We start from the raw sequence: 72,089 nt of genomic DNA on the forward strand, positions 1-72,089 counted from the left end.
CCAAGAACTAAGCAACTATTGGAACTGGGAAATATCACTCCACCACAGCCTCCAGAATCACAGCCAGGTAATATCAGTCAGATAATACAAAGGAACAGAGTAGTGTATGGACATTGGCACACGAGTCAGCAGAGATCCAGTGTTCTAAGCACATGATAATTGATCAGAGCACCAGAAGACCATACACACATTCTAATACAGAGGGATCGATCTAGCAGGTATGGGACCGGGGACATATCTGTTCAGAGCCCTGATCTGCTCGGAGTTCCTTTTCCCTCAGCAGGAGAAATTTTCTCTGGACTCTACTAGAAGTCACTCTTCCTATCAGGTTTACAAATGCTGAAAAGAATTAAAAAATCTGCATCATTCTCCAGCACATTCCAAAACATTGCTAACAACATTATTCCTGAAAGTCATCCATCAAACCCATGCTGTGCGCAGTCACACCGATACACACCCCTCACTCGACCCCAGCCCACCCCGTCATGCACCCACATCTGGAGACATTATACCATCCTGGGGACAGAGGAGAGAGCATGCAGACAGGCAGGGTCACTGCAATCCCTCACAGCCTCACCGTCTGCACTTCTTCCTACTTGGCAGTCACATGTGCCGAGTTCCAGATCTGCCATCAGCTAGCAATTCAGCAGTGGGAGTGGTGCTGACTACCTTGCACTAAGTTGAAAAGTACAGGGCAGTAACTCAGGCAGATCCTACCTCTCCCCAGGGTGCCACTGCCCACCTCTACACAGACTGCTCCTCAGTGCAGCCACCTGGATTCACTCATGTGGCTTTTATCCCACAGCATCAACTAAGCCTTGGGGGCCCTACTCTGAGCCTGGTGCAACTCTGACCCTTCACAATGAAAAGACAAAATATTACTGAGCAAATGAATATAATAAAGAACTTCCAGCAGAGGTCCAATGCAGGCATAATTAACAAGTTTGCTTACTTACAGCTCTTTCCCTTTCAAGATTCATGGCGAGGGCCTCAGCACTCCTATCTAAACAAACTTGCATTTCAGAAGGGTCAGGTAGCCCGTCAAAGCTGGTCTCTCTCTCCAAAGCCACCCTGGTTGTCAGCCTCTTTCCCCCTTTGCCTGTCCTCCCCACCCTTGTCTATGGACTTTGCACCAAATCCTTGCGCCTGCTGAAAAACGATGCTATCAATGTAACAAATATGAAGACAGTTATGTATAAAACGATCCCTTTTTGTCTTTACACCAGGGCTCAGATCTTACGGGGCTACCCAGGTCTGGGACCTCATGCATGAGTAATAAAGCTTTTCCTGACCTCACCATTCTTGAAGTACTGCTTATTCTTCCTCTGCTGGGGTAAAAGGCCAGAATTTCTACAACAATAATGTTCCCAAACCAGACCTCCCCCTTACAATATGGCAGAAAAACAAGCTGAGACAGGAAGCCCTTGCCAGTCTGACTGCTTGTTCTGGTGGGCCAGGGACCACTACCCAGGGAGTTTGGTTCCAGAGGGAGACTGACCCTGGGTGGAGGGTGTCCCCAGGTGCCAATCTGAGATGAGTCTCCTTCTATAGTTCTCTATATTGCACACTAATTCTATTAAAATTCATTTCTTTTTTTTTTAAGATTTATTTATGCATACAAGAATTGGGGTACAGGCCAGAGGTGTGGGGGACCAGAGCCAGAGTGGGGAGCAGAACAGGCAGATCTACTGAAATACACTGCTGAGGGTGTTAGGGGGAAAAGGATGTCCTAAAGCTAATCCCATACAGGCTTTGTGGACTCCACCCCACTCCAGACCAAAGCCATCAGGACATTGGGAAAGACAAATCCCATCACCACCAAAGGGAAGGTTGCTGGAACCTGAGGGTGGAGTTAAACAGCCAGGTTTGGTATAAAACCAGACACGTGGGTTTGGGGGGCGCCCTTTTGGCTCTCTGCCAGCTTGCGGCTCTCGGCCAGCTCTCAGGGTGCCATTGGGTTTCCAGGTTGGCGGATCGGGTAGGACGCATTTAAGATTTTATTTCCCTATTTTCTCCCTGAGTTGTACATTTCTTCATTTCCGCTTCCCTGGTAAATAAACCTTTTATTAACCTTTTGTTTGTGCCACAGTGGAGTATTAATAAGTCCCTTTTAAGCGCACGGGTGAGGACCCACAGCCAGGCAACCCATTTTATATCAGGGCTGCTCTGTAACAAGGGGAGCAGCAGTCAAGACATAAGTCTGCCGCACCATATGGGTTAGCTCCCTCATAAGGGATCGAACTCATGTCACAGTTCTGGTGGTAGCTTGATAGCTCTTAGATTTTATTCCCTGTGCTAGTAGAGTAGACACTCTTTAAAGTCTTACACACTAAGTGTGTTTTGCTTTTATGACAGATGACAGAACCCATTTAGAGCAGGTAGATTTGGGGTCCTAAAATGCCCTTTAACCTATCTGCTAACAGCAGGGCCGACAGGGGACTAGACCCTGCTGACTCTGGCAGTAGGCCCAGGAACCGACAGGCTGGCATGGGACAATGAGGAGCCAGGAGGCCCATGTGGAGAGTGATGATAGAACCACAAACATCCATCAGTCCTGCTCTACTGAAGCTGCCCGAGTAAATAAGAGCAAAAGGAGACACCAAGAAGGACTAGAGTGTGATGCCAACACAGATTGGAACCTCATGATCCCCAAATAGAAGGTCAGCAGTGCTTTCTAACGAGCCTGGACATGGGCCTGTTTGAAGGTCTTGGCTGGTTTCACTCAGTTCTCTACATCCACAACAAGATGCCAGCTTCTGGAAGGTGGACATACTTCCAAATGGAAGCAATTCTGTTGCGCACAACACGGAAGCTTCAATTACACAGCAAGATCCCACACCCATCCAGCGAGGATGGGACAGCCAAAAGCAAGACTTTAGAAGAGCTATAAAGGATGCTTTTATTTCCACATTTCCAATGACTAGACCCGCGCAATGGCTCAAGACCCCAGGAACAAAGAGGCTGCCCTGGTAGGTTCAAGAGCACACGTGCAGGTAGGAGTGGGCCCCCACACTGTGAGCAGACAGAGGAAGGAGCACAGGAGCAGAGCCACAGAATAGATGGTGAGGCTCTTAAATCTCACCTCCACACAGCAAGCACTCCTTTCATAATTGACCATGCACTGCTTGCTGTCATTTCCCACAGAAGCTTTTATTTTAAACACACAAAATAATCATAAGATCACTACTTCTGTTATCCTATTAAATTAATATATACTAACCTGAAGGGGAGGTTTATTTTATTAGAAAGCAGTCCTTCACCAGGATTCAAATTAAGGAATGTCTTTGATTGGCACAAAACAGCAGTATGGCAGATAACATGTTGGCATCTGTCACCATTGCCCTCACCACAGCGAAGGTGGATGTCAGAGAACCCTGGGGCTCTTCTCATACTGTTACAGGGCAGGGAGAGGGGCACCCCAGAGCCCGCAATCCTGCCTGCTCTAAATAGTTTCTGCCATCCACCTAAATAGGTTCTGCCATCTGCCACATCAACACAAAACATACGAGACTTTAATGGGAATAAACTTTAATGCAATTAGGAAACAATACAGGAAAGGCAAAGAATATAGTTTCTAAATCAAGCACCAAAAGTTACCCGTCCCCTCGTGGGTAAAAGTCCAGCCAAGCAGGATTGGCCCAGAACAAGGCCCAAAGCCTGTCACAAGTCTAAAGCACCATCCAGTGAGGATCCACAGAAAAGGATCAGAAACAAGCAAACAAGTCTGAAAAGAAAAGAGCAAAATCAAGACAAAAACCACCATTGTTATTTTCCCCATGGGTCTCTCACCCACATCTGTTTCACCCTGTCCACGACCAAAAGGCAAGTGTAGATTCTTTGTCTCTCAGCTCCATGTGCCCCCTCCAGGTCTCCTTCTGGCTCTCCATCCTGCTTCCTTCCTTTCTTCCTGAGTCTTCTCTGCAGCTTCTTCTCTCTATGCTCAACTCCACCCACCTTTTGGGTGGGGCAGGGAACCTGGAAACTCCCCCTTTCCTGGGGAACACCCTGTGAGAATACTATGAGCAGGGCAATCTTAAGGGAAATCTGTGCATGTCATCTCAGTGACCTTGTGAGCATGATCTGACTTTCCCAAAAACACTGAATTAAACCGACTAAGAGAAAGAATAAGCAGAGGGAGGGCCATCAGTTACCTAGACTACAAAATTGAATCTGCTGTACAAAAGCATCTGATATCGATGGCATCTTCAGTAAGGATGTTAGGAAAGCGATTCAGAGTAACTACTTTCCCAGTCTAAACAACCGTCTCAAGTTTTACACACATACAGATATACATTCACATGTCTAAACTCAATTTTAAAATCGAACTTACAGAACTTTGTCCATTTGGATGACCACTGTAACAGGGTGGTCCCCAGGAAAAGGGGAGGTTCCAGGTACCCTGCCCACCCAAGGAAGGATGGAGCTGAGCAGGGAGAAGGCAAGAAGGGTGGAGAGCCAGAGAGAGCTGAAGGAGGCACATGGAGCAGAGAGACATGTGAAGAAGCTACACTTGCTTCTTAGCCTTGGACTTGTACAAGGGCCTTGGGGGACATGGAAGACACTTGAAACAATGTGGTAAGAGACCTGTGGGCAGGTTAACAATGGCAGCGTTTATCTTGATTTTGATTTTGCTCTTTTTCTTCCATGCATGTCTGGCCCCTTTCTGATGGGTCCCTACCAGAAGGTGCCTTAGACTTGGTGGCAGGCTTTTGGGCCTCAGCAGTCCTGCTTGGCCGGGCATTTACCCACAAGAAGATGGGTAAACTCTGGGTGTTTCCTGTGAAAACTATTCTCTGTTCTTTCCCTTCTCTTGTCTTTATTGCACACTAATTGTATTAAAGTTCCTATGTCTAGGGTATGTTTTGTCTTGATGCGGTAGATGGCAGAACCTATATAGAGCAAGCAGGTTTGAGGGTTCTTGGGTGCCCCTCACCATACCTGGTAACACTACTAGAAAACACAAAATTGGGCCTCCCCCTGATGGCACAGGCAGTTGAGCACAGCTCTGTGAAGCTATCCACAGTCTCTGCAGCACAGGATCAATCCCAGCCGGCCGTGAGATACCCACATGGCGCAGCAGGCCTCTCTTGTCTCGCCCGCTGCTCCCTCAGCAGTGTATTTCAGTCAGTCTGCCTGTTCTCTGTCCCCCACTCTGTCTCTGGTGAATCCTCTCACCCTCCTGCACATCTGGCCTGTACCCCAGTTCTTGTATGCATGAATAAATAAATCTTTAAAAAAAAATGAAAACACAAAATTATTTTCTGCACAATCCTGGGGCGTATTCTATAGAAGCTGAAAGACCAAAATGAAAACATCAATAGTTATTTCAATTAGAAGTAATTATCTCCTTACTTCTGTTAGCCTCCTGGAACAGAAGCTGAAAGAGCAACAAATCATGAACTCCAAACTCAGGGACAGACAATGACACAGGTTATCAAAACTTGGTAGCACTATCCCATGCAAAAACATATCACAAGTGATTGCCCACCAATTTGGAGAGCCTAAACTGCATTTCTGGTGCTCCCAGAGGGTTTTATTTATGAAATAGAGTGATTTCCCAAACAGACCCTCCTCAGTAGTAAGCAGTGTCTTAGAACCTTGTCTTCCACCAGCAGAAAAAATCCAAGAATTCAAATGCAAATATGCACAAAACAAATGGTGTAGACAAAGATTCTCAGTAGCAAATCCCTTCAAATTTAATCCAGACAAATAACTCTATTTTTTTTAATCCAGATCTTACAAGGCCCAAGTATCTCCCAGAATCCATTAATCCATCCATAATTCATTGCTACCCGCAATTAATTACCAGTTACAGCTCAAGGCTTTATTACTTCAGCACTCAGCCTAATTCAAATCATCACTGCATCTTTGTTGCAAAATCCCTTGAGGCTGAGAGTAGGAGTTGACACAATCAAAAGCCCAAAGCCACTCCAAAGCTCATCACTATCTTCAGAATTACTAATTTAACCTATAAACCAGCAGAGATCGAAGACAAAAGTCTGAAGTCACAGTACCTTACCACCATCTTTTAACTAAAACTGCTTACTTAATTCCAGAGGAGGCCACCACCAAGCAGACCTCAAATGCCATTTTGCAGCAGATTCCGTCTTTGACCTAACTAGCATTGTGGTTTCAACAAAAGACATCTTTGGTATTTTCTTTCTTACAGTTATTCTTTTTCCTGGTCCCTTATTTAAGTTTTCTAGATTCCTGCTATGAGTGAGACCATCCGGTATTTTTCTTTTTCTTTCTGGCTTATTTCGCTGAGCATGATCCCTTCCAGCTCCATCCATATTGCTGCAAATTGCATGTGTTTATCTTTTTTGAATGCTGAGTAATATTCCATGGTGTATATGTATCACATCTTCTTTTTTTTTTTTTTTAGCTTTTGCTCTAAAATGCTTTTTATTTTTTTTCTGTTTTTTTTTATTTTTTTTTATTTTTTTTATAAATTTTATTGTTATATTCCCCATACAATTGCAGCCCCCCCCATTCTGACCCCAATCCTTCCCCTCCCGCCCCCCTAAAAGTGTCTCTGGTTCATAATTTTTTGTTGATTTTGATTTTCACTTTCTTATATTCATTTTCCTGGTCCCTTATTTAAGTTTTCTAGATTCCTGCTATGAGTGAGACCATCCGGTATTTTTCTTTTTCTTTTTGGCTTATTTCGCTGAGCATGATCCCTTCCAGCGCCATCCATGTTGCTGAAAATTGCATGTGTTTATCTTTTTTGAATGCTGAGTAATATTCCATGGTATATATGTACCACATCTTCTTGATCCAGTCATCTATTTTTGGGCATTTGGGTTGTTTCCAAAGCTTAGCTATTGTAAACAGTGCTGCTATAAACATAGGGGTGCAGGTGTTCTTTGGAATTGATGTTTATGTGTCCTTTGGGTAAATACCTAGGAGTGGAATTGCTGGATCATATGGAAGCTCTATGTTTAGTAGGTCCAGAAATCTCCACACAGCTTTCCACAGTGGTTGGACCAGTTTGCACTCCCACCAACAGTGCAGAAGAGTTCCTTTTTCTCCACAACCTTGCCAACATTTGTTGTTGCTAGTTTTTTTAATATGTGCCATTCTCACTGGTGTAAGATGGTATCTCATGGTAGTTTTGATTTGCATTTCCCTGATGACAAGTGATGTTGAACATTTTTTCATATGCCTGTTGGCCATTTGCATTTCCTCTTCAGAGAAGTTTCTTTTTAGCTCTTCTGCCCATTTTTTGACTGGATTATTTTCTTTGTTGTTGTTGAGTCTCATCAGCTCTTTGCAGATTTTTGTGATCAGTCCTTTATCATTAGTGTTGGGTGCAAAAATGTTCTCCCAGTTGGTGGGGTTTCTCTTTGTTTTTGTTATTGTCTCTTTTGCTGTGCAAAAGCTCTTTAATTTGATGTAGTCCCAGCTGTTTATCTTTGCCTTCACTATCACTGCTTTGGGTGATGTGTCTGTAAAGATGTCTTTGATGTGCAAATCACGTAGTGTTTTGCCTATATTTCCTTCTATATATTTTGTGGTTTCAGGTCTTATGTCTAGTTCTTTAATCCATTTTGAGTTGATTTTTGTGTATGGTGTGAGGTAGTGGTCAAGCTTCATTCTTTTGCATGTAGCGACCCAGTTTTCCCAGCACCATTTATTGAACAAAATTTCTTTGCTCCAATGCATATTCTTTGCTCCTTTGTCAAAGATTAGTTGACCATAAATCTGTGGGTTTATTTCTGGATTTTCTATTCGATTCCATTGGTCTGTATGTCTGTTCTTGTTCCAATACCATGCAGTTTTGATGATTATGGCTTTGTAGTAGAGTTTGAAGTCTGGGAGTGTGATGCCTCCATTCCCTTCTTTTTTTTTCAGGGGAGCTTTGGCTATTCGGGGTTTTTTGTGATTCCATATGAATTTCATCAATAATTGTTCTATTTCTTTGAAGAATGACATTGAAATTTTGATTGGAATAGCATTGAATCTGTATATTGCTTTTGGAAGGATGGCCATTTTAATAATGTTTAGTCTTCCAATCCATGAGCAGGGGATGTCTCTCCATTTCTTTGTGTCTTCTTCTATTTCTTTTAACAGTGTTTTATAGTTTTCTTTGTATAGGTCCTTTACCTCTTTTGTTAGATTTATTCCCAAATATTTGATTTTTTTTGTTTCAATAACAAAAGGGATGGTTTTTTTGATTTCTTCTTCTTCAGATTTATTGTTTGTGTATAGGAAGGCTACTGACTTTTGCGTGTTGATTTTGTATCCTGCCACTTTACTGAACTGATTGATGAGTTGAATTAGCTTTTCTGTGGAGTTTTTGGGGTTCTCTATGTATAATATCATATCGTCTGCAAATAGTGATAGTTTGACTTCTTCTTTTCCTATTTGGATTCCTTGGATGTCTTTCTCTTGTCTTATTGCCCTGGCTAGGACTTCCAGTATTATATTGAAAAGCAGTGGTGAGAGTGGGCATCCTTGTCTTGTTCCAGATCTTAATGGAATTGCTTTCAGCTTTTCACCATTGAGAATGATACTGGCTGTTGGCTTCGCATAGATGGCCTTTATGATGTTGAGGTATGTTCCTTGTATCCCAAGAATTTCAAGGGCTTTTATCATGAATGGGTGTTGCACTTTGTCGAAAGCTTTCTCAGCATCTATTGATATTATCATATGGTTTTTATATTTCTTTTTGTTGATGTGTTGGATAATGTTGATTGATTTTCGGATGTTAAACCATCCTTGTGTCTCTGGAATGAATCCTACTTGGTCGTGGTGAATTATCTTATGGATACATTGTTGGATTCTGATAGCTAAAATTTTATTGAGGATTTTTGCATCAGTGTTCATTAAGGAGATTGGCCTGTAGTTTTCCTTTTTTGTGTTGTCCTTGTTCGGTTTTGGTATTAGTGTAATGTTGGCTTCATAAAACGTGTTTGGTATTGTCCCTTCCTTCTCAATTTTTTGGAAGAGTTTGTGAAGGATAGGCACTAATTCCTCTCTGAATGTTTGGTAGAATTCATTTGTAAATCCATCAGGTCCTGGGCTTTTGTTTTTGGGGAGGTTTTTGATTACCATTTCAATTTCGCTAATTGTAATTGGTCTGTTTAGGTGTTCTATTTCTTCTTTATCTAGCTTTGGGTGATTGTAGAGTTGTAGGAATTTGTCCATCTCCTCTAGATTGTTAAACTTGTTTCCATATAATTGTTCATAGTAGTTACTGATTATTCTTTTGATTTCTGCTGTGTCCGTTGTGATTTCTCCTCTTTCATTGATGATCCTGTTTATTTGTGCTTTCTCCCTTTTTTCCTTTGTGAGCCTGGCTAGGGGTTTGTCTATTTTATTGATTTTTTCAAAGAACCAGCTCTTGGTTTCATGATCTTTTGGATTGTTTTTTTAGTTTCAATTTCATTTATTTCTGCTTTGGTTTTTATTATTTCTTTTCTTCTACTGGTTTTGGGTTTTTTTTGTTGTTCTTTTTCTAGATCTTTGAGCTTCGAGATTAGGTTGTTTCTTTGCCTTCTTTCTTGTTTCTTGATGTGAGCTTCTATTGCTATATATTTTCCTCTTATTACTGCTTTTGCTGCATCCCATACATTTAGGATATTGGTGTCCTCCTTGTCATTCAATTCAAAAAATTTTTTAATTTCTTCTTTGATCTCCTCATTAGTCCAATGGTCTTCCAGTAGTGTGGTTTTTAATCTCCATGAGGTAGGAAAGTTCCTTGACTTCTATTTATGGTTTATTTCTAGTTTGATGCCTTCATGGTCAGAAAAGATGGTTGATATGATTTCAATCTTGGTGTATCTGTTGATGTTTGTCTTGTGCCCCAGTATGTGATCGATCCTGGAGAATGATCCGTGTGCGCTTGAGAAAAATGTGTACTCCGTTTTTTTGGGGTTTAGTGTTCTATAGATGTCTGTTAAGCCCAATTGCTCTAGGTCCTTCTTTAGAGCTTTGGTTTCTTTACTTATTTTTTGTCTTGTTGATCTATCCATTGTTGATAGTGGTGTGTTGAAGTCTCCCACTACGTATGTGTTTTCTCTGATGTCTGTTTTCAGAGAGGACAACAGTTGTCTGATATATTTTGGTGCTCCTTCGTTTGGTGAGTATATGTTAATGAGTGTTATTTCTTCTTGAAGTATTGTCCCCTTGATCATAATGTAGTGACCATTGGGGTCTCTTTTTATCTTTTTGAGTTTGAAATCTGTTTTATCTGATATAAGTATAGCTGTTCCTGCTTTCTTTTTTGGTCCATTTGCTTGTAGGATTGTTTTCCATCCTTTAACTTTGAGCCTATTTTTATCTTTTGTAGCTAAATGTGTTTCCTGGAGACAACAAAAGGTTGGGTTTTGTTTCTTAATCCAGGCTGCAACTCTGTGTCTTTTTATTGAAGAGTTTAGTCCATTTACATTTAGAGTTAATATTGATATGTTAACATCTGTATTTGCCATTGTGTTTGTCTTTCCTTTGATTTTATTTATTTATTCTTTTAATAACTTTTTTTTTTTTTGGCCTTCTTTCATTGTTTTTCGTCCCTCTGAGGTTCTGGCTTTAGGACTCCTTGTAGTATTTTTTGGAGTGGGGGTTTAGTTGCAATGAAATTCCGGAGTTTTTGTTTGTCTGGGAAGGTCCATATTCTTTCTTCAAAGAGGAAGGAGTGCTTTGCGGGATAGAGTATTCTTGGTTGGCATCTGTTTTCTTGGAGTCTGTTGACTATGTCCCTCCACTCTCTCCTTGCCCGTAGTGTTTCTTCGGAGAAGTCTGATGTCAGCCTGATTGGTTTTCCTTTGAATGTTATCTGTTTCTTCCCTCTTGCCAGCTTCATTATTTTTTCCTTGTCCTGGATTCTTGGGAGCTTTACTATTATGTGTCTTGCTGTATTTTTCCTTTCGTCGTGGAAGTTTGGTGTTCTTCTTGCTTCTTGTATATCAATTTTCAGCTCCTTCTTCACATTTGGGAAGTTCTCTTCAATTATCTCTTTGAATATTTTCTCTGTTCCTACATCTCTCTCCTCTCCTTCTGGTATTCCTATAACTCTTATATTTCCTTTCCTCATGGAGTCAGATAGTTCCCGAAGTCTTTCCTCGTTCTTTTTCCTTCGTACTTCTCTTTCCTTTTCTGTTTTGGTTCTTTTTATTTCTGTGTCTTCAAGATTACTTATTCGTTCTTCCATTTCATCTATTCTGCTTTCATTGCTTTTCCCAGAATTCTTTAGTTCTTCCATTAATTCTTTGATCTCCTGCATTTCTTTTACTTCCCTCTTTAGGGACTCAATTTCTTTCTTCTGACCATTGTTTTCCCTCTCTAGGGACTCAATTGCATTCTTCTAATCGTTGATTATTTTTCCCTTATCATTGTTTTCCTTTATGACTTCTGTCAGTTTTTTAATCACGGCAATTTTAAATTCTCTTTCTGGAAGGCTCAGAAATTCTTCCAAGTTATTGTCGTTGCAATCTGGGGGCTGGTTTTCTTTTTGTGGTGTGCTTTTTCTCTGGAGAGTTGCTAGGTTGCGTGTGGTTCTTCTCCTCCCTACTGTCTGTTTTCTAATTTGCCGTATGCGTTGGGACACTGTGTTGTTGGGACTGGCCGGCATCTTGGGTGGGCTTCTCTGCTCCCCTCTGGTTCCTCCAGGAGTCATCTGTCAGTTTCAAGCAGTCTTTACTGGAGAAAGGTCCCTGTTCTAAAATGCCGATGTGGGGACACACTCCCCTGTGCGCCTGGTCTGCCCCGGCGGTGGGTTCCTGCTCCTCCTCTGGGCTTGGACTGCAGGCCAGAGGGGGTCTGGCGTGGGCGAACTTCCCCCCGCTCACCTCTGGCTCCTGAGGAAGCCTTCTGCAGGTAGTCTTTACTGAAGAAATGTCCCTGTTCTAAAATGGTGATGTGGGACACACTCCCTGCGCGTCTGGTCTCAGGCTCACTCTTCTGCGCGCCTGGTCTGCCCTGGCTGTGGGTGCTCGCTCTCCCTGTGGGCTCAGACTACTTGTTCGGAAGGGGCCCGGTGTGGGCTAACTCCCCAGCTGGCCACTAGCTCCTTCAGGAGCCTCTGCTGCTTCAAGTCGCTAGGTGGCGCCAGAGATCTCTCCTAGAGCCCTTGGGGAGCTGATTTTCCACCCCGTGGGACAGGGAACAGAGCGGGGATGGTAGGGTACACCTCAATGGCTTTGGGGTGCTGTGTCTGCCTTGTGCCCCACCGTCGTGGGGAACCCACGCCCCTAATTTCGTGCCCCGGGTCTCAGTTCCAAAGCCCTCAGTTCCAGGACGCGGGCTGTAGCCCTGGTCAGTGGCGCGGGAATGGCGCCTTTTGAATCCCGCTTCCCTGCCTGGGCGCCTTGTTCCTGCTCACTCAGGGAGGGCCTCCGCGGTCTCCCAGCAAGCCTAGGTCGCAGGCGCGGGGACCTGGGCAGCTGTGATCCGATCTGGATCAGCCCGCCGCTTTCCGCGCAAGCTTACCGGGCGGCCCGGGGCTGTGTGCTGGTGCTGGTCTCCTCCTTGGGGGGCGGGGCTCTCTTTAATGGCGCCTGGAGCTCACCTCCGCGGCGGATCCTGCAGGGTTCGCCACAGCTCCCGTTCACGGGGTGTGGTGGCTGAAATAGTTCCTTTCCACTCACAGTCCCACTTGCTGCGTCCGTTTTTCTTGTTGGCCGTTTTGGTTTGTTGTTTCCCTCCTCTCTGCCGGTCGGAGAGTGCCGACTTTGTGGGCGGGGGAGGGGAGCAGGGTTCTGCGCTTCCCTCCCTTCTGGTCCTCTTTTATGGCAACTTTCTTCTTTGGGCAGTTTGCTGGAGTCGTCCGTTTATCTTCCGTGTCCCAGTTCTCACTGGGACCTGCCGCTTTTCCTCCCTATTAACTTTTTTTAATGGGAGATCTTACTCGCAGCGTCTCCTCGCCGCCATGTTGCTCCGCCCCTTATCACATCTTCTTGATCCAGTCATCTATTTTTGGGCATTTGGGTTGTTTCCAAAGCTTAGCTATTGTAAACAGTGCTGCTATAAACATAGGGGTGCAGGTGCTCTTTGGAATTGATGTTTCTGTGTCCTTTGGGTAAATACCTAGGAGTGGAATTGCTGGATCATATGGATAACTATAAGAAAGAAAATATCAAAATCAACAAACAACTATGAACCAGAGACACTCTATAGGGGGTGGGGGGCAGGGAAAGGAGGGGTTGGGGTCAAAATAAGGGGGTTGTAATTGTATGGGGAATATAAAAATAAAATTTAAATTAAAAAAAAAGACATCTTTGGGTAAAGCTGCATGCTATCACACAGAAGAATTGCTACAAAATCCATCCTCTGAACAAATGATTAGAAACAAATTGCATGCATACACACAATTTTCCAAAAGGTGTTACAGGGCATGGTGAAGGAAACCCCAGGAAGTCCAAACTTGCCTGCTCTAAACGGGTTCTGCCATACGTCGCATCCAGACCAGCATGCTCTTATTGCTTAAAACCTTGAATAGAAAATAAATTTAGCAAAATTGGTATGCAATAAGAGAAAGAATACAGTTTCCAAATCAAGCACACTAAGTCACCCATCCTAAACTGCATGGGTAATTCAAACAGGATTGGCCCAAAGCAGGGCCTCTGAGGCCCAAAAGCCTTCCATAGTCAAAAGCACCTTCTGTTGGGGACCCATAGAAAAGGGTCAGAAACAGCCAGCCAAGTCTGAAAGGAAAAAAGCAAAATAAAAATAAAAGCTGCAATGACATGCGTCTCTTACCCACATCTGTTTCAACCAATTCAGGACCAAGAACCAAGCGCAGCTTCTTCCCATGTCTCTGCTCCATGTGCCTCCTCCAGGTCTACTTCTGGCTCTCCATCCTTCCTTCCTACCCCACTCTCTGCTCAAGCTTCTTTCTTCCTGCTCAGCTGCACTCTTCCTTGGATGGGACAAGGAACCTGGAACCTCTCCTTTTCCTGGGGACCACCCAGTTACACTTCCTCAGTAGGTAACAAAATCTTACAATCTTGTCTTATACCAGCAACCAAATACAAAATTCAGTTGGCAAACATGCCCAAAATAAAAGATGCAGACAAAAATTCCCTGCAGCAAATCCTTTTAAACTCAGACCTTGTAAACACCTGTTTTCCAAGAAACCATTAAGGCGATCAGCTTTACCAGTTACTGCTTAAGGCTTCTTTCACCTTAGCACCCAGGCATACCTTTGCTAATTCAACCCACCACTGCTCCAGTGTTGGCTTTCAAAACCCCCTCAGGCAGAGATCAGGAAGTAGTCACAGTAAAAACAAATGTCACAGCAATCTACCCCTGAAGGACCAGTACTGTCTTTAGAATTGCTAATCAAACCTGTAAATCAGCAGAGATCACAAATAAAAGTCCAAAGTCCCAGCAACTTAACTTTAACTAACAAAGGATGCCACAAATAGAAAGCAAAAGTCTTAGAAGACCAAAAGAACAAACACTTCTGAGTTCCAGAGAAGCCCACCAGATGCCATCTTTGATCTGGCCACAGGTTGCACTGTACTGCCATCTTTTGAATCAAACTGCCTGTTACCATTTAGAACAAATGTCCACAAAAGCAATCCTCTGAACTAATGACTGCAAACAACTTGTACCCATCCACACCAAGTTTCTACAAGGTCCAAGCCAGTTTTTTAACTGTGAAAAGCAGCAACAGCTATAATCAAGGTAACAGTGCACACTGGCTTCAGTCTCTTATAGAGCTTAATTGTGAGCTCAATTTGCATTTGCTCTGTTAGGATATTGGACGAGGTCTCAAATAGAACTTTTTACTCTTTTTTTTTTTTAAGATTTATTTCATTTATTTATGCATACAAGAACTGGAGCATAGGTCAGAGGTGGGGTACGGTGAGAGTGTTATAGAGCAACCCCGATATTAAAACAGGTTCCTGGCTGTGGGTCCTCACCCGCGCACTTTAAAGGGACTTATGAATACTCTACTACACACACACACACAAGGTTAATAAAAGGTTTATTTACAAGAGAAAAGGAAATAAGGAAAATGTACAACTCAGGGAAAAAATAGGGAAATAAAGTCTTTAATGCGTCCTACCCGATCCGACGACCTGGAAACCCAAAGTCACTCTCAGAGCTGCCCGGAGGCTGCGAGCTGGCGGGGAGCCAAAATGGGGGCCCCCCCAAAGCCCACGTGTCTGCCTTTTGTATCCACCTGGCTGCTTAACCCCACCCTCAGGTCCCAGCCACCTTCCCTTTGGTGATGATGGGATTTGGAGTTCCCAGTGTCTTTGACTTTGACCTAGGATGGGGGTGGAGTCCACAAAGCCTATATGGAATTAGCTTTGGGACATCCTTTTTCCCCTAACAAGAGGATTCACCGGAAACAGAGTGTGGAACAGAACAGGGGAACAGAACAGTGGGGAACAGAACAGTGGGGAACACTGCTGAGGGGAGCAGTAGAGGAGAAAGGAGAGATCTGCTGTGCCATGTGGGTCAGCTCCCTGGCCAGGGATGGAACTCATGCCACAATGGCTGGCAATAGCTTGATAGCGCTGAGACTTTAACCGCCCACCCCAAACCCCACCCCCCACATCACCAGGGCAGCCCCTGTTTTTAACTTTTATAAAAAGAAATTTTTGTTAAATCTGAGGTGTAAAAAGTAATGACTAGGTGTTTATAAGACTTTCTTGTACCCCTAAGTGGTATAATCAGACACACGATTTATACCAGGTTTCCCAGGGAACAACTCCCATACTTTTACACAACTCCCATACTTAAACACCTTTGGAGAAGAGGGTTTAGGGTTCCAGTTGCTGCCTCCCTCAGTCCTGTCCTCCCTCTGTAACAGGGTGGTCCCCAGGAAAGGGGGAGGTTCCCTGCCCCACCCAAGGGAGGGTGGAGCTGAGCAGGAAGAGAAGAAGCTGCAGAAGAGAAGGAGGAAGGAAGCAGGATGGAGCCAGGAGACCTGGAGGAGGCGCATGGAGCCTAGAGACACGTGAAGAAGCTGCGCTTGTCTTTTGGTCGTGGACTGGGTGACACAGATGTGGGTGAGACCCAGGGGGAGGTGACCATGGCAGCTTTTATCTTGATGTTGATTTTGCTCTTTTCCTTCCGGGCTTGTCTGGTTGTTTCTGACCATTTTCTGTGGGTCCCCACTGGAAGATGCTTTAGACTTGTGGCAGGCTTTGGGGCCTTGCTCTGGGCCGATCCCATATGGATGGAGTTTTACCCACGAGGGGACGGGTAACTCTGGGTGCTTCGTTTAGAAACTAGACTCTTTGCCTTACCTGTATTGTTTCCTAGTTTTATTAAAGTTCCTTCCCATTAAAGTCTCCTATGTTTTGTGTTGATGCGGCGGATGGCAGAACCCATTTAGAATAGGCAGGTTTGCGGGGTTTGGGCTGCCCCTCTCCCTGTCCTATAACACCTCTACCACATGCACTGAGCGTGGACAGGGCTGCCAGCTTTCTGCTTGGAGAAGAACAGTAGCAAATGATCAGTTCTAGAAAACAAGCCCGATCTTTGTTTTCAAGGGTGTCCTCACTGCTTTTCCATTGTTCACTGCCTTAGCTGCCCTACCTTGTTCAGCTATCCTATTCATGTAGTGTCCTCCCCACCCCTTCCCCTAAATGTGGTTCCTGGAGCCCTGGCTTCAGGGTCAGAAGTCAGCAAAGGGTGGCCACCAGTTTTCACCTGCCATTGAGGTCTAGAAGGAACCATCACAGTAGAACCCACACAGTTGACACAGTTGCTGTTAAAGTGAGGAGAGAGGGTAAATCCCAAAATTCTAGTTATGAAAATCATCTCACAAGTCAGGTTTTTTTAAAAGGTTTATTTATTTATGTGTACAAGAACTGGGGTATAGGCCAGAGGTGTTGGAGGTGAGAGCATTCACCAGAGACAGAGTGGGGAACAGAACAGGTGGATCTACAAAAATACATTGCTGAGGAGAGCAGAGGGTGAGACATGAGAGGTCAGCTGTGCCATGTGGGTCAGCTCCGTGGCCGGGGATCGAACTTGTGCTGCAGTGGCTATGGATAGCTTCATAGTGTTACCCCTTGCGCCACCAGGGAGGCCCTTCAGGTTTCCTTTTGATTTAATGTTTTTGTATTTTGGGGGTAGACACCAAGGAGTAAGATTGCTGGATCATGCAACAGGTCCATTTTTAGTTTTTGAGAAACCTCCACACTGCTTTCCATAGGGCCTGGGCCAATCTACGTAACCACCAACAGTGTAAGAGAGTTCCTTTTTCTCCATGGAAATATAATCTTGAGTGAAAGAAAACACAAAACTGTACATATTGTATGACTCCATCTAGATAACATCGAAAAATTACCCTAATTGGTCTATGTGATTATGTTACAGGGGAGACCCCAAGGCCCACATGTCTGGTTTTTATACCAAACCTGGCTGCTTAACTCCACCCTCAGGTCCCAGCGACCTTCCCTTTGGTGGTGATGGGATTTGTGGGTGAAGTCCACAAAGCCTGTATGGAATTAGCTCAGGACAGCCTTTCCTAACAATTAGAAGAGATGATAATGGATATCTTTGAGGGAGATGGGGAGTGCATTGAAAGAGGGGCACTAAGGGGCCCCTAGCTCTGATAGCATTGCTTCTTGCTATGGATCGTTCACTTGGACATAGCTCATCAAGTTTTACACTAAGGATATTTGAAGTTTTATGTACATTTATAGCATTTCTTTCTTCTCTTTTTTTAAAGATACTTCTTTTTTTTTTTTTTTAAAGATTTATCTTTTGGGCCTCCCCAATGGCGCAGCGGTTGAGCGCTGGGTTGCGAAGCTGCCCGCAGCCTCTGCAGCACCGGTTCCATCCCCGGCTGCTCCCCGGCCACCAGAGGAGGGTCCCACATAGCGCGCAGACCCTTCCTGCCGCCCGCTGCTCCCCTCAGCAGTGTACTTCTGTCCTTCTGCCTGCTCTGCTCCCCGCTCTGGCTCTGGTGAATTCTCTCACCCTCCCGCGCTTCTGACTGTACCCAGTGCTTGTATAAACAAATAAATAAATCTTAAAAAAAAAATGGGACTTAAAAAAAAAAGATTTATCTTTTATAGAGAACTGGGGTACAGGCCAGAGGCGCCAGAGGGTAAGAGGATTCACCAGAGACAGAGTGGGGAGCAGAATAGGTAGAAAGACCAAAAAACACTGCTGAGGGGAGCAGCGGTGAGACAGGAGAGGTCTGCTGCTCCATGTGCGAATCGCCCTGGCGAGCCGGGAATCGAATCCCCCGAACCCCCGCTGCAGAGGCTGCGGACAGCTTCATAGCACGGCGCTCAACCCGCTGAGCCACCGGAAAGGTCCGTATATTTATTGCATTTCAATAACAAGTTTTAAAAACTTGATTTAACTCTGGAAGACTCCCCGCTCCCCCCAGCAACCCACCCACCCACACCACACACACACACACACACACACACACACACACACACACACACACACACACACACTTCAAGGCTGGGGCTGGCTTCGGGCTGCAGAGGTGAGCAGAAGCAGCCCTCTCCATGTTCAGCCCTCAGCCCTCCGCAGTGGATGCAGGCTGTCTTTGGGGTTGAGGGTGAGGCTTCCCGGAGGGACCTGGAGTGTACAACAGGGCGCTTTTAGAGAAAGTCTGAGAAATCCTGAAAAGGTGTGTTCAAAACGCTGTGTATACGTTTGCACATGCTTTCCTGAGTAAAGTGTTCACAGTTTTCAGCCTGTGGACTGGTCCCTGTCCGGAGGTTTCCATTTTAAAAACATTTAAGAGCTGCATGACTAGGTGAAGATCCAGGGGGTAGTAACTAACCTGGGATCAACTAGTCTGGAGCCTTAGTTTATGTAGAGTAAGGCGATCGGTCCAGGGGGCTCCAAGTGTACTTCAACCCGCGAGGGAAAATCCAAAATCGCAGCTCAGGGCGCAGGGCAGAGGGGGCTAGTCGACCTCAAGCCCCGCCCTGCAGAAGGCTGGGTCTGCTCAAGGGCTGCTCCCCGCGGCCTCCGGGAGGGTGGGGTGTGTAGGGAGAGACTAATCCTTTGCAGGAGGCGGATCCTGCCCAGTTGGGGGCAGGTAAAACTGGCAAAAGGAGTTGGTTCAGCGTCGCGGTCGCGCAGGGAAACATGAGGCTTGCCATCGGTGCCCTGCTGTGTGCGGGGGCCCTAGGTGAGTGCTCTGGGAGCCGGGGTGAGGGCAGGACCTCTAAGATGGGAACCAGGGTGCCAGCCAAGCGTCAGCCATAGAGGACATTGTGCAGCCTGCATCTAAGGGGGCTCGAACCTTCCTGGCTTCTGCTTGGTCCTCAAGTGCCATCCTCCAGCGTGTGCACAGGTGCATTTGACAAACCTTTCTTGCAGAAATTCTGTAGCTTAGTGCAGGGGTTGGCAAATTATGATCAGTGGGCCAAATCCCACCTGCCACCTGGTGGTGTGTATAGTTGGATGAGTTAAAAATGGCTTTTACATCTTTAAATGTAAAAAAGTGGAAATACTTCCACTTTTGTCACGTGGATATTACATGAAATTGAAATTTCAGAGTCCCTACATAACATTTTATTGGAACACAATCATGCTCATTCACATGAACAATGGTCTATGGCTGCTGTGTTCAGGTTTCAAGGGCAGAGTTGAGGAGTTGCCACAGAGACTATATGGCCCACAAAACCTAAAATTATTTACTGGCTATTCTATTACAGAATAAGCTCATGACCCCTAACCTAGCACTTTTGATCCCATTTATAGTGAAAGAAGCAGGGTCAGAGGAGAGAAGGATTTTTTTCTCAGAACTCAAGGGTATTATTAAGTTCACAGGTCTTGTAGGTTTGTCCTGTCAAGATCTTTCCTGCTCTAAACTGTGGGATGACTTCCGTCCCTCCCACACAATGGAATGCCTGAGGAAAACAATCACTCTAGAATGGGATCCATGCACCACTCACTGCTGTGTGACACCGGGCAGTCCTTTAACTGAGCGGGCAGTCCTTTAACTGAGCGGGCTTCTCCATATGCTCAGTAGGAATTGTTTTTATCACAACAAACACACAGTTGCTGTGAAAGTGAAATGAGATAATGTATCTAATGGCAGGGCTCTAGACACATGTGAGTTATCTCTAGACTCCAGTCTGCACATTAATGTAGGGGGCCCCTCCCTATGTCGGGGAGAGCCCAGGGCCCTGTGGCTGGACATCTGTAAGGAAAGTAAAGGTATAAAGTCAGTGAGCTCATGCATGTGAAGAGTCCTCCTTGGCTCAATAACTACTGGTTGTGGCTAGCTCTGGCTCTGAAGGACTAAATTCTGAGGTCAAGGTCCAGTATCATGGGTTTGGGGAGGTTGTAACTGGGGCAGGGCAGAGGGAGAAGACTTGAAGGGCAAGGAGTGCCAAAGGGACCTTCCCACAAGGGGAGTGCTGCCACCTAGGGCCACAAAGTGAACTCTGGGGGGGGCCTGGGGAATGTGGGCAAGGTGTATGTAGTCAGGGGGCACCCCCTTGGTCTCCCACACATTTCTTGAACAGGATTTGCATTGTTTATTCTGTCTCCATCTCCCCTGCTGGCCATGTCGGCACTGACCAAAGTTCATTTGCCCAGTTGGCTCTGTGTTTATGAACCAAAGAACTGCCTGTCCAACACAGCCCTCCCTATATTGGTCTTTTGGCTCCCAGACAAAGGTGGAGTCTAGAATGTTTTTTTCTTCAAAGCTTAGTGCTTTTCGACAAAAACTCTTTGGGGGAAAATGACAGAAATACAACTGGCTTAAACTGAGAAGACCAATGAGAAAGGAGTGAGTACTAGTAGGTATTTCAAGAGCCAAGAACTAAGAGCTCAGAACAGGGACCTCCCAGGTGGTGCAAGGGGTTGAGTCTCAGCACTATGAAGCTATCAGCAGCTACTGCAGCTTGAGTTCAATCCCCGGCCAGGGAGCTAACCTACATGGTGCAGCAGACCTCTCCTGTCTTACCAGCTGCTCCCCTCAGCGGTGTATTTCAGTAGATTTGCCTGTTCTGTTCCCCACTCTGTCTCTGGTGAATCCTCTTACCCCCCGCACATCTGGCCTACACCCCAGCTCTTGTATGCATAAATAAATAAAATCTTTGGGGAAAAAAAGAGTTCACAACAACCTGTAACTCCACCTCCTTTCTTGGCCTCTTACTCTCATAGAGTTTAAAAGATTTCTTCATGCAGTGAACATGTGGCTACTAGCTGCTTATCCCTTTCAGGATCAGTTTGAAATATTCACAATGAGCTCTGATTGCCCTTTCTTGAAATTACCACATGGCTGGCATGGAGTGTTATTAATGATTGACCTAGTCTAAGTTATTTGACCCATTTATTCTTAGCTTGCTTAAATATCATTTCTTATTGAAGTATAATTTACATATAATTAAATGTACTTGTTTTAATTGTACATACAAACCAATGATTTTTTGACGAATATACTTACCCAGATAACATCACCACAATCAAGATAAAGAACATTTCAATCATTCCCAAACTTTCTCCTATCCCTTCCCTGTCTTTCTCATTTTCTCCCACTATAGATAGGTTTTGCCTTTTCTAGGACTTCACATAAATGGAATGGCACACTATGTAGCTTTGTGTCTGACATTTTTCATTCAGCATCATTTTTAGAGATTAATCCACATTGCTGCATGTGTCAAAGTGTATTCCTTTTTATTGCTGAGTAGTATTCCACTGTATGACTTTGCTACAGTTTGTTTACCCAGTGACTGGATATTGGCTTTGTGTTTTGTTTTATTTTGGGCTTTTTTTTCTTTTTTTGCATAAAAGAACTGGGGTGTAGGCCAGGTGTGGGGAGGGTGAGATGATTCACCAGAGACAGAGTGATGAGCAGAATAGGCAGATTTTTTACTGAAATACACTGCTAAGGGGAGCAGCGGGCGAGACGGGAGATGTCTGCTATGCCATGTGGGTTAGCTCCCTGGTGGGGCATCGAATTCATGCCATTCAAGCTGGCGATAGCTTGATAGCACTGAGACTTCAACCCCTGCACCACTGGGGAGGCCCCTATGATGCATTTTTAGTTAATTTTGGTGTATGGTGTTAAGTAAGTTTTGAGATTCGTATTTCAGGACTTGATTTGAAAAGAATATTTTTTTCCTCACCAACCTGTGTTGGAAGTTTTGTAAAAAATCTGCTGATCTTATATATGTGGAGCAATATCTAGACTCCAGTCTGTTCCATCAAAGCTATGTGTCTCTGCTTGTGCCAATATCATACTATCTTGATTTCTGTAGCTTTACATTAAATCTTGAAAATTCTGTTGTTCTACCTCAGTTTGGTTAGGTCATTTAGATCTTCACACTCGTGCACATTTTTGAATGAGCTTACCAATTTTTATAAAAAAACAAGTTTAGTCTTAGATTGTTGGGATTGCATGTAATTTATAGATTATCTGTATGAGATTTGGGAATTTAACAATATTGAGTTTTCTAATCCATGATCATTTGATATCTATTTATTTAAATAGATCTTCTTTCATTGACAGTTTTTATTTTACAGGTCCTATTCAGAAACTGTGTAATTTATCCCTACCTGTAACTAGTATTTTTACAATTTCATTTTATAATTGTTTTAGTATTATTGAAATTCAATTGATTTTACATACTGACTTAGAGTCTTATGATGTATCTAAACATGTGTTTTTGTTATATGGGTTTTTTTTGCAGATTCTAAACCTTTCTGTATATAAAAAAACAGTTATCTATGAACAAAGACAATCTGTACATCTTTTATGACTCTTTGAATCTTATTGAAATGGCTAAGGCTTCTCATACATTGTTACACAGGAGTGTTGAAAGTGTTTGTGAGTTTTTGATTTGTTTCTGACCTTAAGGGAAAAGCATTCACTCTTTCCCCACTAAATATATTAGTTTTAAGGTCTTTGTAAATGTTCCTTATCAGGTTGAGGGCAGTCCCCTTTATTCCTAGTTTGCTTGGGATTTTTTTTTAAAGATTTATTTATTTATGCATACAAGAGCTGGGGTACAGGCCAGAGATGCGGGAGGTGAGTGGATTCACCAGAGTGGGGAACAGAACAGGCACACTAAGTGAAATACACTGCTGAAGGGAACAGAGGGTGAGACAAGAGAGGTTTGCTGCGCCATGTGGGTTGCTCCTTGGCCGGCCGGGGATCGAACTCGTGCTGCAGAGGCTTCAGAATGTTTCATAGCTGCAGAGGCTTCAGATTGCTTCATAGTGTGGTGCTTAACCCCATGCACCACCAGAGAGGCTCTGCTTGGGATTTTGAACTGACAAGTCTTTTTTGGTATCTATTGAGATAATCATATGGATTTTCCTCTTTTATTCTGGTGAATTTCTATGGTGACTTATATTGGTTATTTTTTACTACATTAAATCAATATTGCTTTCCTAGCTACAGGTGTGTTTATACATTTATTTTTGCTGGATTTGATTAGCTAATATTTTATAAAGGATTTTTTTTTAATTTTTTTAAGATTTATTTATTTATACAAGCACTGGGTACAGTCAGAAGCGCGGGAGGGTGAGAGAATTCACCAGAGCCAGAGCAGGGAGCAGAACAAGCAGAAGGACCGAAGTACACTGCTGAGGGAGCAGCGGGTGGCAGGAGAGGTCTGTGCGCCATGCAGGACCCTCCTCCGGTGGCCGGGGAGCAGCCTGGGGATTGAACCGGCGCTGCAGAGGCTGCAGGCAGCTTCGCAACCCAGCGCTCAACCACTGAGCCACCAGGGAGGCCCTGAAAAAGTTTACTTTTGTCTTGTTTTGAATGTCATTTTCATTTATAGAGAATTCTAGGTTGGCAGTTATTTTCTCCCTTTAGCACTTTAATGATATAATTCCATTGTCTATGACTTTTGTGATTTTTGACGAAAAATATACAGTGTTTATTGTCTTCTTCCTCTGTACTTAATTTGTCTTTTTTCTCTTCTTGCTATAGATCTGAGAGTTTATAGTTTATAAATCTGTGAGTCTGTGAAAATTCTGGCCAAATATTTCTTCAAATATTTTTACCTGGTGTCCCTTTTCTGCCTAGAACTCTAATTATAGAAATATTAAATCACTTGATATTGTATGACAAGTCACTATGGTATGACAAATTACTTTTGCAATCTTTTGCAATTTGAGCATTCATATGAACCATGCAGCTAATCAATTTGTGTCTACCCCACTCAGTCAACTTTTGACTTTGTCTTTAATCTCTTCAGCCTTTGGAGAAAGGTGAGTGATGTGGGTTCCTTACACCTTGGCTTTTTCCCCCAGGCCTGTGTCTGGCTGTCCCTGAGAAAACTGTGAGATGGTGCACCATCTCAGATCGTGAGGCCAAGAAATGCTCCAGTCTGAGCAAAGTCCTCCCTGTTGATGTTCCTCTTGTTTCCTGTGTGAAGAGAAACTCTTACTTTGAGTGCATCGAGGCTATTGTGGTAAGTCACTTTTGCCTAGATGAAAGTAGGAGAAAATCCATATTTTTTCATTCTTTTTCTGCACTTGTTACTGTTTATTGCTTCAGAAGAACTTTCTCTCTTTTTTTAAAGATTTATTTATTTTTGCAAGCACTGGGTACAGTTAGAAGCGCGGGAGGGTGAGAGGATTCACCAGAGTCAGAGGGGAGAGCATAGCAGCCAGACTGACGAAGTACACTGCTGAGGGGAGCTGCAGGCGGGCGGCAGGAGAAGTCTGCGCACCATGTGGGAACCTCACCCGGTGGCCGGGGATTGAACTGGCGCTGCAGAGGCTGCGGGCAGCTTCACAACCCAGCGCTCAAATGCTGCGCCACCAGGGAGGCCCCAGAACAACTTTCTTGCCACAGGAATTGGACCATGTATTAGAAGAGAAAGAAATAAGCTAAAGTCCAGAACGTATAGAGGCTCTGGATAGAGAAAATTATTTTAACATTCATTAATAGTAAAAACAGCAATAGTAATTGAACAACTAATAGATAAGAATTATTATTACTTAACATTGTTTTTGTTATTTTTTTTAAAGATTACTTATTTATGCATATAAGAGCTGGGGCACAGGCCAGAGATGCAGAGACAGAGTGGAGAACAGAACAGGCAGACTAACTGAAATACACTGCTGAGGGGAGCAGCAGATGAGACAGGAGAGATCTACTTCGCTATGTGGGTTGCTCCCTGGCCGGCTGGGAATCGAACTCATGCTTCAGAGGCTGTGGATTGCTTCATAGTGCGGTGGTTAACCCCTTGCGCCACCGGGAAGGCCCCCCAAATGAAATATCTTTAAGAGAAAAAATAAAATATTATAAAATCTTAAGAAAAAAGCACATGGATGAGACTAAATAGCATTATGAAAAAAATTAGGAGGAGAGTGGCTGAGGTCATCCGAAACTGTTACATATGTAAATCACCATGGGGTCCTGGTGTAGAGATTGAAGAGCTAGAAAAGAACAAAATTTAAACATATCCCCAGCTTTCTGTATACACATCCATTGATCTGATTTTTTACATGATGTGATGTAGAGGCAAACTATGATAAATATCCAACATTAGAGGACTAGGGTCCTAGTTTTAATTAATTTAGGTTACATACATGTAGATTTTTGTAGGTATGGTTGATAAGGCAAACTTTCAAAACCCATAACTGGGAAAGGATTCTTTAGTTGGACAACTGGCTAATCATTTAGGAAAAAAGTCAAATCAGTTTCTTAGCTTCACTCAGTTTGACTAGTATAGATAGATATAACAAGATAAATCTCGGGGGTTTAGATAGATATAACAAGATAGATATAGATAGATATAATATATACTATAGATAGATATAACAAGATAAATCTCCCTGGTGGTGCAGGGGTTAAAGACACAGAGCGATCAAGTTATCAACAGATCCCCAACCAGGGAGCTGACCCACATAAGGCACAGCAGACCTCTCCTGTCTCACCTGCTGCTCCCCACTCAGTCTCTGGTGAATCCTCTCACCTCTTGTACTTCTGGCCTGCACCCCAGTTCTTGTATGCATTAATAAAAATAAATCTTAAAAAAAAAAAAAAAAAAGAATGTTGCCAGAGAAAGCCTCCCTGAGGAGGTGACATCTGAGCTGACATGAGAAAGTGAAGGAGACCTGAAGAATTCAAGGGTCTATGGAACAGAGGTCCCTGGCAGAGAGCTACACAGCCTTCTTCAGAAGTGAAGGGCTGATCCAGCCTCTTTTCTTTCAGGCAAATGAAGCAGATGCTGTGACCATTGAAGGGGGTTTGATGTTTGGGGAAAGCCTGGCCTCCAACCACCTGAAGCCCATCGTGACAGAATTTTACGGCTCAAAAGATGGTGTGTTCTCCCTGTCTGACACAGCATCCCGGGAGAGGCAGGGTCTCTGTGGGAGTTACCTTGAAGGGAACAACAAAGTTTTTGAAACCCTTGGGATTGAAGGATGCTGTCACCTCTGCTGATCCAGGAGGACTGGAAGTTGTAAACTTTGTGCGTCCTGATGGAAATGCTTTTGGTGCTGCTGGATTGAAGGGGGATGTGCTGTCCCCCATCCACCCAGTGGGTTGCACCACGGTCCCTGACAGCCTCTTCCCTATACTAAATCCCCCAAGTGCTATAGAACATGAGCCTGTGTCTGTGGTGAGGAGAGGTTTTGGGAGTGGAGGGAGTCAAAGAAAGGGGCTTTGCCTCTTTGTCGAAGACTGTCATCAGTGTGTATGTGAGCACACCCTGCCTCAATTTGACTCCAAGCTGCAGGGCCCTGGCAAAATCCTGGGGATGTCCTCTGTGTCTCTCTTTCACATGTTCACCTTCATGTCTGGGCTGCAGCCAAGAAGGGAGGACAACCCTTGGGGAGAAACTGTAACATCACAGTGACTGGGTGCTGAGGCCCCGTTAATCTGGTATCCCCTTCCCTATGTCTCTGTTGACTTGTAGGCTCTGGCAGGAAAGGACCTAGTGTTTATTGCCTTGAAGAGGCCCATTTTCTCTCTTTTGTCAATCAAGGGATTTTTGCCTTTTCAGCCTGCTGTCCAGGAGTTGGGGTGCATCCTAGGATTGCTTTAATTTCCCCATTGAACACACTCCAGAAGATTAATTATGACAGCTTGGCTTCTGCTTTTGGCCCTTCTTTCTTTCTGTTCCTTTGCAGATCCACAAAACTACCATTATGTCGTAGCTGTGGTAAAGAAGGGCAGCAACTTTCAGCTGAACCAGCTCCAAGGCAAGAAGTCTTGCCACCCCAGCCTGGGATGGTTTACTGGGTGGAACATCCCCATTGAGATGCTCCTTCCCTCTCACCCTGGTGAAGAAGGTAAGGCCGCCTGGGCTGAGTGGCCACAGTGGCCACCCACATGGGCTGTATTGTGGCCATGCAGTCACTATCAGGTGTACGTGTTTCTTGAACTTCAAGATGGAGTGAGAACAATTTGCTTTACACATGCGCTGGCTGGGTTGGCTGTGCCAGCAACCCTCAGGAACTGGCAGCTGAGTCTCAGCCAAGGTGCCGCTATTTCTCTGAGCTCCTGACAGCTGTGCATTCATGATAATCTCTGCAGTTTGGCTTGACAAGGGAGGCATTTGAGACACACTGAGGAAGGAGAATGCCCTTCTGGCTTCCCAGGAAGGCTGACTAGGGATTAAGGCCACAGACTGACTTTCAGGCCTAGAACTTTGGGTAAAGGTTGTGAAGAAGGCAAGAGTGGACAGGAGCTATGTTTTTTTTTTGTGTACTTCAGGCTTTGTGATCAGTTATGATGAGGCAAGGTGAGCCTAGGGTGCCTTTTTAACCCTTGAAAAGTAACAGCCAAAGCTGTCTGTGTTCTGCAAAAGTGAATTTATTTGAGACCCCTTTCATGTTGCACCTGTGATAAGCACCAACTGCTGCCACCTGAGCCACAGTGCCAATCATGTTTGCCCTTTCTGAGGGTCCCCACATGGCTCAGTGTCAGGTACTGTAGGACATGGGTGTGGCAGTTGTGAGGTGGCTGTTGGCATGCCCTCACCTCCCTGCCAGGCAGGTTATCCCATCACTTCCCGTGGGTTCCCTGAAAAAGGGGGCCCATGAGCCATCAGGCTTCTGGATCAGAAGGGCAAGTGGGATGAATGGGATGTTTTGAGAGTTCCTGCTTGGCCCCCCTGGTGAGTCCATAAAGTGATGGCGCTGGGGCAGCGACTTGGTTAGTGTGGGTTAGCAGCTCCTGTGCCCTGTCGTGGACAAGCTGGGAAGCATCTCAGGGACCAGGGCCCCAGACCTACACATGCATGTCATGCCCAAGCACCCAGGGCCCTGGGCCATTCTTTCCTTTGGACATAGGCACTGTCAGCCACCTCTGACTATCTACGTCTGGTCAACCCATACACACCTGCTTCCACAGGACTCTCCTGGGAGGTGTGTGTGGACTAATAGAGCCACTTACATACATGCATAACCAGTGACCCCCAGGGGCCCCACCAGCTCACACCCTGACATCTGTGTCTTCTGTGTTAAGCAGCAGCAGCCAAGTTCTTCTCTAGCAGCTGCGTCCCCTGTGCGGATAGGAAGAAGTTTCCCAACCTGTGTCAACTGTGTGCGGGGAAAGGCGTGGACAAGTGTGCCTGCTCCTCCAACGAACCATACTTTGGCTACCCAGGCGCCTTCAAGTGAGTGAGACTCCTGTTCTCATCCTCACTCTGGGGGTGGTAAAACTAAGGCACAGGGAGTGGACAGGGCCTGCTCCAGTCTCCCTTGAGTGTCAGTGTGAAACTCAGGGTCCTCAGTGCCCTCCATGACCCACCCAGCTTGTGCCCATCCAAAAGAGCAGTCTTCTGTGGGGGAGCCCTGCTTGTCTCCTCAGAGTCTGCGTCCACCTGTCTACATTACATTCTTGGACCAGGGAGGACTAGAATTACAGCCCCATCTCTGGGATTCCAGGGTCCACAGCCCACAGCAGGGCCTAACCTGGCTTGCTTCTCTCTGCCTGAGCATCTTCCTGTGCCTGGACACCTATCTGCCTCTCCTCACCTTCCTCGCAGCCCCCTGCAGTCGCTTTCCATAACCCATGCTCTGTAAGAGACAGTTACTCTCAAAATTCGAGCAATGCCACAACAGCTCTCCTGCCTGTGACCACACAGGTCTCTCTTTTAACAAACCTGTCCCTTTTGGGGGCAGCTCTTTCTGCCCACTTGTATCTGTGCAAGTGTCCTTTACTTTTCTCTCCCTTTTTATAATAACCTGCCCTTTTAGATATTAACAAAAATTCAGAGCAAAACTCTGTGGGGATCCAAGGCAAGCCAAGTTTTTATACTCCGTGTTAAAGGTTTTACACCTTTAATTTAAAAAAAGAATAATCAGAGGCTTTAGGCGACAGGGGAGGAAAAGGAAGGTGAAGGGCTTTCTTTTGCACCAGCCCTCCCCAGAGGTCCTTAGTATGGCTTAAAGGGCTCCTGGCCTTGCCTGTTTGGGTTCAACAGCCCCTCAGACAGGATCATCACCTGTATAAGACAGCCTGGAGCCCAGGAATGGTGCATAAAACCCTGTGAACCAGTGGCCACAGCAGAACCTCACAGGAGCAAATAACCCAGGTCGAGCTTGATCCCACAGGGTGGCCTGATTTCAGCTGTCCTTTTCCTCAGGTGTCTGCAGAACGGCGGGGACGTGGGCTTCATGAGACACATGACGGTGTTTGGTAAGTGCCAGAGGAAGGGAGAATCCTGACCACGTAGCTGGCTCTTGCCTGCTGGTTTCCCTTTATCTAGAAGTGGTGATGATTTTAATGAATTAGAAGATTTTTTTTGTAAAGACTTATTTATTTATGTATACAAGAACTGGGGTACACACCAGAGCTGTGGGGGGTGAGAGGGCCCACCAGAGATAGAGTGGAGAGCAGAACGGGCAGACTGACAAAAATACACTGCTGAGGGGAGCAGCGGTTGAGTCAGGAGAGGTCTGTGTGGATAGCTCCCTGGCCAGGGATCCAAAGTGGCTGCAGACAGCCTCATAGTGCTGCGTCTTAACCCCTTGCATCGTTAGGGGAACCCAATTAGGAGATTTTTGTATAAAATACATTTCTATTATTTGTACTTTGTTTAGTGCTCAATTACATCAGTCTATAAATCTACTAAACAAAATTTCTGAACATTTGAATGGTACTTAGCTATGAATAAAAGAAAACAAGTTTTAATAATTAAATTCTCTTAGTCACTGAAATATCAGTTTCAAATTTAACCACATTCTCCTGAATGCTTCATTATAAACAGCTCCTAAATGCCTCAAATGCTTTAAGTAAACACACAAATTATTTTAATTATTCAGAACTTATTAGCACACCTTAACTTGTTCTGTTACAAAAACATTATTAACATGGACAACAATTTATTTGTTTATTTCTTCTGATATTAAAAAAAAAAACACTTTCTAGCATTTTTGGGCAATCTACCAGAAGCAAACAAACAAAATAATATTTCAGACAAGTTAACATTGCAGATTCTGGGTTTTGTAACCAATTAAATTTCTGATTGATACAGAACACACTGTATTACTCAAGATGTTTAAAACTCAAAGATATATTCACTATGCTAAGCTCAGTAAAAAAAAAAAAAAAACCTGTTTTCTCAAGGAGAATTTTATTTTATTTATTTCATTTTTTAAAATATTTTTTATTTAGTTAATATTGATTTGTATCATTTTCATAACATAAGTGTAGGATCCCCCTTTCAAGGGAGCAGCGGGTGAGGCAGGAGAGGTCTGCTGTGCCTTGTGGATTAGCTCCCTGGCAGGGGATCGAACTCAGGCTGTAGCAGTGATGGCTCTGAGACTTAACTCCTAGGCCACCAAATTTTTTTTAATATAAAGACTTAAAATGTATTTTCTCTGCAACATACCTAATTAAATTATAACCATGTATGTGAACTCTAATAGTCTTTTTTTCATATAAGACCATCTAGATTAGTTTGCTAGGGCTGCTCTAACAAAGTACTACCACTTTTTCCATTAAGCAATAGAAATTAAATTTCTCATTGTTCTAGAGGTTAGAGGTTCCAAGATGAAGATGTTGGAGCGGACATCCACTTCTCAAGGTTGTGAGGCAGAATCTGCTCCATGCCTTTCTCCAGCCTCTAGTTGGTTTGCTGGTTGATCTTAGGCATCATTTTTGGCTTGTCTGCATCTTTACATGGTATTCTGCCTCTGTGCATGTTTACCTGACCCCAAATTTCCTTTTTTTTTTTAAGATTTTTTAAAAAATTTATTTGTGCATGCAAGAACTGGGGTGTAGGCAAGCGGTACAGGGGGTGAGAATGCTCTCACCCCCTGCAGAGTGGGGGACAGAGTGCGGAGCAGAACAGTCAGATCTACTCAAATACACTGCTGAGAGGAGCAGCGGGTGAGATAGGAGAGACCTGCTGCACCATGTGTGTCCCCTCCCTAGTTGGGGATCCAACTCATGCTGCAGTGGCTGGCGATTGCTTGATAGCATGAGACTTTAAACCCTGCGCCACCAGGGAGACCCTAAAAGTCTTTTCTAATACCTAATCAAGGTGAACCAAGGAGCCACAGATTTCAGGTACTTCTTTATACCTGGGTGCCCTAACTTTGGCCCTAAGACTCTCCTTCCATCTTTCTCCTTCAGACTGTGCCCCTAAGGGAGTGTTGTCACTTTAGTGGGCATTTTGACTGTCCTAATGTGGTGATACATCAGCCTTAGACTAGGTGACATTTTGATGAGTTAATGAACGCTCTTAATTCTCTAAGCCTCAGTTCCCTCACCTCTAGAATGGGATAATTACATTCCTTCTCTTCCTGAGTTGCCAGAGGGTTAAATGGAATAGAGCATGGAGAGCCTTCAGGATAGTCTTTGGTGTGAGTGCAGGTTCAGAAGTCATTGGTTGTCATCATTCTTATCAACAGAGCCAGAGATATGTGGGGCAGTCAGAGGGGCCCTGGGCCAAGCATGCCTCCCTGCCTGTGTCTATTTGCTGTGAGAACCGCTCATTTCATCTCCTGAAGCTGCAGGCTCTTCATCTATGTTAAACGTATTTGGAAAAGATTAATTTCTTTTCAGTTGGTTAAAAAAATATTAAAGAGGGAAAATTAGGTGATACAAACTAAAGCTTCATTAAGTAGGGTATATCCATTGGAGAAATGCAAAATGGTACAGGCTTCTGTAGGATAAAGAATAAGGAAGAGGAAGTGGAAAAAATAAGGTAGAGGAAGGAAGAGGAAGTAGAAAATATCTGATTGGCTCACGTCAACCTTTTTTGTAGTGAGAAGGAACAAGGAAATAGCTATAGATCCCAGAGCTGACTTAGCATTTGGGGACTGGCCAACTGTGTAGACTGAATTTCTGGAGCATTTACAAGAACTCAAAAGTTCTCTAAGGTTTGATGTGCTGACATGGCATCCAGGCAGAAGTGGCTCCATCTTGAGCCCAGAAAGTTATGTCAATAAGGTCAGTTTGTAATCCTGGGAGGAGCAGGGAGCACAGCTCATGCCTCTGTTCTCAGTTGGCTCATCCGAACCTTCCTCCCCCAGAGAACCTGAAAGACAAGGCTGACAGGGACCAATATGAGCTGCTCTGCAGGGACAACACCCGAAAGTCCGTGGAAGACTACAAGGAGTGCCACCTGGCCCAGGTCCCCTCCCATGCCGTTGTGGCCCGGAGTGTGGGTGGCAAGGAGGACTCGATTTGGGAGCTTCTCAACTATGCCCAGGTATCCCACGCGCCCTGCTCCCTTCCTGTGTTCAACACGCCAGGAGAGGGCAGTCAGGCCTGATATCCAGGGGTCCCTGCTTGGATTTGGGGCTTTTCCTGCATTCCCTTCTTGCCATTCACAGAAGTTCTTGTGCATTCAGGCAGGATACAGCAGGAACCATACCACATATCATCAGCTTCACTGACAAGCCACTCAGTCTATATGTGTTAGACAGCAGAAAACATAAAAATCTCTGGCATCATTGACCCCATAGGCAAAATACTCTGCAAAAGCTCTTTGTGGCCCCATTTTTTTCTTTTCAGCTCTAGTGGGATCCTTGGAATGTGGCACAGATGCCTTTTCTCCATGAAGAGGCCCCTATTACCCTACTGGCATGGGAGCCTTCCCTTCTGACTTCCTTTTGTGGCAGGTGCCTACCTGGCCAAGAGTATTTTCTCTGCCCTGCATGGGCAGTGTCTCTCCCAGTCTCATTCACCACCTTGTCCAGTCTTTGTCAGTGTGCTCTGCTCAGCCCTGGGGATTCAGAGATGAACTAGACATTAATCTGCCCTTGAGTTGCTCACGGATCAATGTGGAAGATCCAGTGAGTAATGTAAAAATAGATGATCACCAGATGAGGTGGCACAACCTTGGGGACATGGATTGTGTACATTGTAGAGGGTAGAGGGACTGACTTGCGGGGGTGGGGGGGGGAGATTCCTGAGCCCCAGGGAGTAAGCCTTTGCACTCCCAAGGAAGCATGGGGTTTTCCAGAGAAGGCAGCAGGTGACATTTCCCACAGAACCGCAGCAAAAGCAAAAGCAGGCAGACATTGGAAGGAGCATGTGGGTAGGTACTCTCATCAGCTACTGTCAAGGACATTGGGCCATAGGCAATGGGCCATTGGTTTTCTCGGAGGCCAGAAAGGAAAGGGGACTGCTTGAAGTCCTTCAGTGGCAGGCCTAAAATAGATGCACTCCTATCCTAGCCCCATGTCCAAGGTCGTTGGCAGGGAGCTGGACCACCAGCCACTCCAGGGTGAAGACCATCAGAGCTACTCGGAGCCATCAGAAAACCAGGAATGAGGCAGCCTTCGCTGCCTGCCCGTGGTAACATGGCACTGGACAGGGGTAGCTGCTTGGCACACAGTGACTCCTACTCCTTCATATAGTTCTAGGGGAAGGAAGGAGCCCACTCCTGGCAGTTTCCCTGAGGCTGAATAAGCCCAACAAACTGGGCTTATGAGAACTTCCTTTGAGTGAGGACTGAGACTAGAGAACTCTGTGAGCGTCCTGTGGCCACTGTCTTCATTCTCAGGAGCTCATATTTTTCTCCCTTTCTGTTTTCTGTGTCTGATTTGGGGGTGGTTTTCCCTTCCCCTCTCTATGCCAGCCTCCTTCCTTCACTATTTCTTTGATCATTTGAATAGGAAAATTTTGGAAAAGATAATTCGACACAATTCCAGCTCTTTGACTCACCTCATGGGGAGGACCTGCTGTTTACAGATGCCACCCGTGGGTTTTTAAGAGTCCCACCTATTATGGATGCCAAGCTGTACCTGGGAAATGAGCGTTTTGCTGCCATTCAGCATTTAAGGAGAGGTGAGTGAGGTCCTCTGAGGACACAGTGCAGGGTGGGGACCACAGGGGTTGTCCCTATGCTGCCTTGCCTCCCCCAAGTGTCACTGGCTTGTGGAATCCAGGGGTCTGCTAACTGCATTGGTAATGAGGGGATTTTCTGTTGAACTGGGAAAAAGCCTAAATTAGCTTCAGAGTACAGACACATTGACGTAATGATGATTCTAGCTCCTTTGTATTAATCAGGGTCACCCCACCCAGTGACAGGTCCACCTGACAGGGAATAGCCCGTCCTAAGCCACTGTGGGAACATGGCCTCTGCTACCATCAGAAGCAGAGGTAGAATTTCATGTTTTATGAGAGCTCTGGCCTTCCACTAAGCCCCTATGACTCATTTCTTTCTTCTTTCTTTCTCTTTATTCCCTTCCAGTTAGTCAACCAACAGTTGCTGAAGGCCAGCCACCGTGTTAGATGTGGACATTGGGGGGATGGCATAGCGCAAGAACAGAATACACTGATTTCTAACTGGGGAACACTTCCTGGATGGCAGAACCCAATCCTGGAAGAGAAAACACCAGGAGTTGCTGAGCTGAGCTGGGGAGGAGATGCCTGGGGAGGCAAGGTCAGGAGGGAGGGGTATTGCTCTGCCTTCATGTTCTGAGAACAAGGTCCCGCATTTCCCCTGGGGGGCGATAGGCAGGAATGAGGAAAGAGGCAGGCGTGAGACATGCCAGCTCTGCTGCTGTCAGTCATAGCAGCATTGGGCAGCCATTCTTCAGCCAGTGGCACTAACCCCCAGACCCATGTCAAGACTTCCTTTGAATGTCTAGGTGTGGAAGACTCCCAGAGGGTGCGGTGGTGTGCATTGGGCCAGCACGAGAGGGCCAAGTGTGATGAGTGGAGTGCTGTGAGTGGTGGGATCTTACAGTGCTCCTCACAGGAGACCACGGAGGACTGCATTGCTGCCATCACGGTGAGTAAGAAGGCCCCCTCCTCCACACTGGTCTCCTACTCTCACACACTGGACCTTTCTGCCTCTTTCCCAGACACCTTACTGTCAGCTACGAGACATGCCTGTGGTGTGCTCCCCACACCCTCCAAATCCCCACTCCACTCTCCACATCCCTACTCCCCTTGGGCCCTTCCAGTGCAGCCTGGGCAGAAACACAGAGCCAGCCCAAGGCCTAGCGCCTTAGGACTCAGCCCAGGAGTCAGTGGAGCTCGAATGGGTATCCTGCCTCAGGACTGCAAGCAGTGGGGTGACAGCCCAGGGTATGGTCAGGGACCCTGTGGATTACGAAAGCAAATCAAGTTCTAAATCCTTCAATCCTACTTTTAATTTTTTCTGGTGATAAAAATATTACATACTAGAATAGTAATGAAAAATAAATAAAATCATTAACAACTTCAAATCATACCTCATAATTTCTGAGTTATGAAGTTGGGTTATTATTAACTTTCATTTCTCTATGAGCAGACAAAAATTTTTGTGATCCTGATTTTGGTAAACTTCCCTGGGACTAACCCATGAGATTAAAATCCTGATTTTATACAGGATTGTTCTCTCCTAAATATGTCAATTATAAGGATTAAATGAATTTGAGTGCTCATAACATTGCCTGGCATACAGTAAGAGATCAATAAATGTTAACTATGGTTGTTATCATTTAAGGCCTCGAACATGATTGGCATCCTTTCTTAGATAGTGAAATATTTATTTAAAATATGTTTTTAACAGCTGCACAATGGTCCACCAAGTATAGTCATGCGTTGCTTAAAGATGGGATTACATTCTTTTTTTTTTTAAAGATTTATTTATTTATGCATACAAGAACTGGGGTATAGGCCAGAGGTACAAGGGGTGAGAGGACCCACCAGAGACAGAGTGGGGAACAGAACAGGCAGACTGACTGAAATACACTGCTGAGAGGAGCAACGGGCAAGACAGAAGAGGTCTGCTGCTCCATGTGGGTATCTCGCCAGCCAGCCAGGATCGAACCTGCATTGCAGAGGCTGTGGATTGCTTCATAGTGCTGTGTTTAACCCCTTGTGCCATCAGGGAGGCCTAAAGATGGGGTTACATTCTGAGAAATGTGTTAGGTGACTTCATCATTGTGCAAATGCCATAAGGTGTCATTAATGGTATAACCTACTACACACCTGGGTTAGATGGTATAGCCTGTTGGCACCACTGTTGTAAATGTGGTCTATCAGTGTCCAGAATGCTGTTATGGTGCATGAGTATAGTTCTATCTCGATTTATTATACCAATTTCTAAATGTCTATATTTGGTTTATTTCCAAATGCTTTGCTGTTATAAATAATATAGATAGAAGATTTTTATTATATAGCTGTCAGTACTTCTGAGTATACAGCAGCCCCCTTATCCACATTTTTCTTTCTACTGTTTTAGTTACCTGCAGTCAATAACAGTTTTAAAAATATTATATACAGTAAGAGATTTTGAGAGAAAAACCACATTCATATAAATTTTATTATAGTATATATTGTTACAAATATGTTTATGTGGTGAAAGTTTGGGGAATCCATGAGTTTGGGGGACATGTGACATGAAACCAACGAAATGGAAACCTCTGAGAGTCACAGGGACAGGATACTCAGTTATGGTGCTGTTGATTTATATCTTCAGAAAGGAGAAGCTGATGCCATGACCTTGGACGGAGGCTATGTCTACATTGCGGGCAAGTGTGGCCTGGTGCCTGTCATGGCAGAAAACTACAGTAAGTGGAGGAAGCACCTCTTGGGATTATGGAAATAGAAAGATGAGGACATAATTTAGTTCACTGCTAAATTATGTTGTTGCCATGTAGAGAGCTAGCAGACAACATCCAACAGTCCCCTTCTCCAGAGTCCAGAACCAATTAAGATTATAGATGCAGGAGTTTGGGAGACTGAGATCAAAATAACACCTTTATTACCGAAATGGTGACATGATCAATAGCCTTGGTCACAAGGCTTGCCAAACTGTCCTTGAGTTAGAGTAGCCCACTAATTCAGGAGAATAAGGTCTTTGACTTAGCCCAGGTCAGAGAGCACAGGAAAACACATTTTTTATAACTGAGAAGCTTTAAACTACCCACCACCCGGACTCTCTTCATTAAAGAAAGAAGGAACTGGACCACGTGTGCCTTCGTCCTTTTATCCAATTTACTAGTCAATATTCCAAAATTAACTCCTGCCAGCTGTGCTGAAAGATTGAGAGATGGGGGCACATGGAAAAACAAAACCAGGGGAAAGAGGATTTCACCAATATCATTTGTTAACTTTGTCTGCTTTGTCTGCTCGGCAGTGAACAAGAAACCATATATTATTCTTCAAAACAAACAGCTCTGTGAATAGTAGTATTTCTATTTTACAGATGTAGAAATGAAGGCTTAGAAAAGTTGAATGATGTGTCCAAGATAGAATAAAGACAGCATCCAGGTCTTCTGACCTCATGGGCAGGTTTTTACCCTCTAACATAGCCCGAATATGATTGCTACTGGGGAAAGAATGCCAGGATGATTTGAATCACACAGCTAGTGCAATAGGATCTTGGTCACTATCTCCACTGTTCTCTCCCTGACTCCCCTTTTAAGGGCCTCTTATTTTTCTTTCTCAGCTTCAGCCTGAGTATAAGAGAGATTCTAGTCTGGAACCTAATGTTCAGATGACAAGGAGCAAGGGAAGAGGAGGTAACATGAAACTATAGATTCCAGCTCATTTAGGACCAACCACAAACTGCTTAGTTGGTGTTTCTACTTAATTTCTTTTTGGCGATTGAGAATGAAAAGCTCATGACATTGGATTGAGTAACATGAGAGTTTAATGCCATGTGTCTTGAATGTTATTATTTTTCTTTTTAGAGCATAAAGATGGCAATGAGCAGCTTGGGCCTCAGTGTGTGGATACAAACATAGGAGGTGAGCCAGAGCAGTAATGTTGGGTCTCAAAGGTAAAGGCATATTGTTGGGGAGAAGAAAAATAAACAAAATTGAAAAAAAAAGCCACATTTAATTTTTAAGCAGCAAATTTGTCCAGAAATTATAATAATAATTTAGAGTTGACAGAGGACTCCCGCTTGCACTGTCCCTGTTTACTCTTCTCAGCAGTCACCTAGTATGTGGTCATCATCACCCCAGGTTATGTAGTTGGAGAAACTGAGGCACAGGGACTGAGTGACTTGCCCATGCAATCAGGGAGTGACTGCCCAAGGGCTTGAGAAAAGATAGGGTGACTGGAAATCTGACCAACCACATTGTTCTCTGTCACATGCCGCCTGCCCTTCTCTGCCTGAAGGTCAAGGCCAGCATGAGGGCAGGAGTCCATTTCGAACATTTCTGGGGTCAAGTAGAAGCATTACGAGAGGAGATTCACAGATGTAGCTAATAAGGAGGAGGAAAATGAAATCAAACCTCTAGCTTTTCACAGGCTGTGTTTTAATAGCAAGGGAGTTGACTTCATCTTTAGAATAGGACACTAGGCAACAAGTTCTCCATCTGTGTCTCCACCTAGACAGAGAGGATGTGTAGCTTCCCTGAAGTACCAAAGCTTGGGCATTAGTTAGTCAGCAATTCTCTATCTAGCATTGTGCCTCCACCAGTTGCATCAGCATCACCTGAGAACTTGTCAGAATGAAAATTGTTAGGCCTCATCCTAGGTCTACTGAGTCAAAAACTCTGAGGGTCAGGCCCAGCATTCTTTGTTTTAAGAAGCCTTCTTGCTGATTCTGATGTGCATTAAGGTGTGAAAACTGATAGAGGATCCTGAAATGAAAACAGGTGTCCACTTGGGGTTGGAATTTCCTGTGAGTGGGAAAAGCTGCGGGAGGCAGGGCTTGAAACATTGAAAAAATACATCGTGACCTTTCTGACAAGCAATACAATGATTTCTACAGATAAATTGTTTCTAATATGGGCAGATGGGTCACAAGATAAACACCGCCCAGTAGGGGGATTATAAAATACAGTGGGACATAATTCAGAATCAACCCCAAAATAGAATGTGACCATTATTGCTATAGATACTTCTACTGAATCAAAAAGGTGTCCACAACTATCACTGAGGAAGAATAAAGCAACTCGCAGAGAAGATTGTTGTAAGGGCCGGACTGGGCACAGGTGCAGGTTTTCTGATCCCATGCAGACCGGGTAAAGGAGGAGTCAGAGTCCTCAGTGGTTTTGCAGGTCTTTTATTGGGGTTCACGAGGCATATGGCAGGCAGGGGTGCTAGGATTGGCAAGTCTTTACTCTATCTGGGCTCTCTGGCGTTCTCTGCTTCTGCGTCGGCTTCTCCTTCAGGTTCTGCTGCTGCTGGCTGGGGCTGCTGGCATCACCCCGTGACGCCGCCCTTAAAAGCACAGTCTTAGCTCAGCTGAATCCCATCTACCTATGCCCACACCCTATTCCAGGTGCCCGCCATCAGGCATGCATTCAGGACAAGGATCCATCATCTATCCTGATGGCGGAAGGGCAGAAAAGCCTGATATTTTCTTTACCCTACAGTCCACCCCCTCAGGCTTTTCTGCCCTTCCGCCATCAGGATAGATGATGGATCCTTGTCCTGAATGCATGCCTGATGGCGGCCACCTGGAGTAGGGTGTGGGCATAGGTAGATGGGATTCAGCTGAGCTAAGACTGTGCTTTTTAAGGGCGGCATCACGGGGGGACGCCAGCAGCACCAGTAGCAGCAGCCGCAGTAGCAGCAGTAGAAGCCGAAGCAGAAGCCGAGAAGCAGCAGAACGAACGCCAGAGAGTCCAGATAGAGTGAAGACTTGCTGGGGGCTGGGAGGCCTCCCAGCCCCCCAGCCAGCACCCCTGCCTGCCATATGCCTGGTGAACCCCAAATAAAAAAACTGCAAAACTACTGAGGACTCTGACTCCTCCTTTACCCGGTCTGCATGGGATCAGAAAACCTGCACTGTGTCCTGTCCTGCCCTTACAATTGTATAACCGGATTCCATTGAAATAAAAATGAAGTGTGCATATAAATATTACTAGTATACGCGTATAGATGTATTTGGAATGCAGTCGTCAGTCTGTTTGGCCCAGTACCTAATAGTGATAGTTATTGGGAGAATCTTCTGCCAGTAAGGTGAGGGGCCCAAGCTATTTCCCCCTCCCCTGGGAGAGTGGCAGGCAGGTGGTAGCCACAGCAGCTCTACAGTACATTTCTGGAGGATCCTGCAGGTATTGAAATTGCATGTTGCATCTCTGTTGCAAGGCTATTACTCCGTGGCAGTGGTGAAGAAGTCAGATGCTGGTCTCACCTGGAACTCTCTTCGAGGCAAGAAATCCTGCCACCCTGCCGTTGGCACTTCAGAAGGCTGGAACATCCCCATGGGTTTAATATATAACCAAACGGGGTCCTGTAAATTTGGTAAGTGCATTCTGGGAAGTGGTGTGACAGCCCCTTCCCTGCACCTGTGCCTATGAAGGGAAGGAATTCAATTCACTGAAAGGCAAAAAGTGGGTGACAGGGCCAGCGGCTGAAAGGTGCAGGCAGTCTTCACGTCCCTCTACATGGCCTCCCTGCTCTCCTTAGCCCCATCTTTCTAGCTTGAATGATTGCTTCAAAGGGCAACTCTCAGAGAAAGACCTCATTCTCAATGTTGTGCAACTGGCTCTGGAAACAAGCCTGGGATTGCAAAACAAGGGTGTGATATATGGTGCAGTGTGTATGTGTGTGTGTGTGTTGTATGTTGTTTCCCCATATAAGCCAAATAGGCTGCTTTCTTAATTGAAAACATAATACCAGTAAATATTTTTTCACTTTTGTCATCATCTCACTTAGATTTCCATATTAATCATTTTAGCGGCTCTCTTGTCAATACCTTAAAGACTCTTGCTCCCCTGTTTTCCCCAGCCATCGGCCAATCCTAGCCCCATTAACTGCTCTCTTTGCCTTCTGCACCTGAGCTGTACCTGAACATGCCTGGAGAATGTCACAGGGAAGAGCAGGACTCTCCACTGGAAATTCTCCAGCTCTGACTTCAGTGGGCCCCCAGCACTGTTAAGCACCCCCACTTTCCTCTGATCTACATCCCCACACTTTTCGATAATTATCCTAATATCCTAGTTGTCTACATACCTCCATCTCACACTGCCTTTCCACCCTTTCTCAGCAGATGATCTTGTCTGCACCTGCAAGAGACAATAGAAACCATCAGAAAGTTTCCTCTTCAACATCCCTTCATCAAAGCCTTGGGCCTCCAGAGCGCTGGTCTGCTCCATAGCCCCACAATCCCTCTACCCGCATATGAGTGCAGGTCCCCCCCTTTCTCCCCTTCTCAGTGCCTCATACCCTCAGTTACTCCTTCTCCCTCTGATATATCCAATTTGTTACAACTTGTGAAAGTACCCAGTGTCTTCCATCTTTACAAGCCCTCCCTCTCCCACATTCCCCTCCAGCTCCTGCCTTCTCTTTCTCCTCCCATTTATACCAGACTTAGAAGTGTGATCTCAAGCACTCACCTCCCACCCACCAGCCCTCGCTCTCCCTGCCCTCTGGTTTGGTCCCACAGTGAGGATTCTGGTCAAGGCTGTTGGTGACTTCCTCATTGTTCAATTGGAAGGACAGCTGTGGTCTGCTCCTCTATGACCTCTCAGCAGCATTTCTTCAAATCACCTTACAACACTATCTCTGAAAACACACTGGCTTGGTTTTGTTCATACCCCTCCAAAGTCTCCCCATTCCAACCTGGTTAATAAATGTTTGAGTTGCTTAAAGCAGCTCTAAACTCAATCCCCAAGCACTCACACCTATAGCCTAAATTACTGTCTAAACTAGTATTAAACACACAAAGCTAGGCTTTATTGTAAGCACTAGATAAATGTTTGCTGCTATCGTTATTTTTATGTCTCTGTGCTGATATTATGTCTCTGTGCTGATGACAATCAAGTTTTTTATCCCTAGCACAGATCATTCCTTGACCTCCAGATCTGTGTGTGTATATGTGCATATGTGTGTACACTTGTACATTTGAAACTGCCTATTTGACATTATCTAGTTGGATATTTCCAAAGCACACTAAGCTCAACCTGTTCAAAATGGAAGCATCATCTCTGCTAAGCCTGGTCCTGCTAGAGCTGCCTAGCTGTGGAAGTGCCCACAGTTCATTCATTCGCTCCAGCTGGAAATCAGACTGTGATCCTTCACACATCCATCCTCCATCAGTGGTATTAGTGTCCGGCCCCCACTCCCTCCTCTGTGTGTTAAGCTCATCCTAGCTTCCCCTTCACTGCAGTAGCCCGCTGCCTTCACCCCACATCTGCCCTGGTTCCATCTACCCTCCTGCCAGCATGATCTTTGTAAAGTACAGCTCTGACTGTGCTACCCACTACTGTCAAAATCCCTTCACAGGCTCCCCCATCTCTCCAAGGATAAAGAACAAAATCGACACAGAAGTGTAAAAGGTCCCAGGTGACCTGAACCCTGCCCCCTCTCCACTTACTCTTACTCTGGGTGCTCCAGCCTCCATTAAGTCATCTGAGTGTTTGCCCTCCACCCCAAATCCCCTACCCTAGGCTTTTACAAATGCTGCTTCTGGTCTTGAAAGCTCTTTTCCCTTGCCCTTCACGTGGGTAATTTCTTTTCCTTCTTCATCTCTCTGCTTGAGGTCTCTCCCTGACTCCCAGGTACACCAGATTCCTTTATTGCAGTCTCGTGGAATATATTCTTTTCCCCAGAGTGCGGGGAAAGGGGTTGAGGCAGAAAGGAGAATGACACAAGTTCCCTGGCGTGTTACTTGAGTTATGATTGTCACACCATGGGCTTAGGTTCCGGGAGGGTAGGGACTGTATGGTTTCCTTACAGGGGTGCTCAGGAGCCTGTGCACAAGGGGGTGGGCCTCTCAGACCCCTTCCCAAACTTGGAGTCATGCTTGCAGACCTTGGAAGGAAGGCAGCAGAGTTCGGGAGACATGTGGGACAGGGTGAGCCAGCAAGAACATGTGTGTTTGTTCACTCTCTAGAGTCTACTCTATTGCTGAATCAGTGTCTGCCATCCCACACCACTACCCTGTCCAGGACGAGGTGGGCATCTTTGAGTTCACATACCCTTCTCCCAACCTTGGCCAGCCTCCTTTACCTTGCTCTAGCTGCAATTTTTCTTTTTAATCCATTGGTCCTTTCTTCTAGTACTGTGGTACTAAATACCAGAATATGTCTTTATATCATTTAGGCAATTCTAGGGGAAAAGTTGAGACTTTCTTGCTAACACAGGCAGAAGAGCTGACCCCCTCTTGTTCTGCACAGATGAATTCTTCAGCGGAAGCTGTGCCCCTGGGTCTGATCCAAAGTCCAGACTCTGTGCTCTGTGCAGTGACAGCGGCGATCCAGGCCTCAGGTGTGTCCCCAACAGCCGGGAGAAATATTATGTCTCCAGTGGGGCACTCAGGTAAGCCCTGTCAGGCACTGCCTTGCTCTGTAGCACCAACCCAGTTATCCTTTAAACTTTTCCATCATCCCGGCAATGGGTATTGCATTGTGTGGGGCCAGAATTAGGGAATAGAATTACAAATTCCCAGTGTCCCGAGGCCTGCAGTTCAGTTCTTTTCTGGAGCATTTACTTGCAGCCCAGCTGACATCAGGCACCTGGGGGAGGCAAGAATTATGGTTCCACTTTTGCTTCTTTCTTTTTTAAAAAAAAAAAAAAAGATTTTATTTATTGGGCCTCCCTGGTGGTGCAATGGGTTAAGAAGCAACCTTTGAAGCTATTCGCAGCCACTGCAGCAGGAGTTCGATCCCCAGCCAGGGAGCTACCCATATGGCGCAGCAGACCTCTCCTGACTCTCCCACTGCTCCCCTCAGCAGTGTACTTTGGTCAATCTGCCTGATCTGTTCCCACTCTGTCTCTGGTGAGTCCTCTTACCCCCCACACCTCTGGCCTGTACCCCAGTTCTTGTATGTATTTATGAACTGGGGTACAGGCCAGAGGTGTGGGGAGTGAGAGGATACGCCAGAGACAGAGTGGGGAACAGAACAGGCAGATTGACTGAAATACACTGCTGCGGGGAGCAGTGGGGGAGACAGAAGAGGCCTGCTGCCCCATGTGGGTATCTCCCTGGTCGGGGATCAAACTTGTGCTGCAGAGGCTGCGGATAGCCTCATAGGTGTGTCTTAACCACTTGCACCACCAGGGAGGCCCACTTTTGCTTCTTTCTTCTGTGTGATTTGGACAAGTCACAGAACCTGTCAGAGTCCCAGTTTAAAATCAAAGCAGGGACACTGGACATATACCTGGTTGATGAGTACACTTAAAAAAATAGCTATTCCTGGGCTTCTCCATTCAAGAAATATTTCTTGAGCACCAAGAAATGTTGATCTAGACACAGGGTTCATGGCAGCAACAATACACACACACACACACACAGAGCCTGTATCTTTTTTCCTCATGGAGACAGAAGGACAATAAAGACCTCAATAAAGGACAATCACTTCCCAACTGTGATGAAAGTTATAGAGAAACCACGTGGGTGGGGGCGGGGGGTTACATGGCAGTGTACTCAGGTAAGGTACAATTTTGAAAAAGGTGTCAGGAGACGCCTCAGCAAGCAGAGGGGCCATGTGAACCAAAGTTTAAACAACAAGGGAGAATTGGACCTGAGAACATATGAAGGAGGGGGAATCCAGGAAGAAGAATTAGGATGAAGGCAGGGCAGGGATAAATCACACCATGTTTGAGGCCAAAGAAGGCCCAGGGTAGAACATGGAGCAAGGGTCAGATGTATGAGGAGGCTGGGACAGCAGACACTGGCCGTGTCCTGGTGCCCTGTTAGCCGGGCTAAGGAGGTTGACAGACTTAATTCCAACTTTGATGGGCAGCTTGGGATGCCTTGAGGCAGTAGGGCATGTCGTGTGAGTTCAGGATGTGTGCCTGTGTGTGGAGAATGTGTGAGGCTCTGGAAAGATCCTTTTTACTTGGAACACTGCCAGACTATGTCCTGCCCTCTCCAAAGTCTCTTTCATACATTACATATTTTCACAGATCTTAGTCCAACAAGACATGCTGAATGTTAAGCCTAAACTAAAATGGCTTAATTCTTCTTTACAATAGAAGGTACACTGGTATTAAGGTTGACAATCCCATTTTGCAACTATTAAAATAATGCCACAGAGGACCTGGAATTATCAGGTTCTGTCCTAAACCACAACTTCCCCTTTTTCTAATATGAAAATGAACACACAGAGAACAATCTTATCTTCAAACATCTCATTCTCCCCACCGCTTCTGTCTGCCTTTTCATACCCTCCAGTTTCCCAGCTCCAACAGCCTTTCATCCAAATCATGTTGGCTCTCCTGGCAAAAGGTAACCAGAATTCGCCTCATCACTCATTTCCACTTATACTACCTGGATTCAAACTATCATTATCTCTCCCCAGACTGTTGTAATAGTCCCTACCTGTTCTCCATGCTTCTGCACAGTAGCTACAGTGATTCTGTTCAAACATAACTCAGAACATCAGGTGTCTCTGCTCAAAGTCCTCCATTGATTTCCCATATCACTCAGGGTAAAAGTCAATGTCCTCCTATGACCTTTAGGGCCCTTCATACTTCCTCTCCTACAGTTTTTCCCATTGCTCTCTCTACCCAGTCGTCCTGGCATCCCAGCAGTTCCTGGAACACATCAGGCGCACTCCTGCCTCAGGGCTTTTGCACTTGCCCTCATTCATCTCATATCATTGTACACAGTTTCCTCATTTCCTTTAGGACTTCTCAGGAAAGTCTTTTCTTGCTACTCCAGCCATAATTCCACATTCGTACCCATTTCGTTACTGTGTTTTCTTTAGCATATCATACATTTTTTTAAAGATTTATTTATTTATGCATACAAGAACTGGGATACAGGCCAGAGGTACGGGGCCAGGGGGTGAGAGGATTCACCAGAGACAGAGTAGGGAACAGAACAGGCAGACTGACTGCAATACACTGCTGAGGGGAGCAGCAGGCAAGACAGGAGAGGTATGCCGCACCATGTGGGTCACCTCTCTGGCTGTCTGGGGATCAAACTCATGCTGCAGAGGCGGCAGATAGCTTCACAGTGTTGTGTTTAACCCCCTGCACCACCAGGGAGGCCCAGCATACCATACATTTTGATTACTTATCTTGTTTGTCTCATTTTTTCAAAAAAATGAATAAGGGCTCTTGTGTTGCACATGAGCCATCTTAAGCCAAGGGGGATGTCTTAACAGGTACTTTGAGAGCACCTTCCTTATAAGGGCTGAGACTTGGGCCTCAGGAACTAGTCAAGATATTTTAAGGTGGATAAACTTTATTACATCCAGTTAAATTAGAATTCCAGATAAACGAATGAATGTTTAGTGTAGGAGGATATATATGTTTCTTCTGTCTCTGCCTTTCTGACTCTCTCTTTTGTATCTGCAGATCTGCCTCATTTTACTCTTTTTTACAAGGTGATTTTTCTCTATTTTTCAGTTTCCATAGAGGAAATTGTGGCCACTGGTAGAGCATTGTTACAGCACCTCAGTTATAAAGGAGTCGTAAACACAGACCATAATGTATTAGTCCCAATTCCTAGGAAATGAGACTGTCAGCCTGGCTCAGTGAAAATTTCAGGCTCATACAATTCACACAGTGAAATTGTAAAGTTTCTTTCAGCTGCCTCTACTGTGACCAGGTGGACTGAGAGCAATGGTGGAAGTGGAGCCATCAGTTCTCAACATAGTGTCCATGCTTGGGAGATCAAGACAGAGTCGTGAATTTTTAAATAAAATTGTAGAATGAGAATTTTGTTTTCCTAGGTGTAAAAACCACATTACAATGCTAAGGAATACTGTGATTAATACAGGTGGATACATGGACATATTATAGTAAAGGTGACATTTCACTGGAGAAAGGATAAACCTGAGACATCAAGTGAAATGAATACAAAAAACTAGCCCCTGGCTCTGGCGACACTGGAGGGGGCAGATTGAATAGTTAGTCCCATAAGCTGACTGCAGGGTCAGGGAGGGTGGTATGCAGTGGTGCTAATGGTAAGTGTATGATTACTTTTTTTTTAATTTATTCTTATGCATACAAGAAATGGGATATAGGTCAGAGATGCGGAGGGTAAGAGGATTCACCAGAGACAGAGTGGAGAATAGAACAGGCAGACTGACTAATATACACTGCTGAAGAGTAGGGGAGACAGGAGAGGTCTGCTGTGCCATATGGGTAGTTCTTTGGCTGGCTGGGGATCGAACTCTTGCTGCAGAGGCTGTGGATAGCTTAACCCCTAGAACCACCACATGTATGATTACTTTTAAGGGTTTGGATGAATGAGATGGAGAAATCTTTATCGAGGCCAATGTAAGTAAGGTCAGGGCAGGGCAGGGCTTATTGTGTGTGTGTGGGTTTTTTTTTAGATTTATTTATTTATGCATATAAGAGCTGGGGTACAGGCCAGAGATGTGGGTGTGGGGTGAGGATTCACCAGAGACAGAGTGGGGAACAAAATAGGCAGACTGACCAAAGTACACTGCTGAGGGCAGCAGCAGGCGAGTCAGGAGAGGTCTGCTCGCCACGTGGGTTGCTCCCTGGCTGGCTGGGGATCAGACTCATGCTGCAGAGGTTGCGGATAACATCATAGGTTGCTTCTTAACCCCTTGTGCCACCAAGGAGGCCCAGGGCTTATTGTATTTTTAAAAAAGAAAAGACCTATAAATGCTGATGAAAAGAAACAAACAAACAAACAGGGAAAGCATCCAGTTATTTAAGAGAAATAGTGAAAAGTGCCTGAATGTAGGCAGGGAGGGATGCAGAGTCCTTGGGAAGAATCCTTTTGTGGGAGGGAGACGCCCCTCTTTATTTGTACTTTGAGGGCAGGAGAACAACGGAGACTTGGGCGGCAGATCTGGTAGAAGGAAGCTGAGAGGAAGACCATGTAATGGTTTCTATATTTTCTCTGGGAAGCAGGAGCACAAGTTAGAGTGTGTGAGTGTTGGGGGGGTTTGTGGACAGACAGGCTTGCAAAAAGTGGGAAAACATTATTTAAAATTTTTAAATTTTATTTTAATTTTTCGGCAGAAAAGCAAGAAGGTTTTGTTTTTTTTTAAACCAGATAAGAAGAACAGGAAATGTTTTCTGAATAGAGGGGTCCTGAGTGGGGTAGCCTAAAAATTTTTACTTTTTATTGAGGTAACATTGGTTTACAACCCTGTGTATGATGTAAGGAAATTGACTGGCACCTCCTCAGATGTATGTTACCACACCACACGCACCCTCAAAGCACCCACAGTTGTCAACCATAGTTGGATGACTACCCCCTTTGGTGGTCGTCTCCCATAGGGCCCCTATCCCCTTTGATCCCCCCCACACCCAGTAGCCTCAATTCTGCAGTCAGGTTTCTAGTGTTGTTTTTAGTTTAGTTTTGTTCCTTTGTTTTGTTTCTTTATATTCTATGAAACTACCCAGTTTTTGTCTTTCTCCTGACTTACTTCACTTGGCATTATCCACTCCAGTTCCATCCATGTTGTCACAAATGGCAAGAGTTCATCTTTTCAGATAGCTGGGTAGTATTCTCCTGCATATATATATATATATATATATATATATATATATATATACACACACACCACATTTTCTACATCCACTGCTCTGGCCTTGAGCTCTTAGGTTGTTTCCATGGCTTGGCTACTGTAAATAGTGCTACAATAAACATAGGAGTGCATCTACACCTTCAAGTTAGTGTTTTGCATTCTTTTTTTAAAAAGATTTATTTATCTATACAAGAACTGGGGTACAGGTCAGAGACGTGGGAGGGTGAGAGGGTTCCCCAGAGACAGAGCAGGGAACGGAACAGGCAGACGACCAAAAACACTGCTGAGGGGAGCAGCGGGCGCAACAGGAGAGGTCTGCAGCACCGTGTTTTGCATTCTTGAGGTAGATACTTAGGAGTGAAATTGTTGGATCATATGGTAGATCCATTTTTAATATTTTGAGGAACCTCTATACTTTTTTCCATAGAGACTGAACAGCTGACATTCCCACCACCAGTATACAAGTGTTTCTTGGAAAAACATTTTGAAACTGTGACCAAAAAGGAAGTGTCTCACCCAGGTTCCTGGCAGTGCCAGTGTCGCCGCAGCCTGCTATTTCACCTGAGAGTCAAAAAGCTCTGGTCCTGGTCAAATATCCAGGGGCACCTAGACAAATTGGTGTCCTATTCCCCAAAATAAACTCAAACCCTCAAGACTAAGATTAGAATGAGGAGCTCAACATGCTGATTAAAGAAGAGATTTATTGAAAAGCAACAAAAACAAGAGACAGAGCCCCAGAGAGATCTGAAACAAAAAACTTCTCTGAAGGGCCAGGACTAGAGGTCTGTATAGGTTTTAGGGCTGGGAAAAGAGGACAAAGGAATTAAGCTTTATTGGCTGAGAAAGCAAGGAGAAAGGACTTGGCTAAACTCCATTTGTCCATCTGAGTGTGGGTCATTTCTGGTTGCCAGTTGTGAGACCAATCAGGTAGCTACAGCTTGGTGGTCGTGCAGGGCCCACGACATCTTATGGGTGAATAGCTCTTGGAGGCTGTGTCCCTGCAGCTCCAGTTTGAATGGTTTCGTTCTCAAGGTCTGTGCAGAGTTGGCTCAGGAATGCACAGGCTGAGGGGAAAATGACAAAAATAAATAAATAAATAACCACTATGAACCAAGGAAATGTATGGTAGCTGGTGTCTGGGCCTAGAGTCATCTGATTTGTTTAACCTCTTGATTACCAGCCCAATGAAAACAATGGGAACAGCAAAGTTCTGTCCTTGAGTCTTTCCTGTTTTGTCCTGAGACCCTTCCTGTGTCAAAGTCATGGCTCCATGGGGCGGGGAAATGGCCTTCTCAGTGGTGGTTCTATACCTGAGCACAAATCAGAATCTCCTGAAGGGCATGATAAAATACAGATCATTCGGCTTCAACTCCAGAAGTTTCTAATCCAATAGATTTGGGATGAGACCCCAGAATGCATCTTTGCAAAATTCCCAACTGATGCTTTTGCTGCTGGTCCTGACTCAAATATTGAGAACCTCTGGTCCAGGGTAGAGAAAGTGCTCAGTTTGAGGTTAATGATAATAAGGTCTCTGGGCTACCTCATGGCAGAAGTACAGACATACCTGGAGCAGATGGTCATGCTCATTCAGGTCTAGAATATGCAGGTGGAGGTGTAAAGAAAGAAATAGGGCAAGGTTGCTTAGAAAACCTGGGTGGGAATAATTGATACTAGATAGGTGTAGAAGTGCCTAGAAAGAGGGAAAAAAAGCTGGAGAGGTGCTCCTGGAAGTTAATAATTAAAATCAATTTCCAACTGACTGAAATAATACTGATTTTTCATGTGCTTAGCATTCCTCATAAAAAATGTACCTTAAGCACAAAGAAATATATTTAGGGGATTAGCATAAATAAATGTCAGTAATACACACTGACTTCTTAAGACTGAGTAGACCTGTGGGTGTGATTTGACTCCTTCAGAATCATGGATTCTGGATTGCATGGATTGCATCTGATGGATTGCATCTGATGTAAGTGTTGATCCAACCAGAATCATACTTGAACGTCCTTGTTAAAGGAGAGCATAAGAATGTCCTGCAGAGAAACTAATCAGTATTTAATATAACGAATAAACCATGGTTGTCTACGATAGAAATGAAATAAGACGATTTTTTTTAAGATTTATTTATTTTTGTATACAAGAGCTGGGGTGTAGGCCAGATGTGTGGGGGTTGGGGGGGGGGAAGGATTCACCAGAGACAGAGTGAGAGTAGAACAGGGGGATCTACTGAAATACACTGCTAAGGGGAGCAGCAGGAGAGACAGGAGGTCTGCTGCGCCATGTGGGTTTCAGTATCGAACTTGTGCTGCAGTGGATGCGGCAGTGGATGCGGATAGCTTCGTAGTGCTGAGACTTAACTCCTTATGCTACCAAGGAGGCCCCTAGTATCTTTATTGAGTACATTTCCTTCTAATCTTGGGGCCAGCTGGGCCTTAGCAGTTGTGTGGGGGGAACTGACCAACTTTAGATGAACTGAATGGTGTCGGGGGAGGGGTGTGAGCATCTCATGTTCCTTCTCTGTGTCTTTGCCTCCTGCTCGTGTGCATCCTCCTTCCTTATTTAAGCCTCTCTGTGCAGGTGTCTGGTTGAGAAGGGAGACGTGGCCTTCGTGAAGCACTCAGCGGTCCTGCAGAACACCAATGGTATGTGCCTGTGCTTTGCTTCTGCCCTCAGAAAAAGCTGTTTTCACCTGAAATCATTCCTCTGCTGAGCAAGCAGGGAAGTCTATTAACCCTATCAGACTCCAATGACTTATTTGACAAGGTTGGTTATCACATTGGCCTTGAACACAACAGAGGAACACACAGAGGTGGCAGTCGGAATGAGCACTCTGGCTCGCTTGATGCTTAGGCATTATTTATATATTCTGGGGACAAGTTTTGTCAGCTACATGTATTGCAAATACCTTGTCCTTCTCTGAAAAGCCTTGCCATTTTGCTTTCTTAATGATGTATCTTTTTTTTTTTTTTTTTTTTGTGGGACCCTCGCTGGTGGCCGGGGATCGAACCGGCGCTGCAGAGGCTGTGGGCAGTCTCGCAGCCCAGCGCTCAACCGCTGCGCCACCAGGGGAGGCCCTTAATGATGTATCTTGATGAACAGACATTCTTATTTCTACTAAAGTTCAATTTATTAATGTTTTCCTTTCAGTTTAAGTTCTTTTTCAGGCCTGTTTGAGAATTCTTTATCTTTTACAGGACCAAAAAAATACTAACTAGAATGGTTATGAATTTATGATTATGAATATTTCTCTTCTGGGTTTTTTTTTTTTTTTTTTTTTACAAGCTATACTATCTTGTTTCTCTGTGTTTCTCTCCCTAGGAAGGAACTCTGAACCTTGGGCTAAGGATCTGAAGCAGGAAGACTTTGAGCTGCTGTGCCTCGATGGCACCAGGAAACCTGTGACTGAGGCTCAGAGCTGCCACCTGGCCGTGGTCCCAAACCATGCGGTGGTATCAAGGAAAGCTAAGGCAGAATTTGTTCGCAGAATGCTCTTCAACCAGCAGGTATGGCCATCAGGGACTCCTGTCCATCCCGCCCACCAAATGAGTGTGTAGCTCCCTTATGGAGCTGCACAGACACTTCCCAGCTGCATCCAGGCCCCTCATGGACCCACCTTGCACTCTCCTTCCTTGGCTGTGGACCTTGATTCCCACAGCTGCACCTCCAGGGAAAGCGGAAAGCTGGTGGCTGTGTTCACTTCTCGCTGGGGCTGACTAGTAGAACTGGGGTGTAAGCCCGAGGTGTGGGGTGAGAGGACTCACCAGAAACATACTGGGGAGCAGAACAGGCCCTGAGAGAGATTCAATCTCAGTGATCTACTGAGATGCACTGCTGAGGGGAGCAGCGGATGAGACAGGAGAGATCTGCTGTGCCATGTGGGGCAGCTCCCTGACTGGGGATCAAACCCAAGCCACAGTGGCTGGCGATGGCCTGATAGCACTGAGACCCTAACCCCTGCACCACCAGGGAGGCCCTGGCAGTGCTTCTAAGTGAACTGGCAAACCCTGACATATGGCCATCTGAAGTGTCTCCTGTGACTCACTGATCTCTGGGCAGAGTTATGGTACTCTTTGGGCGTGTTCCGTCACAGAAAGAAGGGGGAAGGCTCAGTGCTCTTCACACAAGGCTGAGCTGGATGTGAGAAAAGCAGTACTTGGGGTGGATGCCGGTGCACTACTGAACCAGGGGCGGCTAAGCATGAAAGTTAAAGAGCCTATATTCAGGCAACATATGACCCCTACAGGTAGCCCACAAAGGCTGACCTTATAAAGTAGTGGGCTGCCTAAGTCATGGGATCTTAAGGAAAACCCAAAGCCTCCTCTGCTTTTTGCACTAGCATGCCCTATGCTTGGAGGCACCCCAAACAAGTAGTGCACGCCTTAGCATTTACTGCCCTCACAGGGAGAGCTGGCAAAACAAGAGGTTCTTGGTTATGAAGTGAGCTGGCAAAACAAGAGGCTCTTGGTTATGAAGTGAGCTGCCCCTGTGGTAACAAGGGAAGTGGATAAAGATAGAGCACGGAAGAGAATGAAGAGATAGAGGTGGCCAGGTGATTGGGGTAGATTCAGAAGAGGCAAGGTAGCAAGGGCCCCGGGCAGCAGGTAGACATGCAAATATGACCCAGAAAGTTGAAAACATTCAGCAATGACTAATGGATTGGTGATATAGTGGCAAATTTGAACTCTTTCTCAAGTTTGAGCTTTAGCTCAAGAATGAGCTCAAAGAATATGAAGGCTTTCTATTTAGCAATTGTTTTATGTACAGCATCTTGTTATTTAGTATTGTTATTTCTATTTACAATGAATAAACTGAGATTCGCTGACCTTAGTAAAGAACTTTCCTGAAGTCACATAACAAGGAGAAGTTGGATTCAGGATTTGAACCCAGAGGCCATACTTTTTAAAATTTTTATTTCTATATATGTATTTTTACATCATTATTCATTTTTGTACAGTTTGCGTTCTCCTTTCAGGTGTAGTCCCCATAAAATTCCTACCACCAAGTCACCTGTGAACTATCACCACAGTCTCTTGTGCTCTTCCTACCCCTGTTTTAGTCCCTCCCCCTTCCCCGCCCCTGCTGAATGCTAGTATTGTCTTTTTTTTTCTCCCTGATCCCTTGTTTGGTTCCTTTATATTCCTCCTATAAGTGAAACCATCCAATATTTTTCTTTTTCCTTCTGACTTATTCCTTTATAAAAAAAATTTTATATATATTTTACTTCATTCTTCCTTATTGTACATGTATGCTTTCTCCTCTCAGGTGTAGTCCCTGTAGAGTTTTCACCACCATTTCACTCTTGTACCATCACCATAGTCTCTTGTGCTTTTCCCTCCCTTGTTTTTTTTTTTGTTTGTTTGTTTGTTTGGTTTTTTTAAGATTTTGTTGTTGTTGTTTTTAAGATTTATTTTATCTACACAAGGACCGGGGTACAGGCCAGATGCACGAGAGGGTGAGAGGATTCACCCGAGACAGAGCAGGGAACAGAACAGGCAGATGGACCGAAATACACTGCTGAGTGGAGCAGTGGGCAAGACAGGAGAGGTCTGCTGGGTCATTTGAGTATCTCCAGCCGGCCAGGATCGAACTTTTGCTGCTGAGGCTATGTACAGCTTCACAGTGTTACGGAGCAGCCCCAATATAAAACAGGTTGCCTGGCTGTGGGTCCTCACCTGTGCGCTTAAAAGGGACTTATTAATACTCCCCTGCAGGCACACACAAAAGGTTAATAAAAGGTTTATTTACAAGGGAAGGGGAAATGAGGAAATGTACAAATCAGGGAGAAAATAGGGAAATAAAGTCTTTAATGCGTCCTACCCGATTGCCGACCTGGAAACCCAAAGGCACTCTGAGAGCTGGCCCAGCGCTGCAAGCTGGCGAGAGCCAAAAAGGGAACCACACCTCCCCCCCACCCCAAAGCCCACGTGTCTGGTTTTATACCAAATCTGGCTGCTTAACCCCACCCTCAGGTTCCAGCAACCTTCCCTGTGGTGGTGATGGGATTTGTCTTTCCCAATGTCCTGACGGCTTTGGTCTGGAGTGGGGGTGGAGTCCACAAAGCCTATATGGGATTAGCTTTAGGACATCCTTTTCCCCCTAACAACAGCACCTCACCCAAACCTCTGTGCCACCCAGGAGTCCCCTGCCTCCCCTGTTTTGATCCCTCTCCCTCACCCTCCCCTGCAAAATGTCTCTGATTTATAGTTGGCTGTTAATTTTGTTTTTTAATTTATTATTTTTTTTCCTGATCCCTTATTTGTTTTCCCTCCATTCTCTTATAAGTGAAACTATCCAATATATTTCCTTTTCTTTCTGGCTTATTTCACTGAGCATTATTCCTTCCAGCTCCATCCATGTTGCTGAGAATGGTAAGAGTTTATCTTTTTTGAGTAAGGAGAATATTCCATTGTGTATATGGACCACATCTTCTTGATACAGTCATCTGTTTTTGGGCATTTGGGTTGTTTCCATATCTTACTTATTGCAAATAGTGCTGCAATAAACATAGGGGTGCGGGTATCCTTTTGAATTAATGTTTTTGTGTCCTTTGGGTAGCTCCCTAGGAGTGGAATTGCTGGGTTATATGGAAACTTCATTTTTAGTAGCTTGAGAAACCTCCAGACAGCTTTCCATAGTGGTTGGACTGTTATAGGACATGGAGAGGGGCAGCCCAAACCCCGCAAACCTGCCTATTCTAAATGGGTTCTGCCATCCGCCGCATCAACACAAAACATAGGAGACTTTAATGGGAAGGAACTTTAATAAAACTAGGAAACAATACAGGTAAGGCAAAGAGTCTAGTTTCTAAATGAAGCATCCAGAGTTACCCATCCCCTCGTGGGTAAAACTCCATCCAAATGGGATTGGCCCAGAGCAAGGCCCCAAAGCCTGCCACAAGTCTAAGGCATCTTCCAGTGGGGACCCACAGAAAAGGGTCACAAACAACCAGACAAGCCCGGAAGGAAAAGAGCAAAATCAACATCAAAATAAAAGCTGCCATTGTCACCTCCCCCACATCTGTGTCACCTAGTCCACGACCAAAAGACAAGCGCAGTTTCTTCACGTGTCTCTAGGCTCCATGTGCCTCCTCCAGGTCTCCTGGCTCCATCCTGCTTCCTTCCTCAGTCTCTTCTGCAGCTTCTCCTCTTCCTGCTCAGCTCCACCCTCCCTTGGGTGGGGCAGGGAACCTCCCCCTTTCCTGGGGACCACCCTGTTGCAGGACCAGTGTGCTTTCCCACCAGCAGTGAAGAAAGTTTCCTTTTTCTCCACATCCTCGCCAACACTTGTTGTTTCCTGTTTTTTTAATATGTGCCATTCTCACTGGTGTAAGGTGGTATTTCATTGTGGTATTGATTTGCATTTCCCTGATTACAAGTGATGTTGAACATTTTTTTCATATAGCTGTTGGCCATTTGCATGTCCTCTTTGGAGAAGTATCTTTTTAGCTCCTCTGCCTATTTTTTGACTGGATTGTTTTTGTTGAGTAGAGTCAGCTCTTTGTAAATTTTTGTGATTGGTCCCTTATCAATAGTATTGTGTGCAAAATTTTTCTCCCAATCAGTCTGGTCTCTCTTTGTTTTGGTTAATGTCTCTTTTGATGTGTAGAAGTGTTTTAGTTTGATAGTAGTCCCAGCTGTTCATCTTTTCCTTTCCTTTCTTTGCTTTGGGGGATGTGTCTTTAAAGATGTTACTGAGTTGTATGTCATGTTGTTGCAGAAATAAATTCTAGCCTTTTACCCGGGCAAAGGAAGAACAAGTGGTACTTCAGGAATGGTGAGGTCAGGAGAAGCTTTATTAGTCATGCATGAGGTCTCAGACATGGGTAGCACTGTAAGGTATAAGCACTGGTCTAGAGACAAAGGGTTTCTTTTATATATAACCACTTTACATTGATTACATTGGTCAGTGAGCACAAAAGTTCTTGACAAAAGGGGGGAAAATGCAGATATTCAAGGATGGCTTGGGAGATCAATCAGCCTGGCTGGTTGGAGATCAATAAGCCTGGCTGGTGGTCCAACTATGTTAGAATGTCACCTCCTTTAGATATGCTTATTAAGGAAACAAACTTGTTATTTACACTTACTTTGCATTATTTACCACACAAGACCTGTGACTCTTTCTTTAGCAGAAAACAGAAAAGATTTTATTTGCTTAGCAGTTCCCTTTCAATGTAATGGTTTGCCTATATTTTCTTCTATATATTTTATGATTTCAGTTCTTGTATCCAATTCTTTTATCCATTTTGAGTTGGGTTTTGTGCGTGGTGTGAGGTAGTAGTCTAGCTTCATTCTTTTGCATGTAGCAGTCCAGTTCTCCCAGCACCATTTATTAAAAGATGGTCCTCCTTTTGACTTATTTCACTGAGCATAATTCCCTCTGGTTCCATCCATGTTGCTGCAAATGGCATGTGTTTCTTTTCTTTTTTTTTTTTTAAGATTTATTTATTTATGCATACAAGAGCTGGGGTACAGGCCAGAGATGCGGGGGATGAAAAGATCCACCAGAGACAGAGTGGGGAACAGAACAGGCAGATTGACCACTGCTGAGGGGAGCAGTGGGTGAGTCAGGAGAGGTCTGCTGCGCCATGTGAGTTACTCCCTGGCTGGCGGGGATCGAACTGGTGCTGCAGAGGCTACAGATTGCTTCATAGTGTGGTGCTTAATTCCTTGTGCCACAAGGGAGGCCCTGTGTTTCTTCTTTGCTGAATAGTACACCACATTTCCTCGACCCAGTCATCTGTTTTTTGGCATTTAGGTTATTTCCATATCTTAGCTATTGTAAATAGCGCAGCCATAAACATAGGAGAGCAGGTTTCCTTTCAAATTAATGTTTTTGATCTTTTGCTACAGTGTGTCATGAACTGTTGCTGTATCCTAGGTTACCCTGGGGCTGGAGCTGAGTAGCCCAGGAGACTGAGGCTCCTGAGGTAGAATACACACCCTTACGCTGCCTGGTACTGCTGGTCACTTATTGTCTGTCTGATTCAGGAGCTCTTTGGAAGGAATGGATTTCAATACCAGATGTTCCAGCTGTTCAGATCTTCAGAGGTGAAGGACCTCCTCTTCAGTGATGAGACAGAATGCTTGGCCAACCTTCAGGACAAAATGACCTATCAAAAATACCTAGGACCCAAGTATCTTATGGCTATTGCTAATGTGAGACCATGCTTAACTTCGGGTGAGTAGAATAAAATACCAAGAGCAGTAACTTGGGGATCAAGGTAAACAATTTTGTTTTAAGGACCTTCTTGTCCACGCCCTGGGCTAATGCTGATGGGAATACAAAGATTCTGATCCTGCAGGAGGTTTCAGATTCACCAGTTAGGTGACTCAATTAGATAACACTAAAACAGGTCTAATTGTTTGAAGGAGATAGAGTACAATAGATCTTGAGATCATTTGGAAATTGAACTTGTTTACAGGTGTATTTCCATTTTTTGAATAAAATGACCATGTATTTAAGCACATAAATGCAGGGAGTATAAACTGTTCATAGACCAATTTTCAAAGATTTTAAGTAAAATAGATATAGTTAGCACTATTTTAGGCCCTTTCTAGCTCTATCTGTCTGTCTATCTATCTATGTATCTATAATCTATCTGGATGACAAAAAAGAAATACATTAGAAGGATAAAAGGGTTAGATACGTTAGGGTTGGATAGTCATATTATTGGGAGTGTGCCTGAATTTTTCTTGAATTATGTCGTGCACTGGAAATGATGACAGTAGGAGGAAAAGAATATGTAGGTATTTAGATAGCACTGACATCAGTTAGGGGAGAGTACTTTAAAAAAATATTTATTAGCTACCATTTACTTTTAGAAAATAGGAATAGAATTGTGTTTAGTAAGCACAGGCAGTACCTAATGTCTTTCTCGTATGTTATTCTTCACAGAACTTCTGGACGCCTGCACATTCCATGGAAATTAAAAACCCATCAAAGTAAGCAGCTGCAGAGAGGCTCAGAGCCTGCCAATACAAAGGACCACATCTCCCCTTGTCTGCATATATAATTTTTATAATTATGTGCTATAACTGCTGAAAAAATTGAAATGAGTAAAAATGATTGTGTCTTCTCAAAAAACATATTTTTAATTATCCTTACTTTGGGGAAGGGGAAAAAAGGATTTCTTTATTTTTTTATTTTTATTTCTAAAATTGTGCTACGGAATTTAATATCCACTAAATTATACCTTTTTAGAAAGAATCCCACAGAACTAAGTTAATTACCTTCCTATTTTTTTATTATTTTACCCGAGAGACAAGTTACCTAAATAAAATGTAAGCTATGCAATTGTCTGAAGGGAGCCTGAGTTTGATTAAAAATGTGCAAAAAAATTCAGTATCAAGAACTTACATAATAAAAGCAAAGAATAAAAAATTACTTTGTGTTTTTAATACACATTTAAAATTTATAATAACTGGAAAATATTAACAGTACTGCAAAAATAATATTTTGGTCTTAGCAAAATCAATACTGGATGGTTAGCAATTGCAGTTGTAAACATATATTTAAAGGTTGAGAATACAATGCACCAAGGAGATTAATATGAATACTATAAGCAGGATAATTCCTAGTGTCTGGAGTGCAAAAATTTGGAGTCAAGGTCTTCAAGACCCAAACCAACCAAAATGTAATAAATCAAGGAAAGGAAAAAACCTTTCATAATCTTTTATTAAAAGCAAACAAACAATACAAGAAAACTTTGTCCTTGTATCAGAGAGAAAACCAAATTCCAATTTTGTAACTGTGTATTTTTGATATTAAAATTCATTTCAGTTTTAGCCAATTTGGCCACCCATAAAATTTGTTTTTGTTTTATGTCATTTTTATTGAAGTACCATTGTTTTACATCTTTGCTAGTATTTTTTAAAAAGATTTATTTATTTATGCACACAAGAGCTGGGGTGGGGAATGAGAGGATTCACCAGAGACAGTGTGGGGAGCAGAACAGGCAAATCTACTGAAATACACTGCTGAGGGGAGCCGTGGGCAAGACAGGAGAAGTCTGCTGCGCCATGTAGGTTAGTTTCCTGGCAGTGGATCGAAATGAACCAGATAGCCTTATCCAAAGGGGCCCAAAAAGTTCCAAACAAAATATATAATGCCAGATGAACATACTTTAAGACATATATAATTGAACTGTTGAAAGTCAATATCAAGAGACTATTGTTTTTAATGTGAAAAATTAGCTTAATATTTTTCATCATTCTCTTCTTTCTGTCATTCTTTTTCTTAAGTGCTTCCTTTTTATCAAATATACAGCCTTTGGTTTTATTTATTTTAAATATGCATATAACAATTTATCTTAAAAATTAATTTTTATTATATTTTTGTTGTGGTAATGTTGATTTACAACACTGGATATGATTCGGAGGTATGGATTCACACCTCTTCACATATATGTTACTACATCATGCCCACCACCAAAGCACATATAATCATCAATCATAATTCATTATTTCCCCTCACCCCTTGTCACCTCCCTTCTCCTCTGATAGCTTCAATTCTAAAGTCAGATTTCTAGGGTTTGTTTTGCTTAGTTTTGTTGCTTACTTTGTTTTATTTTTCCATATTCCACATATGAATGAAATCATCTGGTATTTTTTTCTCCTCCTGACTAATTTCACTTGGCATAATCCCCTCAATTTCATCCATATTGTCACAAATGGCAAGATTTGAAAATTTTTTTATAACTGAGTAGTATTCCACATCTTCTTAATCTACTCATGTATTGTTGGGGACTCATGTTGTTAACATAACTTGGCTACTGTAAGTAGTGCTACAATAAACAAAGAAGTGCATGTATCCCTTTGAATTAGTGGTTTTGTATTCTTTGGGTAGACACCTAGTCGTGGAATTGTTGGATCATATGGTGGATATATTTTTATCTGTTTATATATTCTGAGAAATCTGTTTTCCATACATGCTGGATCAGTCTACATTTAAAAACCATTGTATGATGGTTCTGTTTTCCTCACATCCTCACCAATACCTTTCTCTCTTGGAAATTTTGATGAAGGCCATTCTCACAGTAATGAAGTGGTGTTTCATCATGGTTTTACTTTATATTTCTCTGCTGATAAGTGATGGCCATTTTTTCATGTACCTATTGGCCATCTTTGTTGAGTGATGTAAGTCCTTTACAGACCTTGGATATTGGCCTCATGTCAGATGGACGATATACAAAGCCTGTGGTTAGCTCCCTGGCTGGGGGAGATTGAACTCAGGCAGCAGGGACAGTGTGGAAGTGCTGAGACTTACCCCTGTTCCACCAGAGAGTGCCCTCAAGTCTTACATCTAAGTCTTTATCCATTTTGAGTTAATTTTTGTGCATGGTGTGAGATAGTTTTATAGTTTTGCAAATAACTGTCCAATTTTCTCAAAAAAATTGTTGAGGGGACTTTCCCCATTGCATGTTCATCACACTATTGTCACAACTTAACTGTACATATAAATTAGTTTAACTTCTGGGCTTTCAATTCCATTCCACCGATCTGTGTGCCTATTTTAACTCCAAAACTATACTGAAGAACAGAATACTAAAAGCATTGAGAGAAATAGGAGTACCTGTGAGGCAACACTACTAGTCTGTGCATTGACTTTTTGGTGGAAAACTTATAGGCAAAAAGGGAATAGCAAGAGACATTTAATAGACTCAAAAAGATTTGCATCCTGCAATGTTATTATTCAAGACAGAAAGGAGGGTAAAGAACTTCACTGAAAAGCAAAACTTAAAAGAAAATATCAAAACTGACTTAGACATGAATGAAATATTGAAGAGGCTATTATGACTCAGAAAAAAACCAAACAAAAGGTAATAGACAATTAAATTATATGACATGGAGGAAGAAGAGAGTAAAATTGTGCTCTCAACTAGACAGCTTGCCACCTCAGAAAGAAATCTCCCATGAGAGCATAAGTTGGTCATGGAATGGGGATAGATTAGCATCCACCAACCACAGAAAATATCCATTCACCCTGAGAGGTACGCTATAACAAGACATCCAGATACATGGCCTCTCCCTCCTTGGTATAGTTCTGCCTTCAAGAGCTCCTAGGATTAGCTGAAAACTGCTCATGTGTATTGAGTTTTTCCATTTGCCAAATCTTATACTGGGAATGAACTACTTTAGATTTTCCAGTAAGATATAAAGAGTTGCTATTAAATAAGATAAGTTTTAAACTTCTTATTTGAACTGTGAAAATGTAGAGTTCTCAATCTAAATTTCTTATTAAAAAAGACTAAATTGATAAAATAAAAGAAGTAATATAATTAAGTGTCATGGCTAGCCTCGGAGAATTTCTTAAAATCATGTCTTAACAAAAATTGTAGCCTGCCTTGTGAAATTCTAGCGCCATTGCACCCAAAAAAAATGCTTCTAAGGTAGCCACTAGGGGACTCTTTTGAGCTTCCAGGATATGCTAAACTCAAAACTGTGGGTTTAGAGAGAAAAGATAAGAGAACTCAGCCCACCCCTTTTTCTTGTCTGTCTTTCACACCTTCAAACTGGGGCTTGGTCATAAAATGTCTGAAGAGAGAAGTGTTTTACTACTGCCAGACCTCACGGTAATAATGCAGGACAGATTTGGCTTCTAGGGAAAGACTCTGGGGTTTTCTAATGTCAGAAGTATTTTCTGTTCATTCTGACTGAAATTAGATGATATTTGAAAAGGTTTTAAAAATAATAACTCTGTAATTAACATTGTGGCCCAGTTAGAAAATAACATTCTCTGACTGAAATTTTGAAGACAAGGGTTTTCTTTTCCTTGCTAAACTCATGTTGCAAGTTTAAGATGCTGCAACATCCCCAAAATCTTAACTGGATAAGAAAGAAAGTAGGGTGGTTGGGGCGGGGTTGGGGGGGTGGTCAGGGAGGAGTGGAGAAAAGTTTCATTTTTAAATCTAAGCAGGTTCCTTTCCTTAAGTAAAGAGAGGGACACCTCTCTTCAGGTAGATTGAAAGAAATAGACTCAAAGAAAATAGACTCATGTCATGTGAGGAAGTAAACTGAGATTTTTTTCAACTCTTACTTTATAAACTAGTGAGTTTTGTTTGAATTCAGCATGAGAAAAAAATTGAAACTGATTTCAGTCTGTGTCTCCATACGTTTGTGTCTACCCATGTGTTTTATTATTTTACCTCCAGATGGTAATAATAGATTTATTCACATATATTTGATTTACAGAAGTTACCTATATAAATTTTTTCTAAACTTAGGAATATAAGAGAAACAGACCGAAAATGCTTTTCTTTTTTTTCTTTTTCTTTTTTTTTTTTTTTTCAAGCACTGGGTACAGTCAGAAGAGCGGGAGGGTGAGAGAATTCACCAGAGCCAGAGAGGGAACAGAACAGGCAGACTGACAAAATACACTGCTGAGGGGATCAGCGGGCGCGGCAGGAAAGGTCTATGGCGCCATGTGGGACACTTGCTGGCTGCCGGGGATCAATCTGGCGCTGCAGAGGCTGTAGGCAGCCTCGCAGCCCAGCGCTCACCACTGCGCCACCAGGGGAGGCCCCCAAAATGCTTTTCAATAAACCATCACCTGGAATAAATTTTAGGTTAAAATATTTTGGTTTAATTTGAAATGTGCATTTCTTAGAGTTATAATATTGGGTTTGTTTTAAAAATTAGCTCATGTTCTCTAGCAAGAAAAATAAATTACTTGGCCACATGGGATTTTTATGATTGGTCTCAAAAAATAATAAGCCCCAAATGGAATGTTAAGTCCACATCACCAAGGAATGTATCCTGAAGTTTCTGGGTCATAGAAACATGCTTACGAAATAAAAGGCTTGGGCCTCCCTGGTGGCACAAGGGGTTAAGACACAGCACTATGAAGCTATCCGCAGCCACTGCAGCGTGAGTTTGATCCCTGGCCAGGGAGGTGACCCATATGGCATGGCAGACCTCTCCTGTCTTGCCTGCTGCTGCTCCCCTCAGCAATGTGTTTCAGTTAATCTCCCTGTTCCATTCCTCACTCTATCTTTGGTGAATACTCTCACCCCCCACACCTCTGGCCTGTACCCCAGTTTATATATACATAAATAAATAAATATTTCTGATACGCTTGAAACTTCAGAAGTAGGATAAATTAAATAATGCAATAAAATAAAGAAAGGATTATTTTGAACAAAATGACCTTATCAGTTAAATTCAGATTGATTGGATTGGGAATTCTATTACTGAGAGAAACTGAACTACAGTCTCTTAGATATTAAAGTCTTGGCAAAGGCTTAAGGGGTAATTTCGTTTTCAATCTGTTTCTTTTAACACAATTTAAGTCGTTTCCCAAATCTCTTTTGGGAAAATTAAAGTTTTATTAAGTTTAATAATAGAAATTCATAGAATAGTTAAATAGTTCTGCTGAAATATTAATTCGTGAACTCTTAGATTTAATTTTGCCTTCTTATTGTAGACTAAAAGACTATAATGTCTGTAAGCAAAATGTCTCTTACATCACCTTGAAAAGTTATATTATATATTTATATATATAATTTTTTTATATCCTATTGAGGATGCTGATATGACAGTTTACACAATTACAATTCAGAAATTAAGATTTTTAAGATTCAAGTGTTCTAATTAATGCATGAGATAAAGCCCAAAAAAGACAGTGAGAGAAATAAATCTGGTCTTAGGGTAAAGCAGAGTATTTTCACCAAAATGGAAATGAGAAAAGCACTACATGAAAAGGAAATTATATGTCATCAATTGGATAAGATCAAATGAATTGTTACAGTATTTTTAAAGTTAAACTTTAGTATCAGTGGTATAGTCATGAAACTAAACTTTAATTTCTTTTCTCTGCTAAAAAGACAAGTATTGGATTTTAATAATAGATTATAAAGTGCTTAAGTAATCTAAAATCTAATGTTCTTTTATCCCCAGGTTTGATTAATTAAGAAAAATATCATCCTGTCTACACTGAGCTGAGCCATGTCAGAGACTCATTCTTAAGTTTCTTGATTGCCACTCTAAGTAATTAAGTATTGTTTCACAGAAATCAATGTAAGTGCTTTAAACGTTTTTTATACTTATGACAAAAATTTTGAAAACAAAATTTAAAATACAGGCTTTGATTAGGGAAAAAAAAACAAAGGAAATATGGGAAGTCTTACAAGAACTCCTAGGAACCCCATGAAAATTGTCCTCTGTCTTCATGGCAAGATAATAAGTAAATTGGTCCTGTTATAAGGCAGGGTGAAGGGCATCCTGGAACCCCCAAAACCTGCCTGCTCTAAATAGGTTCTGCCATCTGCTGCAAGATAAAACTCAGTCTAGTATGTAAGACCTTCAATAGAAAATAACAATACAATTAATATGTAATAGAAAGAAGAGAAAGAATATGGTTAAAATAGTTGCCAATTCAACAACCAGGATTAGATCCTGAATTTTTCTAGTAAGTGGCTAAAACTTTTCAAATTAACATTTCTAGTTTTTCTCCTCAACTTTTGACTTGGATGAATTGAAACCCTGACTGTCCTTTTCTGGAACCATGCAACTAGAAATGGAGAACTTGATATCAGCTTCAGAGATTACCATGTTGACTGTACATGAGCCATCCTTATGACTGATTTCTGTTTTCTGAATCCCTGACAATAACATAGGCATCACAACCCAAGAAAACCTACCTCTAGCATCTAGAAACTATTTTAGGGCCTCTGCCCCAAAAGAGTGGGTCCTTTTCCCTCTAAGAAAAGAATTTGAAAGAGAGTATTAATTGTAGATGAACTAGGCAAGGTTTTATTAAAGAGACTCATTCATGAGGAAGCCATTTTGGGAAAGTGGACTATAACCTGGCTCTCCAAAGGGACTTCAGAGGAAATACTTAAAGGGTAAGTCCATGAGGCAGGGAGGAGAACACCATCATAGCTTGTTCTGGATTGAACTACACCCAGGCATGCGCATGATGCAGGGAAATAGGACAGGTCTCTCTTCCTGCCCCATCAGATAAGCATTCCTATCTGTTGCATTTAACAAGTTTGTCTTTTTGCAGTTTAAGGAAAAGGAAATACATCCCTTAGAGGATAATAAGAAAGCCAAGCATCTAAGGAAGTTTAACATCAGGTGTTAAAAAAGCAAGCTGGTGCCCACACGAAATCTCCATATGCCTGCATCAAAAGGTCATGACGACCCTTTGTAGACCCTTCAGTCCATCTCCTCTTTGTTTGACTCCGTTGTACAAAAACCTCTGCCCTCCACCAAAGAGCAGGATGGTGGTCTTTCAGACATGAGTCTGCTGCCCTCCTCAATTTGTCGACAACTTAAACTACTTTCCTTCTCCTCAAACTCAGTTTCCTTTTATTGGCTGAGGGAAACTGAGGCCAGTGTTCAGTATCACGCAGATGTACACATTCCAACTGTGTATGTTGGCCTCCCCCTTCTCCCTCCAGGAAATAGTGAGATAATCATTAGTCAGGATCTAACACTTAGTCTTATCAAGATGCCTCATGGTCAGCGTAGTGGGCCGAATTGCTGCCTGAGTTAGTCCACCTGTTCAGAAAGGACTGGGGCACAGGGCCTCCCTGGTGGCACAAGGGGTTAAGATGCAGCCTATGAAGCTATCTGCAGCCACTGAAGCACAAGTTTGATCCCTGGCCAGGGAGAAGACCCACATGGCACAACAGACCTCTCCTGCCTCGCCCGCTGCTCCCCTCAGCAGTGTATTTCAGTCGATCTGCCTGTTCTGTTCCCAACTCTGTCTCTGGTAAATCCTCTCACACACACAACACCACCTCTGACCTGTACCCCAGTTCTTATATGCATAAATAAATAAATCCTAAAATAAAAAGAAAGTGTTAAATAGTTTAATAGAATTAGGTGTGCAGATAGAGAGAGAGAGAGAGAGAAGAAAGGATTTCAAAACAGCCTCCCAATAAAACTCCAAGATTACCCATCTCCTCTTTGGCAAATGCCCAGCCAAACCAGATCAGCCTGAATTGGAGCTGCTGAGGGCTAAACATTTGCCACAGATCTAAGGTAACTTCTAGCAAGGAATCACACAAAAGGGGGATAGGCAGGCCCAGGAGAGCCAGGACAGGAGAGAATCAATACTCAAAATATACCCCATCAAGATAATGGCTGCCATTATCTCAGTCAAGGACCAGAAGCACCGTCCCCATATGTCTCTTACCTACCTATGTGTCTCTTCTCTTCCAAATACCTCAAATATGTCTCCTCCAAGTTTTCTTAGCAGTACCAGGGTACAAGTCGAAGTTTTCTTAGCAGTACCAGGGTAAAAGCAGAAAAGCAGGCCAGCCTGCCTTCCATATTATATAGGCCCACCTTGGTCACTCAGTTCTGTCCCTAGTTCCCAGTTTCTCCCCAGCTCAGAAAGTCTGGTTCATGGCAAACTGGAACTTGTAACCCAAGGAGGCTGCATTACTGAGGGGATGAGGAGCACCTCCCCTTCATGAGATGTATCTGTAACAAAATTACATTTGACCCCACCTCAAAACTCTATTTCTGAGTTCAGCTTCTAGGCCAAAACAGCCTATGATTCTTAGACTCTCTGGCCAAAATTGTTCTTGATAACAGGATTATTTTTTAGCAACACACATAAGGAAGCTTCTACGCAATGGACAACACTACCCATTGTACATGGATTAATGCTACTAGGGAAGTTAAAGGAGATCACCAAGAAAGCTACTTGGCTTTGAAAACTGACTCCTTCAGCAAGATCTTTCTTTGACTTATTTGATTTTGATTGGCTTGGTTCTGGGGACTGTGACTCCGAAGTATACTCTAAATATTGTCAATCATCCTGCTTACAGTCACATAATAATCTCCCCAGAACATTGTATTCTCTCAAACTTTAAATACAGGCTCATAAATGCTAACTACCAGGCAAGTGATCTCATAGGACTGAAACATCAGAGAATAAATGATGTGATCAACTTAAATGATGTGAACTTTAAACCATGAGCTGTGAATATTACATGGATTCAAAATAGCCATGGCTTGTGGGGATCACATAAAGGACAGGTAAAAACTGGGAAGACTTTCAGAGTGGTAGCTGGGAGGTGCTATAGCCTTTTTAAAAATTTTTTAAATTAATTTTTTCATCATTGTTCTTTTTTTTAAAGATTTATTTATTTATACAAGAACCGGGGTACAGGCCAGAGGCATGGGAGGGTGAGAGGATTCACCAGAGACAGAGTGGGGAGCAGAACAGGCAGATCTACTGAAATACACTGCTGGGGAGAGCAGCAGGCGAGACAGGAGAGGTCTGCCACACTGTGTGGGTATCTCCCTGGCTGGCCGGGATTCGAATCTGTGCTGCAGAGGCTGTGGACAGCTTCACAATGCTGTGTTCAATCCACTGCACCACCAGGAGGCTCCATTGTTCATTTTTAAACAACTTTTTTCTCCCCCCCACCTCAGGTGTAGTCTCCATAGAATTTCCTTCACCAATGCACCTGTGCGCCATCAACACAGTCCCCTGTACCGCTCCCTGCCTCCCTCTGATCCCTCTCCCTCCTCCTCCCCTGCAGGATGTCACTGGTTTATAATTGTTTTTGTTTTGTTGTGTTTTGTATTGTTATTATTTTTTTACACTGATGTCTTATTTGGTTCCCCTATATTCCTCCTATAAGTGAAACCATCTGATAATTTTCTTTTTCCTTCTGACATTTCACTGAGCATAATTCCTTCTAGCTCCATCCATGTTGCTGCAAATGACATGAGTTTATCTTTTTTGATTGCTGAATAGTATCCCATTGTGTATATATACCACATCTTCTTGATCCAGTCATCTATTTTTGGGCATTTGGGTTGTTTCCAGGTTTTGAACACCTCTCTTTTAAGCTGACAATCTGACCAAAAAAGGGTAATTATCAGAAAGGGAAGAGCAGGTCACATTTGTGCTAAGCACCATGTCTTCAAATCAAGATTTAAAAACCTAACTTAACTGCAGTTTCAACCCCTCCCTAGTGTGACATTTTGAACCAATCAGATCGGAATTTACTGGCAAACACTAGAGGGGTAATTCCCCTATTAACACCCCCTTCGAGTTTCCCTAAAGGAAGGTAGCTTGCCTGAAACAATCCTTTCTTTTCTTTTGCTAATAACTTCCTTGTCCACCCTCTTTCTGCCTATAAAAACCTTCCATTTTGTACAACTCCTCAGAACATATTTCTGTTTACTAGATGAGACGCTGCCCAATCTATGAATCATTTAAGGAAGCCAATTAGATGTTTCAAATTTACTCGGAAGAACTTTGCTTTATAAAATTGGTAATCTTCCCAGCAGGACAGTAAAGACTAGAGCCTCAGTGTGCTTATCTGATCCCACCACACATTTTCTTGGAAGGTATCATTAAATTCACTGCCAATGTTATTTAGGAATTTCATTTCCTATTGCTCTTTCACTAAGAGAAGCTAAGTTCTGAGATCTTCAGCAAGGCCCATGAGAAGTGGTTGATTAAGCTGAGCACCCATCTAGTGCTCCTGGCGCCAAAACAAATAGAACATACTGATAATCCAAAGGAGGTGGCAGTTGAATGAAAATCAGCTGCAGGTGTTCAAATTGTCCAGAGGGAGGAGGTCTGAGGCCTCCAGGGACAAAAATAGTTTTTCTGGTTTTAGGGACCTGCCAGGTTAGCTATTGCCAGTACACTGATTTTGCAATTTTATAGATGTCTCCCTACCGATGTCAGTTTCACAATTTCAGTCATCTTAAATGCACCATAGTGTGTTAAAGAATGCAAAAACTGAAAAATGGAGCTTGCCAGGGAGATAGTAAGAATGAATCCGCCATGATCCCAATTGCTTTTTTAATTTATAGTCATTGTTTATCCATCTTAGTTTCTCTTATTCAGGAGCACACTATTGCCATGCTACAAAGATGACAAAAATATGGCAATGGGTGGTCATTTTTTGCAGAAGCAGAATGGACTTCATCCACAGATGTCACAATCTTTATAGATTCTGTGGCTGCTGCCCTGCCCAAAAGTCATCTAGGACATTTCCTTAAAAGTCAGGTTCAGTTCTTTTGGTGTGAACATCAACTTTGATAAGAGTAATTTCGGAAGGTAAGAGGATAGCAATGAGAATATTCTCGTTGCCCATTTTTGATTGGGGTGTTCTGTTCCCCACAGAGAGGTGGTAACAAACTCCCTTATTAGTAGCTCTCAAATCCTGAACAAGTCAGGATTGAGTGCCTTGTATGGCCTCAGGATATTGAGGCAATTTAGGAAGAGGTTAAGTTATAGCTCCCTGAATCTTTGTAGATTCCATTCTTTTTATCCTTCTATTGTCAATATTAGAAGTAACCCATAGATTTCCAGGCACTTTAGTTAAAAAATAGGGGACTTTTGTTAGAATTCTTCTCCTATTTCAAGGACAGACCACAAGAAACATAAAAGATGAGTTTCAGGTTAGTTGGGAAATTCTAAGGTGAGGTCTCCATTGAAGGTAACATGTATTAGCCTCTCTCCTCCCCTTTCAATCTAGAAAAGAAATCTCTACCAAAGAGATTGATTCGGGGCTGTATGATATAGGAAAAAAAAAAATTTTTTTTTTCAGTAAAAGATCCCAGAACAATTTGAATTGGTTGAGATAAAAATTCTCTCTGAACTTTCTAGTGTATCCACACTGTAGAAACCTCCATTGCATTTTGAAGGACTTGTTTTCCTGTGAGGGCAGGTTTTAAGGTAGAAAGCATAGTACTGGTACCATTGATTTTTTTTTTAAAGATTTATTTACTTATGCATTCAAGAGCTAGGGTATGGGCCAGAGGTGTGGGGAGGGGGTGAGAGGATTCACCAGAGACAGAGTGGGGACCAGAACAGGTGGATTGACTGAAACACACTGCTGAGGAGAGCAGGGAGTGAGACAGGAGAGGTCTGCTGTGCCATGTGGGTCACCTCCCTGGCTGGGGATGGAACTCGTGCTGCAGTAGTTGTGGATAACTTCGTAGTGCTGACACTTAACCCCTTGCGCCACCAGCAAGGCCCACCATTAATTTTAATTTGGCTGTTTGAGGGTATCACTAGCAAAGAGAACCATCTGAGTCCCCTCAACTGTGGGAGGGGCCCTCCTTCAAAGGTAAGTATGAGAAACCGGAACAAAAATTGGCATAGGAACTTCGAGAACAATCGCTTTTCCAGTGACACAGTGAATTGCCTCTGAGACACTGATATTTAAAGCAGCATTTTGATGATTTACCCCTAGTGGGCTGCAACCTAGGAGGTATAGGTATTGTTTGGGGTCGACTTGGAGTTGCAGCTACATAGATAATAGCTTCACAAATATTTAAGATCTTGCTCCAGGGTCCTTTAAAAATGCTCAGCTATCAAGCTATTTGCAGTCACTGTAGCACAAGTTCATCCCCTGCCTGACAGCTAACCCACATGGTGCAGCAGACCTGTCTGAATTGCCTGCTGCTCCCCTCAGCAGTATATTTCAGTCGATCTGCCTGTTCGGTTCCCCACTGTCTCTGGCGAATCCTCTCTTACCACCCTGCACCTCTGGCCTACACCCCAGCTCTTGTATGCAAGGTTAAATAAATCTTTAAAAAATAAAATATATAAAAATGTGCAGACATCATCATGAATTGTCAGGCCAGTGCAGTGGCCTCCCAATTTATTTCTGCTTTTCAGCAATCCACTAATCTCAGGAGATAATCCACGTACAAATACAGCTGCTAAACCAGCCTGGGTGACCTTATTTATTGTGTGGAAACCTTAATGCTATGAAAAAAAAAAAAAAAAAAGGCCTTCCAAATGGACTTTAAAGTCTGCCACAGATTCATCTTTTTTTGTTTGAAAGTTCATGGAATAGATCAATCAAGCATGGGCAGAGAAGAGGCTTAAAAAGGCTTGTAAAATTTTAGCTCCTATTTTTCAAGCTTTTTCTGGTCCCTGAGATACTGAAGATAGAGGAATTTGAATGTCATCCTTAGGGTTTTGTCATCTTTCTTCCTGCATTCATTTTGGGCTTCCCAGGTCCTACCAATATGGTACAAGCTGATTCCAAATTCCTAAGGGGAAAAAAAATCCTTTTGGGGTTCCTCCCTAAGTTTAGGAAATTCCTTAACTATAGTCCTTAGTTCAAGACCCTTTCCCAGTGCAGACTACCTCTCCTGTGTCACCCACAGCTCCTCTTGGCAGGCAGTGTATCTCAGTAAATCCCCTTTTTTTTGTTCTCCTTTCTGTCTCTGGTGAATTCTCTCATCCAGAGCCTCTGGCCTATACCTCACTTTTTTCCCATAACAGGAAGTAGTAGGAGTTCTATTGTAACAGGGTGGTCCCCAGGAAAAGGGGAGGTTCTAGTTTCCCTGTCCCACCCAAGGAAGGGTAGAGCTAAGCAGAGAGGAGAAACAGCTGGAGAGGAGACTGGAGAAGGAAGGAAGCAGGATGGAGAACCTGAAGGTGACCTAGAGGAGGCACATGGAGCAGAAAGACACGTGAAGAAGCTGCACTTGCTTCTTGTTCCTGGACTGGTTGAAACA

General features: G+C 43.6%; 1 protein-coding gene across 1 annotated transcript; it reads left to right on the top strand.

Moving 5' to 3' along the window:
• Positions 1-19,032: 19,032 nt before the first annotated feature.
• Positions 19,033-58,562, top strand: LOC311170214 (inhibitor of carbonic anhydrase-like; the record flags this gene model as incomplete). The annotated part of the gene is made up of 17 exons (XM_084232603.1): positions 19,033-19,075; positions 24,166-24,326; positions 26,078-26,186; positions 26,998-27,159; positions 28,340-28,487; positions 29,460-29,512; positions 32,356-32,534; positions 33,946-34,117; positions 34,924-35,066; positions 36,744-36,834; positions 37,960-38,016; positions 40,223-40,471; positions 43,348-43,489; positions 51,211-51,275; positions 51,952-52,136; positions 57,621-57,810; positions 58,528-58,562. The coding sequence occupies 17 exons, from the start codon at positions 19,033-19,035 to the stop codon at positions 58,560-58,562; spliced, it is 2,184 nt and encodes a 727-aa protein (XP_084088729.1).
• Between the last annotated feature and the right edge of the window lie 13,527 nt (positions 58,563-72,089).

Source organism: Talpa europaea (assembly GCF_964194135.1).
Source record: "Talpa europaea genome assembly, chromosome: 4".
In the NCBI taxonomy this organism is placed as follows: Eukaryota; Metazoa; Chordata; class Mammalia; order Eulipotyphla; family Talpidae; genus Talpa; species Talpa europaea.